The 53,507-nt window shown below is 38.2% G+C and overlaps 1 protein-coding gene across 1 annotated transcript; it reads left to right on the top strand.

Annotated features, from left to right (window-relative positions):
- Positions 1-29,015: 29,015 nt before the first annotated feature.
- Positions 29,016-32,863, top strand: LOC147611118 (uncharacterized). The gene is made up of 3 exons (XM_086785778.1): positions 29,016-29,283; positions 29,526-32,156; positions 32,359-32,863. Exon 2 carries the CDS (start codon positions 29,552-29,554, stop codon positions 31,958-31,960), a length of 2,409 nt encoding a protein of 802 aa, XP_086641904.1. The 5' UTR covers positions 29,016-29,283; positions 29,526-29,551; the 3' UTR covers positions 31,961-32,156; positions 32,359-32,863.
- The last annotated feature ends 20,644 nt before the right edge of the window (positions 32,864-53,507 follow it).

Here is a 53,507-nt window from a genome sequence, read left to right as displayed (position 1 = left end):
ATATATAATTTGATTATGTTTCATGCAGACATGCCATTAAATATCTTGAAATTGACCTATGACAATAACAAATTGTTGGGTACAATCTTCTTTGAGGAGATGCCACAATTGGGGTTTTTTGGCCCAAAATGGGAAGTTCTTGGCTTTGATGGGTGGGATGATATTACTCCTCGATATATTTATATAGTCTTAGACCCTTATAGGCTAGAACACAATCTCAAGCTCCCCTTAATCAAAGAGGCATTGGGATTATTAGATGGCTTTTACATTGTGGGTAGTAGATGCAGGAGTTTATTTTTAGGAAAATATTGAAGTGCATTCCGTTAAGGAAGTTGGTAAAGATAATGTAATAAGATTTAAGAATATTGATAGATGGGTCTTCTCTCTCTCTCTCTCTCTCTCTCTCTCTCTCTCTCTCTCTCTCCTTCTCTATGTTTGATTGTATGTCTATCTATCTTTCTTTTCGTAGACACACACACATGAAATACACCAATAGTTATTCTTGCTCTTTATTTTGTATTTGGTGTGAAATGTAGTTAGGACAGGGTGATAAAAATAGAGAGATTATAAGTTTGTTTTTTTTTGGGCCTCTATATGTGATTGTGTAGAAGCAAGGACAAGGACGATCGAATCAAAGTTGGTGCTTTCGAGTACAATTCTCTTCAACTTGAGGTTAGTTTTTTTAATGCCGTTTTCGTCTCTCAATATTTGTGTTAATAAGGGATGCATGGATAAAGGAAATTTTTTTGTCATATGTTTGGTTAGCTAGAGAGAGAGAGAGAGAGAGAGAGAGAGAGGGGACTGTGTACATGAAGATACTCTTTTTATCTCTTTCTATCTTATGAGTGTTTTATTGTTGATAATTTGTGTTGGACTTCTGCCTTTGAGATTGTATCGAATATATAGAATATACAAGCTATAGTGATCCATGGCAACTCTGTTTTGAGTTTGGTAGAATGGGTATACAAAGATCTTCAGAGAGTGGAGGATTATGCATGCTTCTTCAAAGACTGTGCTATTCTTGCACCATGAAATCTAGAGGTTGATGAGATCAATAAACTAGCCTTGAGTGTGTTGCTGCCCGGTCTTGAAAGAGAATACCTCAGTGCAGATTCAGTTGTTTCTTTCGAGAATGACGCAATATTGTATCCAATTGAGTACTTGAACAGTTTGAACTTAGGTGGTGGTTACCCTCCTCATCGCTTATTGCTAAAGATTAATGCTCCTATCATGTTGCTCTGTAATTTGAACCCTTGATGGGGACTTTGTAATGGTACTAGATTGATATGCAAGCAATTTAACTCAAAGGTGATAGAAGTAGAAATCATTACAGGTACAAACATTAGAGACATGGTCTTTATTCCCAATATAACATTTATACCTACTATGCCTCAACTGCCTTTTGACATGAGAAGGAGACAATTTCCTGTTAGGTTAGCTTTTGGTATGTCAATAAATAAGTCCCAACAAGGACAAACATTGAGTGTATTGGGACTTCATTTAGCCACACAAGTATTCACACATGGGCAACTGTACGTTACTATGATACGTGTTAGATCATCCGATGCAGTGAAAGTATGTGTAAAGCATATTGTAGAATACAAAAGCAGCACAGAAGATTCAAACAAAGTCTTCATAACTAATGTTGTCTACAAGGAGGTTTTACAAATGGCATGCAGAAGAATGTAAATGTAAATGGCAGCCTTCAAATGTTAGAGACTACATTTAAACATAACTTTATATAATCAAGTAAGCATTTGAATGGAGAATGTTTGCAAAGATGTGATATGTGCAATCTTTGTTTGCTTCTAGATTGCTTTTATATATAGTGCCATTATTTTATTCCTTGCTTGCTCAAGCTACTGATCACACACACACACATAGAGAGAGAGGGTGTTATATTTGATAGCAGGGGTATATTGCTTAGGATGGATGTTGCAAGGAGATCATTTTCATTTGTTTATGGTGATAGACAAGATATTGAAGGTAATTTTTTTAGACGATTGCTATAATATAGGTATTATTGTTTTCCAAAACCTGTTAAATATTCATGGGGCTGAATTATAGACCCTCCATTTTGGGAAGGACAAGCAACAACATCTCTAATTATTGAGCTATTAGAGAGCACCTGCGTTTTAAGGTGTATATAGAAACTTCCTTTTTATGTAGCTTTTACATTTTATTTGATAAATTTATATTGTTATTGATACATTCTTTTTGCAATAGGGAATATCTTTATTTTTTAGAACCCAGATTATTGTTAGGATTGTATGGTCGAGACACTTACAAACGAGAGCTTTGGGCTCCTTGGAATTTACAATCTAAGACCCCGGCTTAACTTCATGTAGGTGTAATGTTTGTGGACTATGAAAAGCCTGATAAGTTAGATTTTCGGTGCATAGGCACTGGACAATACATAATTTTTTAATTTACTCCTTGATCCCAATTCTTGATCTTGGATTTAGACTCTGCTCCCTGGATGCTTTTCGATTCTGTGGGACATGCTTGTCCTACTTGTGTCCTTTCTCATTCTGGCATCCTTCTATGATACGGCTTAAGTTTATATCCATTCACCAACTTCTTTAACCTTTCTCCATCCAGGCTTGCCAATTCAAAGTATCTTGTCCTTCTTTTTTTCCTGGAGAATTATATCTCAATATAGCTAATGTTTTTATATTGAATATATTTTGCTAGATGGAGGCGAGGAGTACAGGCTTCCAAGGAGAGATAATCCAGTTGTCCGAAGATTGCTTTGAAGGCGTGTTCAAGTGTGTTAAGATTGTCAACATTTTATTGGGTTAGAATGCTAGATGTATATAAATATGCCAAGTTTGGTACTTTAGGAGCTTCTATATGGGTATATATGGCAAGCATGATGTGTTTATATAGAAGGTTGGCAAGTTGAGGACCATGAAGTCCAAATATAAGGCTTATCTCTACTTAGCCTCATAGGACAGGCATTTTATTTTAATATATGGAATTGGCTATAGTTAGAAAGTGCAACACAACATACATACCCATGTGTGCCACCGCTTGCACAATGGGGGTTGGGCCGTGCCCTTAGGACTCTTCGGCAATAATCTCTCTCCAATATACTAATTGGAGGTCGACAAGGACGAGCTGTCTATTTTATGCATGCAAGATTACTCTTGCCCGTCACACAGGGACGGGTCATGCCACTAGTATCTAGCAAAGCATCACGTGCCTTTTGAATCTAGAATTTCCTAGTCCTTAAATTATTATTTTTGCGTTAATTAATTACTTATAGTAGTAAAACGTTAGGAGTAGGTTGAAGAAAAATGACTTGACCTTAAGACCTTACATGTGATGTGATATAAAAAATAATCGAAAAATGACTTAACCTTAGAGAGAGTATCACGAGAGTGAGATTTTTCAGAATATTTTATCATGGGAGTGAATCCAATAAATTATGTGTGATGCATGCATGGTTCATGTTGTGTGAAGAATGGTAGTAAATGATTTCCATTTGTTAGAATTATTTTTGTGAGTGATTCCAAAGTAATTGTGATCTAACATTGTGGACTATGTTGAGTATAGATCATGAGTTCGGGACAACCACGGTGGACATTGAACGAAATTATCTAGCCAAGCACATGTGTGCTAAATATTTGATTTTGTATGGTTTGACCCATTGTACATATGTTGGGCAAGGTTTATTTTTGATGAGATGCTTTAAAAGCATTAGACTATGGTTCAATTTTGTAAAGGCCCAATTTTGGAAAAGCTATGCTATTTATGGCTCCAAGGGCTAAATTTATGAATATGTTTTAAATACAGCGTGTGAGAGTGGAGCCACACACGTCGGGGGGGAGATTGTACCCAATTTTGTGTTCTTTGATTTTTATGTTTTTGGTTTTATACTATGGTGATGATGGTTTATTTCTTCTATTATTTAATTTGTGAAATATTCTAATCTCCATGTACTATGGTCTTGTAACAGTGGTATCAGGGCACGGCAAATTCAAGTATTGAATTTGGGACATGGAGAGTTGAAGAAAAATCAAGAAATTGATTTTTACTCAAAGATTATTGGCTTGGAACAAATTTGAAGGCTTTTCAACAAATTCAAAATACTTGCAGGAAAAGAGCAGAATCAGGGGAAGAACAGAAAGAGCAGAATCTGTAGGGTACAAAGGCTTTGGACAAGGATAGAGTTTATTCAAAAATCCAAGAGATAAAGAACAGAAGGTGTGGAAGACCTTTGGGCAAAAGAAGGTATGGTTATGTGAATTTTGTGGACCATTAGATAGAGATTTGGATGAAGGGCTAGATTAGATTAAGATTTGGATCAAGGGCTAGGAAGAAAGCCACCCTTTTTGAAGAAAACCATCCATGGATTCCTAAAACCACTCTTCTTCTCCCAAAACCACCTTCCTCAATTCAAATCCTCTCCATAATCTATCCTTATGGATGAAATCAGCTCTTTGAGGAGGTTATGGGTCTCATCTCAGAATTGCCAAGCTTGTTTTTTGTGCATAATGGAGGGCTCTCAAAAAATTTCATATTCTCTTCTCCAAAAATAGCGGTGGTTTAGTGGTTTAGTTTTTGAAGAGCCCAATTTTTTTTTTTCATTATATATATTTCCCAATTAAAATTTTCCTTCCCACCCTCTTTCTCCACGATTCGGTTGGCGAGAGCGCCAAAACAGCCAGGATTGTCCAAATTCGTGCTACGTGTCGTCTGTGTGTGCATATGCTTTTGCAGGGCCAACGGCCGTTTTTTGTTGTTGTGAAATTACAAGCTTGATAAGCCTTGCTTATTAATAAAGCTTTTACTTAAAAGATTTAAACACTTAACTTTTTCAAAAGCTTTCTTTAATTGCACTGGCGCCTGCCGGTTCTCGCTGCTCAGTCGTGGACAAGCTTTAATTTTTTTAAAAAAAATAAAGCTTAGCTTGGTAAGCTTTAAAACCTCAATATTGTAAGCCTATTACTTTATATGAAATCGTATAACCTTAATAAGATTAAAACTTTATATTCTTTATGTTCCAAGCCTTCATAGCGTACAACCACCCAAAAAAAAAAAAAAAGAGAGAAGCGCGCTACACACACGCTGCTTATAAGCTTAATTACAAGCTTTTGTAAAAAGCTTAAACTCTTTAAAATATAAAAAAAATTATATTAAAAGCTTTAGACCTTTACAAGCTTCGCGTAAAAGCTCTCTATTAAGCCTCTACCTCTTCTTTTCATTTAAGACCTTAAGTTTTAAGTTACATTTAAGACCTTAAGCTTTACGTTATAAAGCTAAAATAAATAATAATAATAATAAAAAGAAGACCAAGCATATAACTAGAGCCTTAAAGCCTTAAAGATTTATATTGCAACTTTATAAGCCTTCAACAAAAGCACCTCTTCAACTAAATTCAAAGGATCCCAAAGATCCAACATGAGACTTTAAAAAGTTTTCTCGAGGTTTACTTCTTATAGATTTCATCAAGGATTGTTATTTTTCACGAGTCAACTATGAGAACGACAAATTCTCTTTCGATCAAAAGGGTAGTTCTCAACATCAAGGTATTTATGATAATCCAGGTGAGCCTAAAACTCATACTTATGCATTGTTTAATTTTATAGTTAAATTTAAATATAATGGTCAAGATAGTTCAATGATTGATATATACTTTCTATACACGAAAGAAAATACATATTAGACCATTCACTATCAGGACTTGAGTGAACTAACAATTATGCACATATATTTTTCGACTAATCGACGAAGAATGTATGTAACTTATTGTTATTTCACATTCAAACCTTTAAACTTTAACACCTCATTTAAAACACTTTTTTCAAATTATTCTCCTTTCTATTTCAAATAAGGATAACCAAGTGTCTGTGAAAGATACTTGTGTTGGTGTCTGTGAGAGATACTTGTGTTGGTGTCTGTGAGAGATACTTGTGTTGATGTTTGTGAGAGATACTTGTGTTAGTGTCTGTGAAAGATACTCGTATAGGTGTATGTGAATAAGATACTCTTTTGATGTCCGTTGACGGATAATCTAAGTGATATTTATCTGTGTGAGACGGATAACTTATCACAATCTAGTGTTGAGAGGGATTCTATCTGTGTGGATATTATATTCTGACTCTCTTCACTTGCTAATTAAATATGCAACTGACTCTCTTCACTTGCTAATTTAATATGCAACTGACTCTCTTCACTTGTTTGGGTTGCAACAACTGAGGTCAGTTGCAACCCAAACAAGAGGGAATGCTGCGGTAATTAATTTAGTATTGGGTGATCCAATAAGTGAAAAGAATATCTTGGGTGACCTAAGGGTGATTAATTTGGTTGTGAGTGAATCCAACCAACTCTGACATGTGTGACGCATGTAAGAAATGTGTGAGTTTGATTGTGAGTGAATCCAGTAAACTCTTTTGAATTAATTCTTGATGATGAGGGTGACCCTAGTTGGTTGTGAGTGAATCCAACCAGCTGTGACACGTGAGAAACATGTGGTATACTTTGTGAATATGTGTGACGCGTATGAAAACATTGTGAGTGAATCCAATGTACGAGTTTGATTGTGAGTGATTCTGATCAACTCAAGACAAGTGTGAAGGTTATGTGAGAGTGAATCCACTTAAATACATATTGACATTATGAGTGAATCTAATGTGGGAATGATTAATGTGTTTGATCACTCGTGTGTGTGATGATAGTTACAACAGAGGACGGTTGTCTTCTCAAATGGGAGGACTATCACGGGCGTGAGATTTTTTAAAATATTTTATCATGGGAGTGAATCCAATTAATTATGTATGATGCATGCATGGTTTATGTGTGAAGCATGGTAGTGAATGATTTCCATTTATTAAAATTATTTGTGTGAGTGATTCTAAAGTAATTGTGATCTAACATTGTGGACTCTGTTGAGTACAGATCATAAGTTCGGGACATCCACGGTGGACATTAGATGAAATTATCTAGCCAAGAACATGTGTGCTAAATATTTGATTTTGTATGGTTTGGCCCATTGTACATATGTTGGGCAGGGTTTATTTTTGATGAGATGCTTTAAAAGCATTGGACTATGGTTCAATTTTGTAAAGGCCCAATTTTGGAAAAGCTATGCTATTTATGGCTCCAAGGGCTAAATTTATGAATATGATTTAAATACCGCATGTGGGAGTGGAGCCACACATGTCAAGGGGGGAGATTGCACCCAATTTTTGTGTTCTTTTATTTTTATGTTTTTGGTTTTATGCTATGGTGATGATGGTTTATTTCTTCTATTATTCAATTTGCGAAATATTCTAATCTCCATGTACCATGGTCCTATAACAGAGAAGAACATTGAGAGAGAGAGAGAGAGAGAGAGAGAGAGAGAGAGAGAAATCGATGAGAGAGAGAGAGAGAGAGAGAGAGAGAGAGAGAGAGAGAGAGAGAGAGAGAGAGAGAGAGAGAGAGAGATGATGTTAAAAAGAAATTATTGATCCTGCATAATAGAGCAAAACCGAGAGAGAGAAAATGACCTTTGTTTTTTTGGGCGTTTGCATTTTGGTTTTTGCACAGTCGCCTTGTCTTAAAGAGAGAGAGAGAGAGAGAGAGAGAGAGAGAGAGAGATAGAGAGAGAGAGAGAGAGAGAGATAGAGAGAGAGAGCTGAATGTTCACTATGAGTTTTTTTATAAATGTCTAGACTAAGGTTGTACCCTTAGACTTGAATCTTGGTCTAAACCTTACTCCATTCATTAATTAGTGCCGACTTGTTTGCGAGCACTAATTAATGAATATGGAAGTATGAGTCAATATAATATGGTCCAAAAATCATATGTTTAAATAAGTTTTTGCTTTTTTGAGAGGGAAAGTGAACTTTGTATCAGTATATATAATTGAGATATAAAAGAGAAAATGTTGCTTGATAAGGCATGATCACATGGTTTATCGTATAACGGTTAAATCTTAACGGCATCATCTAGCATTTAGATACTAAAGGGGTGGGTGAGAGTATCTAATTCCATGGTGAAGCACATCGGGTCCTAGGCAGGGCGGTGGGAACTTCGACAATGATAGAGTTCTAAGCAATCCATAGAGTGTTTAGAATGTTGTATAGCGGATCTAGGGCCAAAGGGTTGCTAGAGTAGGGTTCAACTTCTTAGTGTCACCAAGCAAAGCATTCTTCCAAGTGAATTGATGTTGAGTCTCTTTGACACGGTGCCATTAGTACAGTGTGTAGTCCTCTCCACTTGGATTGAGCATAGGGATAGGCCCAAAAGAGGTGGAGTACAGGTTCTTGTGCGACTAGTAGAAAGTGGGCAAATAGAAATTTCTGGGATGTATGAGAGCTGGTCCTTGGGTGGGGAGCTATGATAAAGAACCTTCCAGAGAAATATATTGACCTTGAAGCATAGGGTGGCTTTTCAAAGCTCAGTAGTACAGTTATTCTAGGCTTTAGAAGGGTCATGTCCATTGAGCAACCAGAGATTCCAGTCTGGGAAGTCGGTTGGGACATTCATTGTTATGGGAATATATTTTAAGCTCTCTTAAAAATATTATTCTACCCTCTTAGATAATTCAGGGATGCATGGATTATCTTTGTGTCAAGCCGAATCATATTAATATCATGGGTGATGCCATTATAAATATAAATACGTTTGGTATACATTGCCGTATGGTTGGGGCATCCAATGTTTGTTACAGTTTGGTTTGTATGGAAGGGTGATTCTTGGGTTACTTATGCCTAGCAAACATGTGTGGTTATGATTTGTATACTGATGAAATATTTGTTTACCAATTTATTGGTGGTTATTTTATCGGTGAAGAGAATTCAAAAGATTGAGGAGAATTCACATATTATTATTATTTGGCACACATTTTTATAAACAAGCTTTGTATATACATGTGCTAGCTTGTGCACATTTTTTATTTATTTTGGAAAGCCTTGGTTTATCAAGCTTAGACGTGAACTTAAATATTTTTGTAAAGTGTGATATGCTTTAACCCTAACCTCAATTTATGGACACTCTATTTTGAGCATAAGAGAGTGTCGTGCAAGTAAAAGCATCTTTTTTGTATTTTTGGAGGCTATGGCCTATTTTGGAATAAATTATGGGCCACACACATGAGGGGAGATGATTGCACCCAGTGTTGGAGTCATGATCTTGAGCTAAGTATTTTATTTGTTATTCACTGAAATCTTGAATATGTTGAATTTGTGGTCTTTTGATGAGTTGTTTGGTTTGAATAAATCTATTTCTTATAAGTTCCTATTTTCTCTATTTCCCTAGAATTAGATCCATGTCAATGGTATCAGAGCTATATGTCTAGGAAGATGGAGGCAAGATTTAAAAGCTTGAAGGCTTAATTCAAAGGTTTGAAGAGTTGCAACCTTTTAACCAAAGGGAAAAGACCAAGAGATAAAGGGGGTGGCAAACCACTGTGCAGCAGAAACCACAAAACCATCTTTCTTCTTGAAAAAAATGGTTTTCCTAAATTCATAGCCACTCTTTGATCTAAGCGTACGGATGAAATCAACTTCTGAAGGAGGCTTGAGCTCAATATTTAAATTGCTAAACCCACTGCAACAACAGGAGGAAATCCGTAATAGAGGGAGGAAAAAGTTCTATGAATCAATTTATTGTTGAAAAGTGCTAAATCACAGAATTTGCAGTGAATTACTTTTCGAATTTCTTTGAGTATTAGCAATTGGAGAAAGCCCAATTCTGAAGTGGAGACATAAGGGGAAAATAAACAAAAGAAAATTATTTTTTCTCTCTTCTCCCACCACGGGTGACAACGGTAGCTGAAACGGCCCGATTTTCTTCTTTCTCCATGGATTGCGTTGCAAGGGGTCTTCACAGTAGTGAGAAGTCGTCATTTTCTTTTCAAAGATTTTGTAAGCTTTACAAAAGCTTAATGTTATAAGATTTAAAACAAAAAGTAAAAGCTTAATAAAATAGCTTAAACAAAAGCTTATAGTATGTGTAAACTTATCTTCAAGAGCTTTCAAGGGTCTCAAAGAAGAAAGGGGTCCAACTCAAAGGGAAAATTCAGATTTTCAGGCTTACAGAAAATTATAGAAAGTTCTACATTTCTCTTTCAAAAAATTGGAAGCCTCTTGCAAAACAAAAATTTTAGGTATCAAAAGTTGAAAATTTTTGGAAGATGTTTTCATTGATTTTAGGTTCTTCATCACAATCAAGCTTCAGTAAGATTTTGAAGTGGCTTTAAAAATCTTGCCAAAGCCGACCAAAACTCAAGCTTCTTGACCATGCTTTGATTTCATTTGAAATTGGAGTAAAAGGGTGGTGTCAAGATCAACTATTTAACAACTTCAAACCCGAATTCAACACGGTTCAAGAGTCATCTTTATTTATTTATCCGCATCATAAAATTACACTTTATTTATTTGCAATGGGCAATCTACCTACACAACCCACTATGCAAGAGAAAATCTTAGCACTTCAAGAGAAAATTACAAGTGGGCGTGAACTCTGAGAACTCTGACGCAAGCAAGCTAGAGCATCAAGTGAAGCATTCTAAATGCAAGCATGACTCTTTTGACTTTGACGAGGAGGAAAGTGATCATGTTAGGCGCACTGTCAAAGCAACTTTGTGTGCTTAGTGTTCCCGAAAAGATTCACAGATTAGCAGAAAGGCATTCACTTTCTAGAACAATGATGGTAAGAAAGATGCACAAGTACTTATTTGCATGGCTTAGCCAACTGGATGATTATTTTTCAAGTGAAAAAGGACAAGATTAAGTGTGCTTGTAATCACTTGACTAAAAGTGCGCTTTATGGTGAAATGCGATCAAGCAGGGTAAACATCAACCTTCGACATGGAAAGAGTTCCAGAAACTCTTAAAGAAGCACTTTCTACCTTCTTAATACAAGGCTAAAGCACATCACCCGATGGAACACTTTACGCCAAGTCGAGAAAGAGAATGTCTAAGCCTACATCGACAAATTCTGGGACATTCTATACAGATTTTAAGTGATTGAAAAAGTCAAGGAAAAAGAGTAACGAAGGAAATCCATTTCTGGACTTAAGCGTACTATTAGGGCTAATGTCAATATGTTCATCCTCATGGTCTTAGTTCTGCTATGGATCTCGCTTTAAATTCTGAACGTAAAACATCTATTTCTAGAGATTCCAGGATGTAGGAAAAGTCTTTTATGAAGTCTTCTAAGTCATCTTTTCCTTCAAGTACTTTTGATAAATCCAAGATGTACAAGGGTAAAGATGTGGTTAAAGGAGATGATCGAAAAGACAACAACAACAAACCCTCTAATGGTCAGCCAAAGAATTGAATCATCAAGTATTTCAGATGTCACAAGGAAGGACACCTCGCACCAGATTGTCTCGAGAAGAAGAATAACTTTGCATCTGTGGCTCGTCGCAATGTTTTTGAAGAGGACGACGATGATTATTTCAAACAAGAGGGTAATTCTGATCTTGATTACTCGGATGAAGGTAAGCTTTCAATTCATGCTTTATTGAGAATTTAAGGGAAAATAAAAGGAAAATCAATTCCTATATTGCATGATGATGATAGCATGCATGACTTCATTTCTGAAAAAGCATTGAAAGCACTTAACCTATATTCATTGTACTCTAGTTATAAAGTAAAAGTTGCATTTCAAGATACTAAGTACAATTTCACAAAAGAGGTTAAGGATTTAGAATTAGAAATGAATTCACTAAAAGAAAAGAGAACATTCCTAGTGGCTCCTTTGCAAGGTGTTGACGTTATCTTAGGAATGCCATGGAGACATGAGCATAATCCCCAGATTGACTATAAAACTTATACCATGCGGTTAATGGAAGGTGACAAAGGAATTTGTCTCCAATATCAGACCAAGGGTGACTTAGGTCCACTTCTAACTCATATCCAAGCAAAAGAGCTGTACGAAAAAAGGAGAAGACATTTTTTATTCTTGTCAACAAGCTTAGTGCTTAGTGACTCAAAATCAAATGTGTCTCATGACCCTTTCATCTTTAAGTTCTCTAGCTGCTTTATGGATGACTTACCCAAATCTCGTTTAGAAGACCATAGAATTGAAATAATCCCTAGTAGCTCACCGCCATGTAAAGCTCCTTATCAAGTCAACATGCTTGAGCAAAAAGAGTTCTAGAGGCAAGTAGAAGAATTATTGGAGAAAGAATTGATTAGACCCAGCAGTTCTCCATTTGGTGCTCCAGTTCTTCTCGTTAAAAAGAAGAATGGAACATATTGATTATGTATCGATTATTGTGCACTAAAAAAGATTATTGTTAAGAATCTATATCCAAACCTCGAGTGGATGACGACATACTTTGAAAATTCTACATGGAGCAAGTGGAGTACATGACAACCTTGAAGAATCATTGAAGAAAATATCAACAAGGAGGAATCAACGGAATTGTTCTTCACATCATTAGAGACAATTCATAATTACCCAACCAAGTAAGGTCATTGTGTTGCATTTTTTTTGCTTTGTAAGAAATTTTCCATTTTGCTTATTGTTATAGTAAATAGCTTCTCAAGGTGGGAAAGATGAAAATGGTGAGAAGGGGGAAAACCCAATGTCCTCTTTCTACATGGAAGAGGATATTACAAAATTAAATGAAATAGAGATGCAAGATTTAGATCTTAATGAGTATGAGGATATAGAAATAAAAGAAAAAATCTCTAATATAGAAAATAAACTTGAGAAAATGATGGGTCTTCTTAGCTCCTTGATGGGAGGGAAAGGATTGGGAGTAAAAGAAATATCTAAAAGGAACATTGATGAGGGAAGGGAAAAAACTCTAGAAAAAGGATTGAATGAAACCATAATTGAAGAGGGTCCCAAAACTAGAGACGAGGGTATGGTATTCAAAGATTTAAAGGCACCCACTTTTAGTGGAGAAGAGAAGGAGAGAAATAAAGATGCAGTCCATATTTTTCTACAAAAATGGCAATATTTGCATCTTTGAAGAAATAAGCCTGATCATAACTACCCCATTGAAGCTAGCCTATTCTTACAAGGCAAAGCTTATAAGTGGTGGATGAGTTTAGCGGCTAGGCAAGTACTCGATTCTTGGGATTCATTCAAGGAATTATTCTTAAAGGAATATCTTCCTAAAAATGAAGATTGGAATTAGGAGGAGTGGGATAATTGTCCTATAGAACAAAATAATTTAAATCTCTAGAGAAATTGTCTTAAAACTTAAGGGCATAGACAATTTTCAAAAAGTAAGAAGCTTCATTAGAGGCCTGAAAAGGGAGTACAAGAAGGAAGTTCGCTCCAAAGAGCCAAAAAACTTAGATGAGGCTATAAATTTACAAATTTTTTTGATGATACTATGGGTAATGGTAATTGTAAAGAAAAAAATAAGAATTTTTCATATAAGCCTCATGGAGAAAATTTTGGCTCTCAAAAAAGAAAGGGTTTTTTCTTTAAAAAAGATGAACCTTTAAAAAAGCAAAAATCGAATCCTAATAAGTTTTTAAAAAAGTAAGATTTTGAGAGAGTGGTTAAATAAAAACTTTGTTTCTCTTGTCTTAAGCCGGGACATGATAAAAAGCATTGCCCTAAGTCCCAAGGACAAGAACTTACTAGGAATGGTAATGATAAACCTAAAGGAAAATTAGTGCACACTATTCAAGTGTTAACACTTAAGGATTCTCCTAAATATGAATCGGTCAAGATTTGTCATTCTGAAGAAAAGCATTGTTGTATGGTGGCAAAATCTATGTGGAAGCCACCATCGGACCACACGGAACTAGGCCAGGTAAGTCTCCCTAGGCTTCACCAATATTATTGGTGAAGAAAAAAGATGGATCTATAAATTTCCTATTACCTGGATAGACGAGTTGTTTGATAAACTCAAAGGTGCTAAATATTTTAGTAAGATAGATTTAAGGTCTGGATATCATCAAGTAAGAATTAGGATTGAAGATGTTCCAAAAATAGCATTTCGGATATCTTTTGGGCACTATGAGTTTTTTGTTATGTCTTTTGGTCTAACTAATGCTCCTGCTACTTTTATGACCATGGTGAACACTATACTTCATCCTTATTTAGGAAAATTTTTGGTGGTTTTTATTGATGTTATACTAGTCTTTAGTCAAAATGAACAAGAACATATTGAGCATATAGTGTCTGAGGAAGGGATTTGTATGGATCCTAATAAAGTTGAAGCTATATTGAGATGGAAAGCCACATCTAATATAGACGAGTTACAAACCTTTTTAGGACTTGCAGGGTTCTATCGAAAGTTTATAAGGAATTATGCTAAGATAGATGTTCCAATGACGAATCGGATTAAAGGAAAACGAAAACATTTTAGTTGGACTCATGATCTCAACAAGCTAGTTCTAAAAATTTGAAAGTAGCAATAGCTACTGCTCCTATTTTGCAAATAGTGGATCCAAATGAACCTTTTATATTGGAAACAAATTCTCATAATTTTGTTGTAGGAGCAATATTATTGCAAAAGGAAAGGCTGGTTACATTTGAAAGTAAAAAGCTAGACAAAGCTCAAAGTAATTATTCAACTTATGCCGAAAAAACATCGCTCACCCAGCATAGGTGATTCCTCGAGGATATTTTATTTAATGTAGTCAAGGTCATCACTAACCAAACTGATCTGACCAAACCCGTAAGTCCCATGGTCAGATCAAGGAAGAGTCTTGCACTTGGATCATAGAGTCCAACGCTTTTTTTCTCATTAAGAGGCACAATCGTTGATTCTTTTCCATAGAACAAGGGTTATCTGGGATTTACTTCAACTATCATAACTTAACAGAATTGAGTCTCATTTTAGGGATCCATCAGTCCAGCCTAACCCCATCCAATTCCATGGGTTAGCCAACCGCCCAACCACTGTAGGTGATAGGATCCATTTAAAAATTTGGTTATGTTTTGCCCCAGGTACCAGGGAAAAGAGTTCCCAGGTCCCCTAGCTGGCGCTTCAAGCAAACTTCAAGATAGTCACACCACTTACACACCTAATATGAAATTGCATGTTTCACAGATTCAGCTGTCTCTAAAAAAATCTTTTAATGAAACCATAGTATCACTGATCATAATCCTTCAAAATATCCAGCTTGAATTCTAATTTCTAATCATTCCTTCATCAGTGTACCTATGGCATCATTGGCAAACAGAACGCTTACCACCTGTTCACTTCACCTGTTCACTTAGGGACCTTTTCAATAGTTCCTAGCTCATAGCACCCGGCAATATGATCACATAAGAAAATCCAGATGGACTCTCCGTTGAAGATCAGCAAGAACAATCAACCAGATCGATCTATGCCCAAGTTCAGAAAACAACTTTAACACCTTGTTCTATTTTTCTTCCCGACGCACGCGTGGATATCTTCGGCAACCGAGCACCGTATGGTCAGCACCCTCTAGGCTCCTTCGTAGGTCACCTAGCGCTTCACTCATAGGCCGCTTGGTCCCTCATCCACCGTACCGGAAGCTCACCATTTAAATCGAACCGAGGCTGGTCAAGACCTCGGTCGACCTTGCTATGCGGGACGTCCTCCATTGACTCTCCGTCAGTTGTTGCAACTTTATCACTTAGGTCTCCACACACGACCTCATTCACAAGATGGTCAAAATGCTTCCCCAGCATTCTTGACATAAAACAGTCATTTAAAAACAGGTTTCATAAATACAATTTCTAACGAACTCTCATCTTTCCATATTCTTCCACATCATTTCTCGTTATTCCACATTCTTCTACATCAATTCACATTGCATATTCCACATCCAGTCATATGTATTCCCATCGTCCTTCATCCATTCTCATCCAATCACATCATATTACATCTCATCACATCTATCCACATCCATCCTCATCACATCACATCACAACGTATCCACATTGCATCTCATCCATTCATATCACATCACATCCATCTACATTCATATCACATCACATCCATCTACATTCATTTAGATCCACATCACATCCACGTATCATCACATTACATTCACATCTATTTACATTACTTCACATCTACCCAATTCCACATCACATCACATCTCATCTATCCACATCATATCTCATCCATTCATATCTAACCAGATCCACATCACATCACATCCATTCACATCACATTCACATCTCACAACATCTCACCTCATCCACTCACATCTCATCAGATCCATTCACATCCATCACACCCATTCACATCCCACATTCATTCACATGCATATCTATCACATAACATTTCATTCTCATCCATTTACATCACATCACATCCTTTCACATATCATCACATCTCATTCTCATCCATTTACATCACATCACATCCTTTCACATATCATTACATCTTATTCACATCCTTTCATTCTCATCCATTTACATCACATCACATCCTTTCACATATCATTACATCTTATTCACATCCTTTCATTGTTGCATAGGATGTCCAATCCTAGAATATGGTAGGAAGTCCTCTTTTAGCATTAAGCATTTTGCCATAGCTTTGCTCTGCTATTACTTATAATTCTCAAATTTTTTCTAAAGAATAAAAGCTTGTAATGAAAATATGATAGTAGTTCCTCTTTTATGCTTAAAATTAAACTATGAATTTAAATCATAATTTTAACCATAATCATAAACTTAATTATGATTATCCCACTAGATTAAGCTCATTCCATTATTTCTCTTTTCCCAAATTGATAGGATAATCTATTTCTCATTTAGAATCAATCAAAGTAGTTTTTAACTACTTATAAATAATCTAAAAGAAATAACCATTATTTTGTTAACATAAAATCATAAAAATATCATTTTCTTAGTCTCTAGCTTAACAAGCCTAGAGTTTAGCTTTGAATTAAGAGACTATCATTGAGAAGCATCCTTTTTCAAGGGATTTAGCCATAAAGATGGCTATTCTTTTAGAGAGAGAGATTTACTTAAAGAAAGCATTATAAATAAGCATAAAGATTAACTTTCTCTTAATTAAGCATTAAGACTTTAAGGGAAAGCTTGCTTTGAATTAAAACAATTATTTAGAAAGCTTCTCAAGCTTGAGAGGGGATGAGAAGAAGAAGTCATTGAGATAAATTGAAAAAAGCCATAAAATTTGATTTTACCGCCAAGTTTGGCTTGATTCTCTATTACAGTGAAGCCCGACCAATCAATTGGTCCGCCAAGAGGAGGAGCAACTCCACGAGTTGTTGTAGAGAGAGAGAGCTCCAAGCTCCCCAAGAGAGAGGAAAATTTAAAGGATAATAAAAAATATGATTATTTTAATATAATACTGGCATAATATAGCACCAATATTTTATTACAAATGACTAAGGTTCTATTTATAGGTGAGGGAGGCCATTAACCAAGTCCAACTGGGTTTTAGAATTTTCTAGGTTCAGTTTGACTCAATTTGGACAAGATTTAGACCAGTTTGGCTCCCTTTTTGATTTGGTTTGATCTAGGACAGATAAAAATATCACTTTTTTTTTGAATTAAAAACCCTTCGACACATGTGAAAGAGGCGCCTACCTCAAGAGTCCCCCTTTCCTTACCAAGGTGTCAAAATGCATCATTATTCCAAAATATCTCATTTTTTAGTAATATCTTATAATTTTTAACTAATAAACCTTGTACTCAGTCAACTCTTCATCTTATGTGAGCATTTACTCATTTTTGGGTATTTTCTTTTATTCTTTGGATTTATCTCATCCCAACACTTGGATTAATCCAATTGGCCCATTGGAACGTTAATTGGACCATAATATGTAGACCCTTAGGCTAAGGTCCCGTATACTATTTTCAATTAATTCCTAATTTCTGAAAATGTAGACCCTTAGGCTAAGGTCCCGTATACTATTTTCAATTAATTCCTAATGCACATTAGAAAGTTCATTTTGAACTTCTGTTTTAGGGGAAACCATTTTAGACACTAGGAGGATTTTTATATCCAAAGATATCTCAATTTTGGATTATCTCTCTCTAGACATTTTCTCTCTCTAGGCCAAAACAGGGTAAAACAAGATCTTTCTTTTATTTCAAAGAGGGGAATAATTACAAGAATAGAAGGGGAGGTTCTTACACTTTACACCTCAAAAGCTGGAGGGAGGAATCTTACACGTAGGCATTGCCACGTGTAATGCCCGAACTTAGGCATTACATGTGGCGCCAATGAATCACTACCACATGTAATGCTCGTGGTAGAGCATTACACGTAGGCATTGCCATGTGTAGCTTGAGCATTACATGTAGCAATGCTTACGTGGATTGTGTTGTCTATGTAGGCATGCCACATGTAATACCCGAGCTTGGGCATTACACGTGGATGGCGCTGTCCACAGTGGCCTCCATGTGTAATGTCTGAGCGTAGTCCAGGTTGGCATTGCCACATGTAATGCCCAAGCTCAAGAATTACGCGTGGCAGCGCCGTGTGGCATGTGCATGCCACATATGGGGCACATGGCACACTCACTTTTGCTATCTAACGGCTTCTTAAGCCGTTAGACAATGCCAGCCTCACACCCGCCCTCTCCCTCAATGAGCCCTCCCCCTCACAAGCACCCTCTCCCAAACAAGCCCTACCCCTCGATGATCCCTCCCCCTCAATGTGCCCTCAACACGCCTCACACCCACCCTCTCCCCAAACGTGCTCTATGCCCTTGCCCTCACACCCGCCCTCTCCCCAAACGTGCTCTATGCCCTTGCCCTCAACGTGCCCTCCCTCAAGCCTCCATCTCTATCACTCTTGAGTTCTCAAACCTCTACATGTGCAAAGAAAATGCCTCCCCAGATACGTTTGCAATCTAAGGGCTTCACTGAAAATCCAAACAAGATCGTAGTATCGCAAAGAAGTGGGCATGCCCACAAGTTGCCACATCAAGTGACATAACCAACACATCTAGATTGCGATTGGTTGAGGCCTGCTCTTGCAACGCCCACCAACAATCATGTTGCCAATAGTGGTGCCACAATTGCCAAAGAAGAGAAGTCCATAAAGAAGAGTTTCAGCCAAGTGGTTGATCGGCACATCTCCACAAATTGGGTGGAGGAGGACCACTTGGTTGATAATAATAACCGCCTTCTTAGAGTGCCTCTTTGTTGCCTCCTTACAAACTCGGCAATCCGTATAGGAATGACAATTCCATCGAAAGGTTAATTAAAAGCATGGAAGAGAGCACATACCAAGCTCGACAATGGCGGTGTTTATTGTCTCTGAGGTTTTCCCTAGCCAAGAGCCCTTTCCATTCGACCATTAAAGTGCAGTCGGTCATGACCTATCATTTTCAGCAGAGTTTGACGACACGATACTAGAGTAGACGGAAGGATGACAACACATGTTTGGGAAGATGTTTGTTGTCTGGGATGGCAACCATTGACTCAAAGCATGGCAAGAATGGGCAAAAGCCAATTGAGTTGAAAGAGAGAAGGTTTCCAAGGTGATTTGTAGAGTGGTCCAATTCCTTGAGGAGGCTGAGTTCTTATTCGTGTTGCAAATGATAAACAAGTGGATTATATCTTGTTTTTTTAATGATTCAAATGAACAAACATCTTATATGTCATCATATACCTTATTTATTATGCATGCAAAATTGCTAGGGTCAGTACCATTCATGTGCCAATCACAAAGGCACATGATATATTTATGATGCAGCGTGTGGGCATTGTCGATCCACAATTATTGTTGTCAAAATTCAGTGACGCGGATCGTGCCGCATGAGCCAAGAAAGCTCTTACTCATGAGGGACCTAACGTATCGAAGTGGCTGAAGCTTCCCATGGCACTCCTCTCATTATTGGTTTTCAAGGTATGTGCACGCCTTGTTCTCAGACCACAATAAGGCCATGTTTTGATTTCGAAATATGTTTCTTAAACATAAATGCATTGCAGCCAAAGTTCGATGCCACGTACCAAGCCAAGGTCACTGGCTCGATTGATGAGGGAGTAGAGAATACATTTTGAATGTATAAATGTTTGGTAAGAATTACAAAGGTGCCCTAAAGGAGACGGAGGCGCTATTTACAAAGAGGGGACATGAGCTGGCACAAATTGCCAACCCTGATTGTGGCAAAGAGTTTTTCAAGAAAGTGATCTCCTACCAGGGCTGGGGTGAAAAAGGCTAGCAAATTCACTACTCCCAAGCTAGCAGAGATCTCTCAGGTACATATTCCAAATGGAGAGTAAGTTCTCTAACTCTCTCGGTGCATAAAGTATTTTATATACGTAGGTAAACACATAATTTTAGTTCACAATGCAGGAAATATAGGCTCCTTGACATATTGGCAGGTGGCGAGTTTGCTATGAGGGACACCCAGATTCCTCCATCTGATAGAGCATTCTTCGTGTGGATACATCGTCACGTGTACTGATTCCAATTGATTGAGTACATACTACAACTATACGCAAAGTTGGAGACAAGCTCACCTGTCGTCGTCGTAGAGCTGGCATGCACGAGAGAGTCTCACTAGACTCCAGGTTAGGTATCACGGACTCTCAAAGCTTCCAAGAAGACTAACTTTGAGAAGGTGTTTGTGAGGTGGAAAGGGAAAATGCCACACTTGCCGTGCATGACATAACGCCTCCTGTACAAGTATGTAGTAGCATGCCAAAATACTATTATTGTTATTTTGTTGCATTAAGTGGTGGAGAAGTTATTGTTATTTTATCGTTTTGTTAGAGAAATTTAATGTTTCTGTATTAGGTGGTGGAGAAGTAGTGTGTGTAATCGGGTATATATTCCCAAGCACCCTTCAAACACGCATGGATGCAGTAGTCTGAGACAAAGGAGACGAGATTGTACCCCAAGGAGTGGATCCATGGTAGATAGACTACCCTGAGGGAGAGTTTCCTCCAGAGGAGACTGAGCAGTTTCAAAGTAAATTTTCATTGTGTAGGGTATCACATTTGTATAAACTATGAAGTTTGTTTTTTGGGAGTTTAAAGTTACTATGTTGGTTGAATGCAGGAGCAAAGAAGGGCAAGAAGCCTCCAAGTAGAAATCGGCCCCCAAGAAGAAGAAGGGCAAGAAATCAGCAAACGAGGAGCCTTCGTCATCCATGACCATGACGACCAAAAAGAGGTCATGGTGGCCAGAGTGGGAAGGGGATGACATTGATGAGGATGATGAGGATAACGACTCTGAGGATGATGAGCATGAGTCCCACACACGGGGTGTTGAGCAGGTGAGCTCATAGTTCAAAAGAAGACAACATAGCCCTATTGGGATCTAGTAAAAAATGAACTTAACATGTTTGGCTTTTAAAATTAGTTCATTATTTGAACAACAATAATAACATGTATTTGGTCTTATCTAAATGAAGACTTCCATCATTCACTTAGTTCTCAACTCACCTCCGTCTCGCACTTTTGGGAAAGCGAAAACACCGGTATGATCTCTAACCCGTGCTAGTGACTCTCTCCATTCGTCGTCATTATATAGTTTGTAGTGCAATTATATGCTTTGTTGTTCCAAGAATCTTGCAGTATTGCAATGATTCATGGGATCACTAAAACGAGGTGGGGGACCATGAATGTATTTGATAGCCTTAGAGGCCTGCGTTGGTGTGGGCTGATTTTCCAACAAATCTAGCGCTCTCCAAGAATGAGGTCATGGTTCCTCGATGGAATGTATTTAGGGAGATACTTGTGGAGTCAGCTTTTGTACTATAGAGTTCCTACACGCCGACGGTACTATGGTGTGTACTCTACGTATGGAGCACTTGGGGATTGCTGTGCAAGAGGAAGAGACTTGGAACTTCACATTGCAAAAGGACTTTGTTCTTGCACTTCCCCACGATACGATACTTGTATGTTATGTCAGAAGATGGCTAAGAAGAGGTGAGTGAAGGAGTGGTTTTTATTAAAGTGAACAACCATGATTTCCCTAGCGTACTTACAAGTGTGTGCACATAGATCACTGTTTTGGTCATCGCCATCTTTACGCACCCTAGTGAGAGTATGTCTAGTCGTCCAAAGTATGACAGGCGGGGAGGTGAGGTAGCTACAGATTATCCAGGTTTTGAGGTGGATAACGATATCTTCGTAGAGCCAAAACTGCGAGGGAACCTTGCCATACCAATTGGATGCGGACGGGAATCCCATTCGAGATGTTGTTGAGCATAGTGAGCCTTTTGCAAGGTAATTAGAGCACTCACTTCATTACAATTCGTTTCGACTAGTGTAATCATTATATAGCTATTCATTGTCTTTTATATTGTGGTCCATTTATATATGCTAATGAAAGATTTTACTATGGGCAGGTGGTTACTTGAGACATTCACCGATCGAGGGGATACAGTCCTAGATTTGCAAGTATTGGGACCCTTGCTAGAGCATGCAAGATACTGCATGAACATTACATCAGCGTGGAGAGCGACGAGGTGTCCTTTAGTGTGTGTCTACTACGACCACTTTTGTACGTTCTCAAAGATTTGGGTCAACAATTTTTCAAGGGTTAGGGGACATGTGGGCATCGTCTCCACACGTTCCTCACCCATATCCTCCACCCGCCCTAGTACCCATGAGCCCAACAAGGTCAAGTGCCTCATCATGGCCACCTGGTGTTCCAAGGGAGCCCCAATATCGACATGTCATGTCACATATATCCCCCATGGGTTCTTTTACAATGCCCTCATCATGTGCACCACGTCCCGAACTTGCGAGGCCGTTATTTCCATTTGCACCCACACCATTTGGTAGAGCTCCCTACATGTAACCACCTTCCTTCTTCCACCAGCACCCACGGCGTCCTTATTGATGTATTTCACTTGCTTGCAATAAAAGAAATATATTGTTTTAGACATTATTGTGATGCACTCTTGTACACTCAAATTATGTCAATGGCATTGTTTTTAGCTTCTGTTGGTAACCGTTTAGGTAATTAAATTGACAATTGAGAGAGATGGAGCAAGATGGATAGAGATATCAAGGCCACAAGAGAGAGTGTGAGGGAAAGAAAGTTTGAGTGAGACCTTAAATAATTATTTGTATGCTTAAAATAGTTATTTTCTTATTTCTGAGATCTTATAAATATAGTAGAGATTGCCATGTTCCAATACTCTTCTTCTAGGGACACATCCCACCCCACCATACCCCCCCTTATATCTTTATATTACAATAGGCTGGGCATAAACTCAATTATCATGGGTTCATCTAGCAATCCCTCTAATAAGGAGCATGAAAGATTGAAGAGCTTTACTTAAGATTTCTTAAATAAAAAGAACCTAGATCGGATGCCCTTATGGAAGTATGGACAACAACGTCTGAAGTGCAATAGCTCTACAAGAATCTCACAATAGAGAAAGTGGTAGCCCTTGCAGATAAAAACATGCTAGAGGTGAAAGCAGTAATAGCCATTGGGATTTCGAGAGCTTTTGGCATCATTGAAGAGGCAAAAGAGGCTCCTCTTCGAGGAGAAGTTGCCACCTTCATTGCAAATTTAGGGTGGATGAAGAAGGTCAAGATGATAGTTAAGGTCCAAATGCTTTCATGTATTGTTGCTTGTGTTCAACATCTAGGTGTTTGTCATAATATACTACGGTATTACAATTTTTCTTTGAAATATAACGGAACTTTCATCTCTCTATGGTGTCTTTGTGAAGAAATAGCAATGATAGAGGCCCATGGAAGTAAAGAACATTATGTACACACATGCTTTTATGTATTGTTGTGTGTTCTCAACATCTCGTTAGGTAAACTTGTCATGTAATCTTGTCATCTTGTAAATTTGCTTTGGAATATAATGGAAGTTTTAGATCATAATATGGTGTCTTTGTGAATGAGTTATAATGATAGTGGCCCATGGTGTCTAGTGCTCAACATCTCGAGGTGTGACAGTAGAGAGAGAAAGAGTTGACATAGACAATAAGAGTAGAGAGAGAAACCGCTCGCCTCAGCACCAAAAAGCGCTCGCTCAAAAATGCTCACCAAAAAATACATCCCAAGAGGAAATAAAGCATGAATTACAGGGGTAATAGTGAGGGCAATAGCAAGGGTTTAGCAAGAGTGAGTAAGGCTAATAGCAAGAGTGGGTTTATGAGGAAACAAATTTCTAAAAACTATAGGATTACTACCGCTATACAATTATCCTATAGAAGTGACATCAAATACAGTTGTTGAAGGTAAAATGTACAACATTTTATATAATTCTAGCCAAATAATGTCTTAACAACTGGTCAAAAAGTTTTTAAAAGGTCTTCAAAAAACAAAGGCAAATCTACTCAGATGAATTATTTTCCATGATTAAAGGGATGACATGAGAATCACATATTTTTAGGTTATTCAAACCATTTTTTTTCTTTGAAAACATCATACTACATTTTGGGCATATATTGGAGGCATGCTTACTATAAAATAAACATATTATAGGCATGCTTATTTTTTGGGCATATTGTAGGCATGCTTATTTTTGGGCATATTGTAGGCATGTTTATTATAAAATAAACATGGTCTCTTTAGCTCTTAGGGTCCATCTATTAACCCCGTCAACGTTGGTCAAATGCCAATAAGGTCAAAGGGTTTACATCAAACACAATTTTGTGCAAAAGAAATACTAACAAGTAGCGACTTGATCGATGAGTGGTCTAAGGGACACCAAGGATTCATCGATTTAATCACCAAATTGACTGAATTTGGACCACTTACCAAAATTAGTGGTTTTCATAAATAGCAGGTGGGTCCAAGAGAGGTCACACAAGTGCCCTCGATATTAAGGGTAGCACATAATTAAAGTTTGGGAATGTTGGTAATTTAAGCTTATGGGCACCATCACACCACGGGGTTAGGGGTGCTCAAGATATGTTCACATTGTCATTTCAACATCTACATTGACTAAACACGAGGTCTCTTGATGACAAATGTGTAGAATTGGATTGCATGATGCAAAGCCATTTCATCTTGGTTTGTTAAATGATGCTAATCTGCCCACCAACTTCTTGTACTTCTTGATGTCAACTAGTGGTGAAGAATCCCCTGCAAAAAGCATTAATGGTCATAGAAGCTCATGACAACACTAGGATATGCCCGATAATGTGACATTGGCTTATATATCTTATAGATCTTAGCATACAACAATATTATGATATAATGTGACATTGGCTTATATATCTTATAGATCTTAGCATACAACAATATTATGATATAAGTGAGTGGAATGCAGAAGCAAAGATATAGAAAGGGGGTGGAGCTTGTGAGTTTGAGAGCACACCTTGAGTATTGGAGAGCACAGTGAGAGAGAATAACATTAGAATTTTGGGAGTTGGGAAAAAGTCATGTGAGGTGCAATGTGAGGGAAATCACTCCCATATCGTGATAACCTTGGAGAGGAGTAGATGCAAGGCAACATCATCACCATTAGGAGGAAATTTGGAAAAGAGGAGAATAGGGCTAGCTTGAAAGTTGTAGAAAACAAATTAGCTTCATTGCCTCACTACTAGTAGGGGGCGATTATAGGGTGACTATAGAGAGTGATTACAGGAGGAGGGTCTTTTTATAGGGCCAACAGAGGGCCTTCACAAGGCCTTTGCAAGGCCTTTGTTAGGCATGACTGTTTCCCACAAAAGGCAAGAAAGCCTAAAACTCTTACACCTAGAACCTTGTAGTAGTGGAAGGTGAGCACAATCATCAAAATCTTTAAGGGTGGTTACACCAGTCTGGTTAGGAAGAGGGAGAAGGAATGTGATGGGATAGGAGAATGAGTAAGTAGCTTCGTGTTGTTGACACTACATAGTAACTTGGCAATAGCTCTTCTAGGGTACAGATAGAAGAGGGAGGAGTGGGTCACCATCCCAACACCCACTGGGGACATCTCAGGTCTTGTCCAACCGTAACACAACATTGTAGCCACTTGGCACTAGTGACCATGAACCCTGAGAAAGACATTTATGCTCTCATAGAGGAATCATAGAGACTGGGTTAACACCATCACTACTTGGGTATTAGATCGTGGTAAGAACACTTTCTAGATGTTCTAAGAGATAACACCATTTTGGAGGAAAAATTTATCTTTGCATTCAAAAACAATTTACTTCAAGCCAATGTTATTTCTTGATTTTGAAGTCAAATGTTAAAAGATAGGGTAAAACAAAAAATGCTCATGATCAATGCAGAAGTCTTTTTTCCTCTTTATGCTCTTTCAATGATACAAAATAGTCAGTGCATACTATGCTTGTAATATGCTTTTTAGGTGACCCATGGCTCTATAAATATTTTAATATTAAAATAATGTAATAGTTCTTTGCACAAAAATAACTACTTATTTAAAATAAGTAGTTAAATATTTTAATATTTTAACTACTTTTAGGTGACCCATGTCTCTATAAATATTTTAACTACTTTTAGGTGACCCATGTCTCTATAAATATTTTAATTTTAAAATAATGTAATAGTGCTTTCATTTGCACAAAAATAACTACTTATTTATTACTATATAGTTTCATGGCTCCTTTATTGCTTTTCGCATGGGTGCACTCCAAGGAGGGTTTACACATGCACCTACAAACACTCACAACAATGCATGGAAATGTACAAAGTATAAAGGATTGTCAACATCAAATGGTCACTTCAAGCAAAAGAAGTAATAAACAAATTTTAAAGCTCATACTAGTTTTGACCGTTGTAAGGAAAATAGTAATATTCATGATAAGGATGCTCATCGATATGTTGGAAAGAAGGTACTATTCACTAATAATCTCTATTTTAGCATATGTAAAGCCAACTTTTTGGGCATTTGACATAGTACAAGTAAGTACATTAAATTCCCTGAATTGTGTATGTGTATATGTGTGCATGTGTATGTATATGTGTGTGAATGTGTATGTGTATATGTGGAAAACATGCACACACAAACACACCCCTCGCACACATACAAGAACACAACCACACACACAAAAACATGTGCATGTGTACACCCCTATAAAAGATAATCAATAATGAGCATAGAGTAAACATAACTTTGATTTTCACAGCTTCCTTTCCCATGAATTTGTTGTTCAATGCAAATTTTAACCAATTTGATGAAAAACTTGTATAAGGTTCTCTCGAAGAGGGTTTTGCTTCTTTCTAGAAAAAGCACTTGTAAAACGGAGACAAATCCATGGAGCTTGTGATTCTCTAACCATGGGCCTAAGAACTATCTAAGAGGCCACATTTGACTTTCAAGGCCCACCTCCTTGAGGAATTATAGAGTCACATACTTGTTGAGTGTTCAAAGTAAGATATTTTTTTTAAATGATTGACATAGAATGCAATAAAATACACTTCTTTAAGGAACAACATAATGACTAGATAACTTGTTAACAAGCTTGAGAAAGCACATTATGAGATAGATAAGCTTGTCAACTTTCAATGCAAATGAAGTTTATTACATAACGACAAGCATTGTTCAGGAGGATAATATTGTTAAGACATGTAATAATATTAATGTTATCTACATAGATTACTAAAGTAGAGGTATGCCAATAGATAGGGGCATGGAAAAGTGTAGGGAATGTAAGGGGAGGGAAAGGTTGACATAGATGAGTTCTTCAAAAAATTCGCTGGAAGTAAAAAAGGCAAATGTGCATGAAATACATAACAAGTATGAAGCCCTAAAAACTTAGTAAGTGGAGAGTACCTACAATAACTCTGAAAACTAGGAAAATGGAGGGTAGGTGAATTCTTTCTCGATGGTGCCACATTTGGTGATGGAAAATGTGGTGTAGTGGTAGGGAAGTGTTATGGGCCACGTTTGAGTGTGGTGAAAATGTGGTAGGATGGTCCACTAGGCATTCTCCTTGTGATTAAAGCCTTAATCTTGGCCTTCACTTGGAGAATCATGTGGTCACTTTCCATGCACAAGGGATTATCCTATGGTATGAATTGTGTTGCAATGCAAGTGGATTCCAAGATTGTCATCTCCCAATTGTTAGATGACATCAACCATGCAGGTTACATCTTTGAATCTCGATAATCACTTGCGATATTTTCTGTGAGATGCTCTTCCATGCCTTGGACTCTATTAAAACCATAGATGTTGCTTCAAATCCATATGGTCAAGTTTCCTTTGTTTGGATTCCTCTCCAACTCCATTTTATATGCCCTACTTTAAATTTATGTGAAAGACCTTTGACATAGCATTTCTATATACCCCCCCATTTAAAAAAAATTCGTGGGTAATAAGTGTCTCAAGCTGCATCGTATTTGGTAGGTGTCCACTAGTAGTTAGAACTTGGAACCTTAGCCTAGTAGTTAGAGCCTTAGCCTCCACCTTGGAGATTGTGCTTCAAACCTTGGATACCCTTCTTCTTGTGCATTTCCCATGTAGAAGGGGTGGTTTCATATAGTATGAACCGTGCTTCATGCAAGTGTAATGTGTGTTCATTAGACATACCCCACTCTCTAGGCACCATCAACAATAGAGGTTGATTTTCTAGATCATTGGTGGTGGTGGCAACTTCATTACCCTCGACTCTAATTTGTTGTGGGGGGCTTTTGTGCCTTGCTTCGGATGCCATCAACCATGAAAGCTAACTTCTATGAATCTTTGTTTAGAAGACCCTTCAACTTGGCCTCACGTGTGTGCCATTGTGATTTTGTGCAAGAATGGTGTCGACACTAAAGCTCTATGTAGATAGTGGGTAGGTGTGTTATATGTCCCAACGTGAATAGCTACGTAGGTGGTGGGGATGAGGTGAAAGGTTAGAAGCGAACATGTGGATGTAGAGGGGCAAATGTTTTGGGCGAGGGGCTTTGCTGAGACCTTGCAAATGGGTTGAAAAACATTAGAGAAGTTGTGAAATGTTAATAGTTTCTCATTGATTGGCTTGTCGAGAACAAAGAAGAGTGGGTCTGCAAACCTCGTCTGTTAGTAGTTGTCACATTGGATCTCTTGTGAGCATAGTCTTAAGTGTTTGAACGGTAAGATACAAATAACACGAAAAGAACGGTTGCAATTGCTTGTTGTGAGTGCTGGGAGAAAGGAGTGTTGGGGGTGTGAACCCTGCCAACAAACACATAAAGAGTAAGTGACCTGTATTAAGGGCCAAAAAGAGTAGAAAGAGGATTTATTTTGATGACGTCAAGAGATTAAACTGTGATTAAGGATTTTGGGTTCACACTTAGGTGGGCGGAGTAAAGTTCAGGTTTTGGGTGGTCGAAGCACTTTTTTATGCAGTTTTTATTGGGGGACATTTGGGGACCTGCAAGCTAGCTTTCTGGCTATGGCGATAGCCTCCTGTTAGGGTTTTTCTGCACAGAGACCCAAGTTGGCTATGGATGCGGCTGCGGCTATGGCTGTGGCCTGCTGAGAAGGCTTTTTCTGCACCACGTTTTCATCACCGAGCCTTCCATTCTGCTTGATTTTTCGGTTTCCATCGCAAGCTTTTCGAATGTGTAAGTTTTTTCCCACCCCTTCCCGATCTGTTTCTTCTTTTGATTTCTGCAGTATTCGCTGGATCGCTCTTATGGGGGGCTCCTATAGCTTGCATTTTGGGCTTCTCGAAGCCTAGGGCTTTCCAGCTTCCACAAAATGGAAGTTCTTCTTCGTTTAGGGTTAGGGTTCAACCCTGTTTAAGACCTTTCCATGCTTAACCAGCTCTTTGTTTGTGACATTTCTTTTGCATTTTGGTATGCAGAGCTCAGAGAAAGGGGCAAGAAAGGCATGGAGTGCAATAAAGATGAAGCTTTTAGATCAAAGGGGATAGCAGAGGCGAAATTTCTGCAGCACGACTTTGTTGGCGCGAGAAAGTTTGCTCACAAAGCAAGGCAGCTTTTTCCTGAGCTAGAAGGGATCCCTCAGTTCATATCAGTCCTGGACGTTCACATCGTAGCGCAGAACAAGTTGCAGGGTGGGGAGACCAACTGGTATGGTATCCTGCAGGTTGATCCCATGGCTGATGATGGTACCATCAAAAAACAGTACCGAAAGCTTGCACTGCTCCTGCATCCTGATAAAAACAAGTCTGTGGGTGCTGAGGCTGCTTTCAAACACATCTCGGAAGCTTGGGCTGTCCTCTCTGACAAGGGAAAAAAGGTGGCTTATGACATGAGATGCCATGGCAAGATGTCGCCTCATAGTGTTCGGGTTTCTCATCAGAAGGATTCTACAAATGGTTTCAACAATGTAAGCAAGCCGCCTCCACCTAATAATCCGCCCCCATTTGTGCCACAACCTCAACGGAAAGCTCAAGCTCGGCCTGCACCGCCACCTCCACCGGCGCCTCCCAAACCTCGCCCCCCACCTCCGATTGTGCCCCCCATGCCAGATGCAATGACTTTCTGGACTTCATGCCCATCATGCAAGATGCAGCTAGAGTATCAGAGGATTTATTTATACAAAATATTATGCTGTCCCATCTGCTACAAGCCATTCTCAGCTAAAGAGATTGCACCTGTCAGTGGAACAGTATTATGGCCGCCGCCACAAGAGAAACACAGCTTGAGGATGGATGATCATACCAATGAATTCAAGCCTCCATTCAGGAATGATAGTTTCCCATGGCGGCCTTTTGGAAATGTCCCTTTTGGAAATCTCAATGTGGGGCCCATGGCCCACCCAATTCCAAATGATGGGGCACAGAAGACGGCTCCAATGGTTCCTATGAGAGCGAGGAAGGAGACTCCTGAAGTCCAAGTGAGGGATAAAAAGGAGATTCCAGAAGTTCAAGCAAGGGCAAAGAAGCAAACTCCGGAAGTCCAGGCACAGAACCACCCAGAGCAGAAGCCAAAGGGTCAGAAAAAGAAGTCGAAGGAGGAGCTTAAAGCCGAAGCGGCTGCACATGCTAAGGAAGTCTTTGATCGTTTAATAGCTAAATCAAAAGGGGTGATTGAGCAGAAGCTATCAGCAGAGAAGGAAAGAAAGGTGGCAGTAGACGGTGCGGATCAGCTACCGAAGTCAGGCCAGGGGACTGCATCCAGGCCAAAAGTAAGCCCAGGTAAGACTGTCCTATCTAAATCACCTGAATCTAGTAATCCGAATAGTCAAGGGAAGGAGAACAGGGACTCACAAGAAGATCAGGATGTTGTTGATAAAAGTAAAACCATGGGTGTGGGAAACCCTGCATTGGCAAGCCGTAAATCACCAAGGGGCAAGAGGAGTACCGCCACACTTGACCACGATACACAAGAGGGCTCGCCCTCTGTTAAGAAGGTAAAGGAAGACACAGAGGTTTTGTTGAATGGAAGAAATGTAACAGGAGATGGAGATCGTGCCATGGCAAAGGAAAGGGGAAATTCAAAGCCACCTCAGGACTTGGGCAGAAATGAGGCTTTTTTGAGAGGGTCCTTGCCAGGAAGCCCTTCTTCCTGTGTGAACATTGAGTTGTCCAAGCATGCAATAGTCATGGACTTGAACTCGATGCCTGTGGTTGATGATGCTATAACTGTGCCAGATGCAGAATTCTATGAGTTTGACAAGGATCGTACAGAAAATCATTTCTCACCAGGTCAAATATGGGCTGCTTATGACGACGATGATGGAATGCCCAGATACTATGCAAGGGTCAACAAGGTTCTCTCAGCTCAGCCATTCAAGATACAAATTGCTTGGCTAGAGCCACGGTCCTCCTCTGATGAGACACTGGCATGGATAGATTCTGGCTTCTCAATTACATGTGGGGATTTCAAACTTGGGAGGGCACTCATTAGTGAGCATATCAACACATACTCACATCTGATGAGTTTTGAGAAGGGTCAAAGAGGAGGCTTTAAAATCTACCCTCGGCAGGGGGATATATGGGCTTTATACAAGGACTGGGACAGCTTGAAAGTCAAAGATGAAAAAACTGGTTATGTAATGGTGGAGGTCATTACAGATTTCAATGATGAGGCAGGTGTGCAGGTTTCTAAACTTGTAAAGCTTGATGGGTTCAAGACACTCTTTCAAAGGCAGCCTGGGGAAGAGTATGTAGAGTGGATCTCCTCTCAGGATCTCAGAAGGTTTTCACATCGGGTCCCTGCTTACAGACTCACGGCTGAACAAGCGGCTGGGATGCATGAAGGCTGCTGGGAGCTTGATCCAGCCTCAACCCCATTGGATCTAATAACTGGAAATGCAGGTGGAATAGGTTAGTAGCTGCTTTTCAAGCCCAAGTTTGACAGGCAACTGGTCTCCTGTTTGTATAGTGTCATTGGTACTGGAGTGCAGAGATGTAGTGTATATGATATTGCTGTACCAAATACACATCAGTCAGACGGTGGAAACCTCGATAATCACCCATTTAAGGGGGTGTATCTGTAACCAACTTCTAAAACTTTCAGGAAACTTGGTAAGTGTTATCTCATTTGTTGCTCTTTGGGGATTTGTGTTTTCTTATTTTGGCTTGGTTTTTTTTTTTTTTTTTTTTTGGGGGGGGGGGGGAGGGGTGGGACTGATTTGGGTTTATGAAGACGATTGGAGGTTGTCTTTTGTACAAAAGCAAGATCAGTTCTTTTTTATTTCTGAACAATTATTTACTTGTTCCCTCACAGGTTTTCTCTCAAGAGTACCAAGCATATGCCATGAAAGCCATGTCATGGAAAGCTAGCCTGATGTGTATATCTCAGAAAACAATATGGTCACCTCCTTACATGAGCTTGTATTTGCTCAAACAATGATAAAGCTCACATTTTTAGATGATAATTAAAACCTTGTAATGCAGGGTTTCATTAGACAAATGATCAACATGCCGTGACAGGATGGGCACAACTGGAACACTAATACTTACTGGTTAACATCTGGACTTCCTGCATGCTTCACTGGCAGGATGTGAGTTTTTTTGAGAAGAAAACCTTTGGTTTGTTGTTTTAGTATGTAGGTGTAAGCATGGTGTTGTATGCTTTGCGTAATGACAGTCGTACCAGCTAGCTAAATGATTTAGCACAGTGTAGCTCTACGGACTTGTTTCTGTCTCTTGATGTGGGGCTGACTGTGTCTGTAAAAGCACTGCTCTCAAAGCTACTCTTTATCAAGCTAGGAATTTTGTGTCTGTTGGCATCTGGCTTCTGTACTTGATCCACCAAAACTTGACTGTAGCCATTGTGTTCCGTTGTACGGTGCATGGTCACATTGCAGTGATTCTAAACAGGGCGTGCAGTGTAATTGGCAGTGTCTTTCTAGATTACAGCACTTAGTGCTTTACTCAGCTGTTACCAGCACTTACTGCTTTACTCAGCTGTGAAGGCTGGCCGTATCTCTTATTGGACACACTCAAAAAAAGCCATGGAATGGGATAAATTTTAACAAGGTGAGAGAGAGAGGAGCTGTGATAGGTAGCTGTTCTATGAATGGTATACCAAACAAGAATGTTTCTTAAAATTTATTGCTGCTATTGCTCTTGCAACGTTGTTGGCATGCAATTGCTATATTACTTGTGACTTCCTTTTGGTTCTAAAATTGATTAAAAGATAATTTGAAACAAACAATATTTGTTCTCAAAGTAGACTATCTCGTGTCCTATTATAGGTCCAAGAGAGATTTCCTCTTCCAATTTTAGAAGCCGACTTTTATATAGAGTGTGAAGGTGACTGTTTTCTCCAAACCATACAAGCAAGCTATTAAATAGAATACGAAGCCGATGATTTTCTCAACACTTAAAGATGTTAAACAATGTAACCTTGAGCACTTTCCATGTCCAATTTATGTTGAAAGTCAATGATTAACATCATCATTATTGTTGCATGGTAGCTAGCTCTATTTTGTAAGGTTCTCTTTCCAAGGAGAAGCTTATTTGCGTTTGGGTAGCATAAATGTTTGGTAAATTTCAGTTTAGGCACTAGATGGTGGCCAATTGTGATGAGATGGTTGAAGGGATGTCTTAACGTAGGTTTGGCGTCCAGCCAAATAGGCTATACATGCAAGTGGGAGCAAGTATTTTTATATTAACCATATTAAGGGTAGAGGGAGTTATTCTTGGAACACTATCCTCGGGTTTTGGGGTTGAACATGCACCCAAAAGATGACCTTCAATGGGTCTGATTGTAGCGCTAAGACATATGATCTCTTGTTGCATCCTTCCAATGGGGTATCATCTAAGGTAATGGTCTCTTTTATGAATTTCGGCATGTGTATCTTGGTGATAAGAATTTCTTTATGGAGGAGGAGATCTTAGTAGGTTGCTTTTTTTATTAGCGATGTGTGTACAATGTGGATTGATGTGGATGGATGATGTGGATTGATGTGTGTGAAATCTGTTTTTAAATGATTCTTTTATGTCAAGAATGTTGGGAAAGTATTTTGATCATCTTATGATTCAAGTCGTGGAGACCTATCTGTTAAAGTTGCAACTGCTAACGGAGAGTCAACGGAGGACGTCTCGCGTAGCAAGCTCGGTCGAGGTCTTGATCAGCTTCGGTTTAAATGGTGAGCTTCCGGTACAGTGGATGGGGGACCAAGGAAGCGGCCTATGAGTGAAGTGCTAGGTGACCTGCGAGACGAAGGATCCTAGAGGGTGCTGACCATACGGTGCTCAGGCTTTGGGTCGTCGAAGATACCCACAAGTACGTCGGGAAAAATATTAGAACAAGGAGTAAGAGTTGTTTTCTGAATTTGGGCATGGATTTGGTTGATTGACCTTGCTGGTCCTCAACGGATGAGTCCATGGCTCTTTTATATGGATCTGTTGGTTGATCTTGCTGATCTTCTACGGAGATTCCATCAAGATATTTTTATGTGATTATATTGTCGGGTACTATGAGCTCGGAACTATTGAAAAGGTCCCTGAGTGAACAGGTGGTGAGCGTTTTGGTTGCCAATGATGCCATAGGTACACCGATGAAGAAATGAATTGGAAATTAAGATTCAACTAGATAATTAGAGGATTATGATGATCAATAACACTATGGTTTCATTAAATGATTATTTTAAAGATTGTTGAATCTGTGAAAAAGACAAGTTCATATTGGGTGTGTAAGTGATGTGACTAGTTTTATGTTTGCATGAATATTCGGCTAGGGGACCTGGAAACTCTTTTCCCTGGTACCCAGGACAAAACCTAACCAAATTCCTAATTGGATTCCATCACTACAGTGGTTGGCGGGCGGTTGGCTAACCCATGGCACTGGATAGGGTTAGGCTGCTAGACTGATGGATCCATAAATCGAGACTTAATTTCTGTATAGTAGGATAGATGAGGTAAATCCTAGATAAAAATTTGTTATATGGAAAAGAATCAATGGTTGTGCCTCTCAATGAGAAAAAAAGCGTTGGTCTCTATGATCCAAGTACAATCTTTTCCTTGATCTGACTATGGGACTTACGGGCTTGATCAGATCAGTTCAGTTAGTTCAGGCTTTTGACTACGTTAGAGAAAAGTTATCGTGGAGGAATCGCCTGTGCTTTCCAGGCAAGGAAACTTTTTTCAAGTTCAGTTTTTGAAGAACAGATAGATTAGTCTCTTGTTTGGATATCCGTGGGCGAGGAGAAGCAGTAAAGGGTTGTAATTTTGTGATAAAATTCATACAAATTGATATTCAAACTGAAATTCGTAAATTGGTAATTGGGTCTCCAGATGGAAGTACCGCAATTGTATGGAATCTCTGACTTGCTTGAGGCCTAAGCATGATGGTATTTACCTTATAGTTCCAAGGACCGTGACTATACCCGTATATACCGAGGGTATAATTGTAGCTCTTTACTGACAGTATATACGAGTAAATCTAAGATCTTGAAATTATAAGCTAAAATGCTGTCCAGAGATGATGAATTCGAATGTGGTTGATATGATTTTAAAATTCTGGTTGAGAACTGATGAGTTGAGTTGAATTTTGATTGAAAAATAATGATTCTTGAATTTTGATTGAAATGTATTAAACTGAGCAAAACTACATGAGGATGAATGGGACGAGTCCCTGTGATGATGTTCGTAGACTTCAGCAAATCACTATGAGATTAGTGGATTGTACTGACAGATTGCTGCTGTTAATACTTAACCCAGTGGATCAAGTTAAGGGGTGTCAAATTAAAAATCTGTAAAATTGAAAATTTTCATGAAAGACTGTTCAGATAGAAATTTCGGTCTAATCGACTATTATTGTGATAAGGATTTGAATGTTATGATCTGAGTGAATTGTTATCTAATGATGAGTTTTATATAAGGGATCTTTATCCCAGGATTCTGTTGGGTTCTCCAGACTATAAGGAATCCTAGAATCAGTTGGATCTTAAGGAAATGAATTGTCCTCTAATGTTGCGAGATGAGGACATCTCTTGTTTTATGTCAAGAATGCTGGGAAAGCATTTTGACTGTCTTGTGATTGAGGTCCTGGAGACCTATCTATTAAAGTTGCAACTGCTAACGGAGAGTCAATAGAGGACGTCTCATGTAGCAAGGTCGGCCGAGGTCTTGACCAGCCTCGGTTTGATTTAAATGGTGAGCTTCCGGTACAGTGGATGAGGGACCAAGGAAGCGGCCTATGATGAGCGAAGGATCCTAGAGGGTGCTGACAATATGGTGCTCGAGCTCTGGGTCGCCGAAGATACTCACAAGTACATCGGGAAAGATATTGGAACAAGGAGTAAGAGTTATTTTCTAAATTCAGGCATGGATCTGGTTGATTGACCTTGCTGGTCCTCAACAACGGATGAGTCCATGGCTCTTTTATATGGATCTCTTGGTTGATCTTGCTGATCTTCAACGGAGATTCCATTTGGATATTTTTATGTGATTATATTGTTGGGTATTATGAGCTAGGAACTATTGAAAAGTCCCCTGAGTGAACAGGTGGTGAGCATTCTGGTTGCCAATGATGCCATAGGTACACCGATGAAGGAATGAATTGAAAATTAGGATTCAAATTGGATAATTAGAAGATTATGATCAATAATACTATGGTTTCATTAAATGATTGTTTTAAAGATTGTTGAATTTGTGAAAAAGGCAAGTTCATATTGGATGTGTAAGTGGTATGACTAGTTTTATGTTTGCATGAATATCCGGCTAGGGGACCTGGGAACTCTTTTCCCTGGTACTACCCGGGTCAAAACCTAACCAAATTCCTTATTGGATCCCATCCCTACAGTGGTTGGTGGGCGGTTGGGTAACCCATGGCACTGGATGGGGTTAGGCTAGACTGATGGATCCGTAAATCGAGACTCAATTTCTGTATAGTACGATAGATGAGGTAAATCCTGGATAAAAATTGTTCTATGGCAAAAAATCAACGGTTGTGCCTCTCAATGAGGAAAAAAGCGTTGGTCTCTATGATCCAAGTACAATCTTTTTCTTGATCTAACTATGGGACTTACGGGCTCGGTCAGATTAGTTGAGTTAGTTCAGGCTTTTCACTACGTTAGAGAAAAGTTATCTTGGAGGAATCACCCGTGCTTTCCAGGCAAGGGAAGTTTTTCCGAGTTCAATTTTGGAAGAACCGATGGATTAGTCTCTTGTTTGGATATCCGTGGGGTGGGCGAGGCCCCGAGTGTGGGACCCTGCCCCGTGCAAGAAGTGCGATAAATTAGTCTCTTGTCTGGATATCCGTGGACGAGGCCCCGAGTGTGGAACCCTACCCCACGCAAGAAGTGCTACTTCCGCTGCTAGCACCCTCACATTCGTTGCATAGTGGGGTCAGGGATCTTACAGCTGGTATCAGAGCAAATTGGCTAATGAGGATCAACTGAGAAGCCAAAAATGTCAAAAATTTATGAAGAAGCAGTAAAAGGTTGTAATTGTGTGATAAAATTCATACAAATTGATATCCAAACTGAAATTCGTAAATTGGTAATTAGGTCTCCAGATAGAAGTACCACAATTGTATGGAATCCCTGACTTGCTTGAGGCCTAGACATGATAGTACTTACCTTATAGTTCTAAAGACCGTGACTACCCGTATATACCGAGGGTATAACTGCAGCTCTTTACAAGCAGTTTATACGAGTAAATCTAAAATCTTGAAATTATAAGCTAAAATGCTATCCAGAGATGATGAATTCGAATGTGGTTGATATGATTTTAAAATTCTGGTTGAGAACTGATGAGTTGAGTTAGATTCTGATTGAAAAATAATGATTCATGAATTTTGATTGAAATGTATTAAACTGAGCAAAACCACAATGAGGATGAATGGGACGAGTCCTTGTGATGATGTTTGTAGCTGGAATGACGTTAATGACTTCAACAAATCACTATGAGATTAGTGGATTGTACTGGCAGATTGCTGCTGTTAACACTTAACCCAGTGGATCAAGTTAAGGGGTGCCAAATTAAAAATATGTAAAATTGAAAATTTCCATGAAGGACTATTCAGATAGAAATTTCGGGCTGATAAACCATTATTGTGATAAGGGTTAGAATGTTATGATCTGAGTGAATTGTTATCTAATAATGAGTTTTATATAAGGGATCTTTATCCCAGGATTCTGTTGGGTTCTCCAGACTATAAGGAACCCCAGAATCAGTTTGATCTTAAGGAAATGAATTGTCCGCTAATGTTGCGAGATGATGACATCTCGCGTTTTATGTCAAGAATGCTTGGAAAGAATTTTGAATGTCTTGTGATTGAGGTCATGGAGAGTTATCTATTAAAGTTGCAACTGCTAACGGAGAGTCAATAGAGGACGTCTCGTGTAGCAAGGTCGGCCGAGGTCTTGACCAGCCTCGGTTTGATTTAAATGGTGAGCTTCTGGTAGTACAGAGGATGAGGGACCAAGTAAGCGGCATATGAGTAAAGCGGCCTATGATGAGCGAAGGATCGTAGAGGGTGCTGACAATATGGTGCTCGAGCTCTGGGTCATCGAAGATACCCACAAGTACATTGGGGAAGATATTGGAACAAGGAGTAAGAGTTGTTTTCTAAATTCAGGCATGGATCTGGTTGATTGTCCTTGCTGGTCCTCAACCGATGAGTCCATGGCTCTTTTATATGGATCTGTTGGTTGATCTTGCTGATCTTCAATGGAGATTCCATCTGGATATTTTTATGTGACTATATTATCGGGTACTATGAGCTAGGAACTATTGAAAAGTCCCCTGAGTGAACAGGTGGTGAGCGTTCTGGTTGCCAATGATGCCATAGGTACACCGATGAAGGAATGAATTGGAAATTAGGATTCACATTGGATAATTAGAAGATTATGATCAATAATACGATGGTTTCATTAAATGATTGTTTTAAAGATTATTGAATATGTGAAAAAGGCAAGTTCATATTGGGTGTGTAAGTGGTGTGACTAGTCTTATGTTTGCATGAATATCCGGCTAGGGGACCTGGGAACTCTTTTTCCTTATACTACCCGGGACAAAACCTAACCAAATTCCTAATTAGATACCATCCCTACAGTGGTTGGTGGGCGGTTGGGTAACCCATGGCACTGGATGGGGTTAGGCTGGACTGATGGATCCATAAATCGAGACTCAATTTCTGTATAGTACAATAGATGAGGTAAATCCTGGATAAAAATTGTTCTATGGAAAAGAATCAATGGTTGTGCCTCACAATGAGGAAAAAAGCGTTGGTCTCTATGATCCAAGTACAATCTTTTTCCTGATCTGACTATGGGAATTATGGGTTCGATCAGATCAGTTCAGTTAGTTCAGGCTTTTGACTACGTTAGAGAAAAGTTATCCTGGAGGAATTGCTTGTGCTTTTCGGGCAAGGGAAGTTTTTTCGAGTTTGGTTTTGGAAGAACCGATGGATTAGTCTCTTGTCTGGGTATCCATGGGCGAGGCCTCGAGTGTGGGACCCTGCCCCGCGCAAGAAGTGCTACTTCCGTTGCTAGCATCCCAAAATTTCTTACGCAGTGGGGTCACGAATCTTACAGCTGGTATCAGAGCAAATTGGCTAATTAGGATCAATCGAGAAGCAAAAAATGTCAAAAATTCATGAAGAAGCAGTAAAGGGTTGTAATTGTGTGATAAAATTCATACAAATTGATATTCAAACTGAAATTTGAAAATTGGTAATTGGGTCTCCAAATGGAAGTACCGCAATTGTATGGAATCCCTGACTTGCTTGAGGCCTAGACATGATGGTATTTACCTTATAGTTTCAAGGACCGTGACTACCCGTATATACCGAGGGTATAACTGTAGCAATTTACTGGCAGTATATACGAATAAATCTAAGATCTTGAAATTATAAGCTAAAATGCTGTCCAGATGATGAATTCGAATGTGGTTGATATGATTTTAAAATTCTGGTTGAGAACTGATAAGTTGAATTGGATTCTGATTGAAAAATAATGATTCCTGAATTTTGATTGAAATGTATTAAACTGAGCAAAACCACAATGAGGATGAATGGGACGAGTCCCTTTGATGATGTTCGTAGCTGGAATGACGTTAATGACTTCAGCAAATCACTATGAGATTAGTGGATTGTACTGGCAGATTGTTGCTATTAATACTTAACCCAGTGGATCAAGTTAAGGGGTGTCAAATCAAAAATCTGTAAAATTAAAAATTTCCATGAAGGACTGTTCAGATAGAAATTTCGATCTAATGGACCAATATCGTGATAAGGGTTTGAATGTTATGATCTGAGTGAATTATTATCTAATAATGAGTTATATATAAGGGAACTTTATCCTAGGATTCTATTGGGTTTTTCAGACTATAAGGAACCCCAGAATCAGTTGGATCTTAAGGAAATGAATCGTCCTCTAATGTTGCGAGATGAGGACATCTCGCATTTTTTCAGTGGGGTAGGATGTAAGATTCCTCCCTCCGGCTTTTGAGGTGTGCAGGTGTAAGAACCTCCCCTTCTGATCTTATAATTATTCCCCTCTTTGAAATAAAAGAAAGATCCTGTTTTGGCCTAGATAATTCAAGTTTAAGATATTTTTGGATGGAAAAATATCTCTTCTTATTAAAATAAATTCATTCGAAACAGAAGTTCAAAAATATTTTCAGAAGGTGTATTAAAAATCAATTATAATCTATTCAAAAGGCCTTATCCTAAGGGTTCAGATTTTTGAAAAATTTTAGATTAAGGTTCTGAGGGGCCAATTAGATTAATCCAAATGTAGGGGGAGGAGATAAATTAAAGAAATAAAGAAAATCTCCCAAAAATGAGTAAATACTAACATAAGATGAAGAGTTGACTAAGGACAAGGATATTAGTTAAAAAAGAAGAGATATTTAGAGAAATGATGCATTTTTGACACCTCAGTGTGAGGAATTTCCCTCATGAAGGAGACGCCTATTTCACATGTGGTTGAGTTTTAAACTCACAAATAATGAGATATTTTCATCTCTCCTCTCTCCTGCTTCAACTAGATTCAAAAAGTAAGCTAAACTGACCTAAAAATGGTCGAAAATTGACCAAATTGATCTGGAAAATTGACCAAATTGATCTGGAAAATTTTAGAATCAGTTTGCTTGGTTAGAGGTTCACTTTTTGCTATAAATGAAGCCTCTCCCTTTGTAAATGGATAATAGTGTTTTATGCACTGTCACTCTACTTCTCCCTAGAGTAAAAAACTATGAATTTATTAATAATTCATTAGTTTATGACCATTCTCTCTTCTAAAGAATTGGTGGCCAGGATATGGATGTATGTGAAGGATAGAAGTGGATGTATGTGAAGAGTAGAAGTGGATGTATGTGAAAGAATGGATGTGGATGTTTGTGAAAGGATAGATGTGGATGTGTATGTGATAAGTATGGATGTGGACGTATGTGAAAGGATATATATGGATGTGTATGTAATAAGTATGGATGTGGATCTTTGTGGGAGAATACATGTGGATGTATGTGGGAGAATACATGTGGATGTAAACGTGATGGGGATATGAATGAGAATTGAGGCGATGAGATGTGATGTAAATTGGATAGATATGAATGATAAAGGATGTTAAGGGATATGAATGAATGTGATAGCACATGTGAATCAGGATGTAAACATGCGAATCGGGATGTGAATGAATGATAAGGAATGTGAATGAATGTGATAGCATGTGAATCAGGATGTAAACATGCGAATCGAGATGTGAATGAATGATATAGGATGTGAATGAATGTGAATCGGGATGTGAATGAATGATATAGGATGTGAATGAATGTATTAGTATGTGAATCGAGATGTGAATGAATGATAAGGGATGTGAATAGATGTGATGTGATGTGAATGGGGATGTGAATGAACGATAAGTGGTGAAGTGATGAGATGTAGATGCAAGTGGATGAGACCTGATGAGGATAAATGAGGAAGTAAGTGATGAGATAGAAAAAGATGTGATTAGATGAGAATGAGAATACTTATGAAATGAATGTGGATTGATGTGGATGGATGTATGGATGATGTGGATTGATATGGATGTATGGATCATGTGGATGATGTGAATGGATGTGTGGATAATGTGGATTGATGTGGATGGATGTATGGATGATGTGGATTAATATGGATGGATGTATGGAAGATGTGGATGGATGTGTGGATAATGTGGATGGATGTATGGAAGATGTGGATGGATGTGTGGATAATGTGGATTGATGTAGATGGATGTATGAATGATGTGGATTGATATGGATTGATGTGGATGGATGTATGGATGATATGGATTGATGTGGTTGATGTGGATGGATGTATGGATGATGTGGATTGATGTGTGGATGATGCGATTGGATGTGATTTGATGTGGGAATGATGTGATGTGATTTGATGTGGGAATGATGTGATGTGATAGGGATCGATGAAGAAAATAAAATTGTGGTAAGATGAGAAAAGATGGGGACTAATGTGAAAGGATGCAGAGTAATCACAAAAGATGGAAATATTGTTAGAACTGTATTTATATGTGAAATCTGTTTTTAAATGACGGTTTTATGTCAAGAATGTTGGGAAAGCATTTTGACCATCTTGTGAGATTGAGGTCGTGGAGACTTATCTGTTAAAGTTGCAACTGCTAACGGAGAGTCAATGGAGGACGTCTTGCGTAAGCAAGGTCGGTCGAGGTCTTGACCAGCCTCGATTTGATTTAAATGGTGAGCTTCTGGTACAGTGGATGAGGGACCAAGGAAGCGGCCTATGAGTAAAGCGCTAGGTGACCTGATCCTAGAGGGTGCTGACAATACGGTGCTCAAGCTCTGGGTCGCCGAAGATACCCACAAGTACGTCGGGAAAGATATTGGAACAAGGAGTAAGAGTTGTTTTCTGAATTCGGGCATGGATCTGGTTGATTGACCTTGGTGGTCCTCAACGGATGAGTCCATGGCTCTTTTATATGGATCTGTTGGTTGATCTTGCTGATCTTCAACGGAGATTCCATCTGGATATTTTTATGTGATTATATTGTCGGGTACTATGAACTAGGAACTATTGAAAAGGCCCTTTAGTGAACAGGTGGTGAGCATTCTGGTTGCCAATGATGCCATAGGTACACCGATGAAGAAATGAATTTGAAATTAGGATTCAACTGGATAATTAGAGGATTATGATCAATAACACTATGGTTTCATTAAATGATTGTTTTAAAGATTGTTGAATCTATGAAAAAGGCAAGTTCATATTAGGTGTGTAAGTGGTGTGACTAGTTTTATGTTTGCATGAATATCCAACTAAGGGACTTGGGAACTCTTTTTCTTGGTACTACCCGGGACAAACCCTAACCAAATTTCTAATTGGATCCCATCACTACAGTGGTTGATGGGCGGTTGGCTAACCCATGGCAGTGGATGGGGTTAGGCTGTTGGACTGATGGATCCGTAAATCGAGACTCAATTTCTGTATAGTACGATAGATGAGGTAAATCCTAGATAAAAATTGTTCTATGGAAAAGAATCAATGGCTGTGCCTCTCAATGAGAAAAAAAAAGCATTGGTCTCTATGATCCAAGTACAATCTTTTCCCTGATCTGACTATGGGACTTACGGGTTCGGTCAGATCAGTTCAGTTAGTTCAGGCTTTTGACTACGTTAGAGAAAAGTTATCCTGGAGGAATCGCCCGTGCTTTCCGGGCAAGGAAAGTTTTTCCGAGTTCGGTTTCGGAAGAACCAATGGATTAGTCTCTTGTCTGGATATCCGTGGACGAGGCCCCAAGTGTGGGTCCCTGCCCCGTGCAAGAAGTGCTGCTTCCGCTTCTAGCATCCCCAAATTCGTTGCACAGTGGGGTAAGGGATCTCAAGTTGGTATCAGAGCAAATTGGCTAATGAGGATCAACCGAGAAGCCAAAAATGTCAAAAATTTATGAAGAAGCAGTAAAAGGTTGTAATTGTGTGATAAAATTCATACAAATTGATATCCAAACTGAAATTCGTAAATTGGTAATTAGGTCTCCAGATAGAAGTACCACAATTGTATGGAATCCTTGACTTGCTTGAGGCCTAGACATGATGGTACTTACCTTATAGTTCTAAAGACCGCGACTACCCGTATATACCGAGGGTATAACTGCAGCTCTTTACAAGCAATATATACGAGTAAATCTAAAATCTTGAAATTTTAAGCTAAAATGCTATCCAGAGATGATGAATTCGAATGTGGTTGATATGATTTTAAAATTCTGGTTAAGAACTGATGAGTTGAGTTAGATTCTGATTGAAAAATAATGATTCATGAATTTTGATTGAAATGTATTAAACTGAGCAAAACCACAATGAGGATGAATGGGACGAGTCCTTGTGATGATGTTCGTAGCTGGAATGACGTTAATGACTTCGACAAATCACTATGAGATTAGTGGATTGTACTGGCAGATTGCTGCTGTTAACACTTAACCCAGTGGATCAAGTTAAGGGGTGTCAAATTAAAAATCTGTAAAATTAAAAATTTTCATGAAGGACTATTCAGATAGAAATTTCGGGCTGATAAACCATTATTGTGATAAGGGTTAGAATGTTATGATCTGAGTGAATTGTTATCTAATAATGAGTTTTATATAAGGGATCTTTATCCCAGGATTCTGTTGGGTTCTCCAGACTATAAGGAATCCAGAATCAGTTTAATCTTAAGGAAATGAATTGTCCTCTAAAATTGCGAGATGATGACATCTCGCGTTTTATGTCAAGAATGCTTGGAAAGAATTTTGAATGTCTTGTGATTGAGGTCATGGAGAGTTATCTATTAAAGTTGCAACTGCTAACGGAGAGTCAATAGAGGACGTCTCGTGTAGCAAGGTCGGCCGAGGTCTTGACCAGCCTCGGTTTGATTTAAATGGTGAGCTTCTGGTAGTACAGAGGATGAGGGACCAAGTAAGCGGCATATGAGTAAAGCGGCCTATGATGAGCGAAGGATCGTAGAGGGTGCTGACAATATGGTGCTCGAGCTCTGGGTCGCCGATACCCACAAGTACATTGGGGAAGATATTGGAACAAGGAGTAAGAGTTGTTTTCTAAATTCAGGCATGGATCTGGTTGATTGACCTTGTTGGTCCTCAACCGATGAGTCCATGGCTCTTTTATATGGATCTGTTGGTTGATCTTGCTGATCTTCAATGGAGATTCCATCTGGATATTTTTATGTGACTATATTGTCGGGTACTATGAGCTAGGAACTATTGAAAAGTCCCCTGAGTGAACAGGTGATGAGCGTTCTGGTTGCCAATGATGCCATAGGTACACTGATGAAGAAATGAATTGGAAATTAGGATTCACATTGGATAGTTAGAAGATTATGATCAATAATACTATGGTTTCATTAAATGATTGTTTTAAAGATTATTGAATATGTGAAAAAGGCAAGTTCATATTGGGTGTGTAAGTGGTGTGACTAGTCTTATGTTTGCATGAATATCCGGCTAGGGGACCTGGGAACTCTTTTTCCTTATACTACCCGGGACAAAACCTAACCAAATTCCTAATTAGATACCATCCCTACAGTGGTTGGTGGGCGGTTGGGTAACCCATGGCACTGGATGGGGTTAGGCTGGACTGATGGATCCATAAATCGAGACTCAATTTTTGTATAGTACGATAGATGAGGTAAATCCTGGATAAAAATTGTTCTATGGAAAAGAATCAATGGCTGTGCCTCACAATGAGGAAAAAAGCGTTGGTCTCTATGATCCAAGTACAATCTTTTCCCTAATCTGACTATGGGAATTATGGGTTCGGTCAGATCAGTTCAGTTAGTTCAGGCTTTTGACTACGTTAGAGAAAAGTTATCCTGGAGGAATCGCTCGTGCTTTCCGGGCAAGGGAACTTTTTTCGAGTTTGGTTTTGGAAGAACCGATGGATTAGTCTCTTGTCTGGGTATCCATGGGCGAGGCCTCGAGTGTGGGACCCTGCCCCGCGCAAGAAGTGCTACTTCCGTTGCTAGCATCCCAAAATTCCTTACGCAGTGGGGTCACGAATCTTACAGCTGGTATCAGAGCAAATTGGCTAATTAGGATCAACCGAGAAGCCAAAAATGTCAAAAATTTATGAAGAAGCAGTAAAGGGTTGTAATTGTGTGATAAAATTCATACAAATTGATATTCAAACTGAAATTCGAAAATTGGTAATTGGGTCTCCAAATGGAAGTACCGCAATTGTATGGAATCCCTGACTTGCTTGAGGCCTAGACATGATGGTATTTATCTTATAGTTTCAAGGACCGTGACTACCCGTATATACCGAGGGTATAACTGCAGCAATTTACTGGCAGTATATACGAGTAAATCTAAGATCTTGAAATTATAAGCTAAAATGCTATCCAGATGATGAATTCGAATATGGTTGATATGATTTTAAAATTCTGGTTGAGAACTGATGAGTTGAATTGGATTCTGATTGAAAAATAATGATTCCTGAATTTTGATTGAAATGTATTAAACTGAGCAAAACCACAATGAGGATGAATGGGACGAGTCCCTTTGATGATGTTCGTAGCTGGAATGACGTTAATGACTTCAGCAAATCACTATGAGATTAGTGGATTGTATTGGCAGATTGTTGCTATTAATACTTAACCCAGTGGATCAAGTTAAGGGGTGTCAAATCAAAAATCTGTAAAATTAAAAATTTCCATGAAGGACTGTTCAGATAGAAATTTCGATCTAATGGACCAATATCGTGATAAGGGTTTGAATGTTATGATCTGAGTGAATTGTTATCTAATGATGAGTTATATATAAGGGATCTTTATCCTAGGATTCTGTTGGGTTTTTCAGACTATAAGGAACCCCAGAATCAGTTGGATCTTAAGGAAATGAATCGTCCTCTAATGTTGCGAGATGAGGACATCTCGCATTTTTTAAGTGGGATAGGATGTAAGATTCTTCCCTCCGGCTTTTGAGGTGTGCAGGTGTAAGAACCTCCCCTTCTGATCTTATAATTATTCCCCTCTCTGAAATAAAAGAAAGATCCTGTTTTGGCCTAGAGAGAGAAAATCTTCTAGAGAGATAATTCAATTTTAAGATATTTTTGGATGGAAAAATATCTCTTCTTATTAAAATAAATTCCTTCGAAACAGAAGTTCAAAAATATTTTCAGAAGGTGTATTAGAAATCAATTATAATCTATTCAAAAGGCCTTATCCTAAGGGTTCAGATTTTTGAAAAATTTTAGATTAAGGTTCTGAGGGGCCAATTAGATTAATCCAAATGTAGGGGGAGGAGATAAATTAAAGAAATAAAGAAAATCTCCCAAAAATGAGTAAATACTAACATAAGATGAAGAGTTGACTAAGGACAAGGATATTAGTTAAAAAAGAAGAGATATTTAGAGAAATGATGCATTTTTGACACCTCAGTGTGAGGAATTCCCCTCATGAAGGAGACGCCTATTTCACATGTGTGGTTGAGTTTTAAACTCACAAATAATGAGATATTTTCATCTCTCCTCTCTCCTGCTTCAACTAGATTCAAAAAGTAAGCTAAACTAACCTAAAAATGGTCGAAAATTGACCAAATTGATCTGGAAAATTTTAGAATCAGTTTGCTTGGTTAGAGGTTCACTTTTTGCTATAAATGAAGCCTCTCCCTTTGTAAATGGATAATAGTGTTTTATGCACTGTCACTCTACTTCTCCCTAGAGTAAAAAACTATGAATTTATTAATAATTCATTAGTTTAGGACCATTCTCTCTTCTAAAGAATTGGTGGCCAGGATATGGATGTATGTGAAGGATAGAAGTGGATGTATGTGAAGAGTAGAAGTGGATGTATGTGAAAGAATGGATGTGGATGTTTGTGAAAGGATAGATGTGGATGTGTATGTGATAAGTATGGATGTGGACGTATGTGAAAGGATAGATATGGATGTGTATGTAATAAGTATGGATGTGGATCTTTGTGGGAGAATACATGTGGATGTATGTGGGAGAATACATGTGGATGTAAACATGATGGGGATATGAACGAGAATTGAGACGATGAGATGTGATGTAAATTGGATAGATATGAATGATAAAGGATGTTAAGGGATATGAATGAATGTGATAGCACATGTGAATCAGGATGTAAACATGCGAATCGGGATGTGAATGAATGATAAGGAATGTGAATGAATGTGATAGCATGTGAATCAGGATGTAAACATGCGAATCGGGATGTGAATGAATGATATAGGATGTGAATGAATGTGTTAGCATGTGAATCGGGATGTGAATGAATGATATAGGATGTGAATGAATGTATTAGTATGTGAATCGAGATGTGAATGAATGATAAGGGATGCGAATAGATGTGATGTGATGTGAATGGGGATGTGAATGAACGATAAGTGGTGAAGTGATGAGATTTAGATGCAAGTGGATGAGACCTGATGAGGATAAATAAGGAAGTAAGTGATGAGATAGAAAAAGATGTGATTAGATGAGAATGAGAATACTTATGAAATGAATGTGGATTGATGTGGATGGATGTATGGATGATGTGGATTGATATGGATGTATGGATCATGTGGATGATGTGAATGGATGTGTGGATAATGTGGATTGATGTGGATGGATGTATGGATGATGTGGATTAATATGGATGGATGTATGGAAGATGTGGATGGATGTGTGGATAATGTGGATGGATGTGTGGATAATGTAGATGGATGTATGGAAGATGTGGATGGATGTGTGGATAATGTGGATTGATGTAGATGGATGTATGGATGATGTGGATGGATGTATGGATTGATGTGGTTGATGTGGATGGATGTATGGATGATGTGGATTGATGTGTGGATGATGCGATTGGATGTGATTTGATGTGGGAATGATGTGATGTGATTTGATGTGGGAATGATGTGATGTGATAGGGATCGATGAAGAAAATAAAATTGTGGTAAGATGAGAAAAGATGGGGACTAATGTGAAAGGATGCGGAGTAATCACAAAAGATGGAAATATTATTAGAACTGTATTTATATGTGAAATCTGTTTTTAAATGACGGTTATATGTCAAGAATGTTGGGAAAGCATTTTGACCATCTTGTGAGATTGAGGTCGTGGAGACTTATCTGTTAAAGTTGCAACTGCTAACGGAGAGTCAATGGAGGACATCTTGCGTAAGCAAGGTCGGTCGAGGTCTTGACCAGCCTCGATTTGATTTAAATGGTGAGCTTCTGGTACAGTGGATGAGGGACCAAGGAAGCGGCCTATGAGTAAAGCGCTAGGTGACCTGTGAAGGATCCTAGAGGGTGCTGACAATACGGTGCTCAAGCTCTGGGTCGCCGAAGATACCCACAAGTACGTCGGGAAAGATATTGGAACAAGGAGTAAGAGTTGTTTTCTAAATTCGGGCATGGATCTGGTTGATTGACCTTGGTGGTCCTTAACGGATGAGTCCATGGCTCTTTTATATGGATCTGTTGGTTGATCTTGCTGATCTTCAACGGAGATTCCATCTGGATATTTTTATGTGATTATATTGTCGGGTACTATGAACTAGGAACTATTGAAAAGGCCCTTTAGTGAACAGGTGGTGAGCATTCTGGTTGCCAATGATGCCATAGGTACACCGATTTGAAGAAATGAATTTGAAATTAGGATTCAACTGGATAATTAGAGGATTATGATCAGTAACACTATGGTTTCATTAAATGATTGTTTTAAAGATTGTTGAATCTATGAAAAAGGCAAGTTCATATTAGGTGTGTAAGTGGTGTGACTAGTTTTATGTTTGCATGAATATCCAGCTAAGGGACTTGGGAACTCTTTTTCTTGGTATTACTCGGGACAAACCCTAACCAAATTTCTAATTGGATCCCATCACTACAGTGGTTGATGGGCGGTTGGCTAACCCATGGCAGTGGATGGGGTTAGGCTGCTGGACTGATGGATCCGTAAATCGAGACTCAATTTTTGTATAGTACGATAGATGAGGTAAATCCTAGATAAAAATTGCTCTATGGAAAAGAATCAATGGCTGTGCCTCTCAATGAGAAAAAAAAAGCATTGGTCTCTATGATCCAAGTACAATCTTTTCCCTGATCTGACTATGGGACTTACGGGTTCGGTCAGATCAGTTCAGTTAGTTCAGGCTTTTGACTACGTTAGAGAAAAGTTATCCTGGAGGAATCGCCCGTGCTTTCTGGGCAAGGAAAGTTTTTCCGAGTTCGGTTTCAGAAGAACCAATGGATTAGTCTCTTGTCTGGATATCCGTGGGCGAGGCCCCAAGTGTGGGTCCCTGCCCCGTGCAAGAAGTGCTACTTCCGCTGCTAGCATCCCCAAATTCGTTGCACAGTGGGGTAAGGGATCTCAAGCTGGTATCAGAGCAAATTGGCTAATGAGGATCAACGGAGAAGCCAAAAATGTCAAAAATTTATGTAGTAAAGGGTTGTAATTGTGTGATAAAATTCATACAAATTGATATTCAAACTGAAATTCGTAAATTGGTAATTGGGTCTCCAGATGGAAGTACCGCAATTATATGGAATCCCTGACTTGCTTGAGGCCTAGACATGATGGTATTTTACTTATAGTTCCCAGGACCGTGATAGTATTTACCTTATAGTTCCAAGGACCGTGACTACCCGTATATATCGAGGGTATAACTGCAGCTCTTTACTAGCAGTATATACGAGTAAATCTAAGATCCTGAAATTATAAGCTAAAATGTTGTCCAGATGATGAATTCGAATGTGGTTGATATGATTTTAAAATTCTGGTTGAGAACTGATGAGTTGAATTGGATTTTGATTGAAAAATAATGATTCCTGAATTTTGATTGAAATGTATTAAACTGAGCAAAACCACATGAGGATGAATGGGACGAGTCCCTGTGATGATGTTCGTAGTTGGAATGACGTTAATGACTTCAGCAAATCACTATGAGATTAGTGTGGATTGTACTGGGCAGATTGCTGCTGTTAACACTTAACCCAGTGGATCAAGTTAAGGGGTGTTAAATCAAAAATCTGTAAAATTAAAAATTTCCATGAAGGACTGTTCAGATAGAAATTTCGGTCTAATAAACCATTATTGCGATAAGGGTTAGAATGTTATGGTCTGAGTGACTTGTTATCTAATAATGAGTTTTATAAAAGGGATCTTTATCCTTGGATTGTACTAGCAGATTGCTGCTGTTAACACTTAACCCAGTGGATCAAGTTAAGGGGTGTCATATTAAAAATCTGTAAAATTGAAAATTTTCATGGACTATTCAGATAGAAATTTCGGTCTAATAAACCATTATTGTGATAAGGGTTAGAATGTTATGATCTGAGTGAATTGTTATCTAATGATGAGTTTTATATAAGGGATCTTTATCCTTGGATTCTGTTAAGTTCTCTAAACTATAAGGAACCCCAGAATCACTTGGATCTTAAGGAAATGAATTGTCCTCTAATGTTGCGAGATGAGGATATCTCGCGTTTTTTAAGTGGGGTAGGATGTAAGATTCCTCCCTCCAGTTTTTGAGGTGTATAGGTGTAAGAACCTCCCCTTCTGATCTTATAATTATTCCCCTCTCTGAAATAAAAGAAAGATCCTGTTTTACAATGTTTTAGCCTAGAGAGAGAAAATATTCTAGAGAGAGATAATTCAATTATATAAGGGATCTTTATCCTTGGATTCTGTTAAGTTCTCTAAACTATAAGGAACCCCAGAATCACTTGGATCTTAAGGAAATGAATTGTCCTCTAATGTTGCGAGAGATGAGGATATCTCGCGTTTTTTAAGTGGGGTAGGATGTAAGATTCCTCCCTCCGGTTTTTGAGGTGTATAGGAGTAAGAACCTCCCCTTCTGATCTTATAATTATTCCCCTCTCTGAAATAAAAGAAAGATCTTGTTTTACAATGTTTTAAGCTAGAGAGAGAAAATATTCTAGAGAGAGATAATTCAATTTTAAGATATTTTTGGATGAAAAAATATCTCTTCTTATTAAAATAAATTCCCCCGAAACAGAAGTTTGAAAAGATTTTTAGAAGGTGCATTAGAAATCAATTATAATATGTTCAAAAGGCCTTATCCTAAGGGTCTAGTTTTTTGAAAAATTTTAGATTAAGGTTCAGAGGGGCCGATTAGATTAATCCAAATGTAGGGAGGAGATAAATTGAAGAAATAAATAAAATCTCCCAAAATGAGTAAATACTCACATAAGATGAAGAGTTGACTAAGGACAAGGATATTAGTTAAAAAAGAAGAGAGATTTAGAGAAATGATGCATTTTTGACACCTCAGTGTGGGAGACTTCCCCTCATGAAGGAGGCACCTATTTCACATGTGTGGTTGAGTTTTAAACTTACAAATAATGAGATATTTTCATCTCTTCTCTCTCTTGCTTCGACTAGATCCAAAAAGTAAGCTAAACTGACCTAAAAGTGGTAAAAAAATTGACCAAACTGATCTGAAAAATTCTAGAATCAGTTTGCTTGGTTAGAGGCTCACTTTTTCTTATAAATAAAGCCTCCCCCTTTGTAAATGGATAATAGTGTTTTATGCATTGTTACTCTACTTCTCCCCAGAGTCAAAAACTATAAATTTATTAATAATTCATTAGTTTATGACCATTACCTCTTCTAAAGAATTGGTGGCCACTCTTGTTGCAAACAAGGGTAGATCCCTCAAACCATCAAGCCAAAGGAAAGCTCCCAGAAATTCATGTAAGTTAAAAATCTTACTTTTTCTTATTCCTTTTAATGGTTTTCTAATTTTTGTATTGTTTTAAAATGTAAAATGATGCTATGCCTTGCTGGAAAGGCTTTTCCCCTCTCTTCTTCTTAAATTCAGCCTTCCTTTATCCTAGATAAGTAATCTATTTGTTGGAATTAAACTTTTCATATTGTTTCTCTTTTAAAAGTGAAATTTGATTAGTTTAGAATGCTTTAAACCATTTGGGGTTGATTTTTAAGTAACTTAAGAATAGGAAAAATTGAAAAATGGTCAACTATACAAAGGAGGTTATGGCAAAATTTTCTTAAATTTTGTGAAATAAGTTTTATCTTTTACTATTCAAAAAGAGTAATCCCCATCGTTTATGTATTCTAAAAGTGTTATTTTCATTCTATGCATAGAAAAATGCATAGTAGAAATATTTTTATTATAAAAGTGTTATTTTTATTAAAATTAAATTCTATGCATAGAAAGATGCATATTGATTTTTTAAAAGTATAAAAGCGTTACTTTCATCAATTTTGATTTTATGCATAGAAAGATGTATAAAGAAATTATTTTTATTTCAAAAGAGTTATTCTCATCAATTTTGATTTTATGCATAGAAAGATGCATAAAGAATTTATTTTTATTTCAAAAGAGTTATTCTCATCAATTTTGATTGTATGTATAGAAAGATGCATAAAGAATTTATTTTTATTTCAAAAGAGTTATTCTCATTAATTTTGATTGTATGCATAGAA

This window comes from Cibotium barometz, chromosome 48 (genome assembly GCF_041138505.1).
Source record: "Cibotium barometz isolate CiBa-2024 chromosome 48, ASM4113850v1, whole genome shotgun sequence".
Classification (NCBI taxonomy): Eukaryota; Viridiplantae; Streptophyta; class Polypodiopsida; order Cyatheales; family Cibotiaceae; genus Cibotium; species Cibotium barometz.
This window is presented reverse-complemented; position numbering and strand designations above follow the sequence as displayed.

What these genes read in the sequence shown, in the direction of transcription:
- LOC147611118 (XM_086785778.1), top strand. Translation starts at nt 29,552, where the DNA reads ATGGAGTGCAATAAAGATGAAGCTTTTAGATCAAAGGGGATAGCAGAG.